Raw genomic sequence first — 72,089 nt, 5'->3', positions numbered from 1 at the left:
GAGAGGTAAGGGAGCACGGCGGTGGAAGAAGGTGAGTAACTGAAGGGGCACTATAGTGTCAGGAAAACCGATTTGTTTTCCTGACACTATAGTGATCCTTTAAATTAGGCATACATAATTCATGAGTGACCACGAACACACCACTGTGCTTTTACACTTGTCTTTTCCTCCAATGGGTGCTCACAACTCAATAAGTTTTTAAACCACAAATTATGGGAAAAAAAATTGTTTTCAAACCCTAAACTTAACGCTTATGTCTATATTACTTCCTTTTTCAGGATGTATGTATATGCTGAAAATGCCTAAATAAAAAAAAAAAAAGAGAGAGATTTCATGAAGAGTTTTATATGCTTGCAGAACAATCATGCATGAAGGCTGTCACCCTCTCTACTACACCATCAAAAACAGAGGTGAGCATGTTTTATTAGCGGGATAGTGATTTATAATAAATCTCGTTTATTAAAAATACAAGGAATCTTCTTGTGAGGTATCTCAAAAAAAGATCATTTTTAGTATTATAGCTCGCTATGTTATTCAGCTAAGTGATTGCTTTTTGCTGTCTTTTTCTTCGTACAATTCTTCAATTTAATTGGACTTTTTTTTAGTACTTACTACATGTAAGGAGTAAAGTGATTTTCAATGAATCTGAGCATCTCTGCATCTATTACTAATGTGTGTTTGCACACAGTAGGGTATGTAGGACTGGATTAGCAACCGACTTTTAATAGTTGACCTGCTGCCTCACTGCATCACTAACTTGGAAAATGTTTCCATTTCAGCAATTTTTGACCTTATATTCCTGACAATTCTCAATTTAGTGCATAACCTTGTAGAACTTTCCAGGCAGTAGAGTTTCATAGTTGTATTTCAAGAAATAAGTTTGCTATTATAAGCAATGGTACAAAACCCTGAGCATTATATGTAATGTGTGTGTCACAAGCATTTCACAAATTTTTAGGACATGCTTGAACACTAAAAATCATTTAAAAACAGATGAGATTTAGCGCTTGAATAATACTGATATAGTTATGTTCAGCAGTATAACAACAAAATCCGGTGTCCCTGTTATCCGGTGAATTGAAAGTCAAGTGAAACAAAAGGTTGGTATAGGGCCTGGATTGCCCTTCAGACAAGAAAAGAGGAATACAGAAACGGATAGTGTAGTACGTTTTTTGTGGTAATAAGGAATAAAAATAGTAAGATGTACACTTTTTGGGATCAGTAATCCAGGTCCAACTTGAGAGACTGAGGGGTATTTTCCCCACCTAAGGATGTAGTGTAGCTCTTGTTCTGTAGGTCATAATTGCTTATGGCATATCGTTCAGAGTCTTGTAGGTATAAAAGACAAACAGAACAAAATAATATAGTGAAGTATTTTAAGTGTAAGATTCTAAAAGTGTTGTCCTGGAACGCGCTGTCGTATACGCCAATCCAGAGCATCCCAAACACGCTCAGTGGGTGACATGTCTGGTAAATATGCTGGTCATGCAAGAACTGGGGTGTTTTCAGCTTCCAGGAATTGTGTACAGATCCTTGCAACATGGGGCTGTGCATTATCATGCTGCAACATGAGGTGATGGTCATGGATGAATGGCACAACAAGGGGCCTCAGGATCTCGTCACGGCATCTCTGTGCATACAAAATGCTATCAATAAAATGCACCTGTGTTCGTTGTCCATAACATATGCCTACCCATCGTGGGATTGCTGGTCCTTCTCCAGTGCACCTGGTGGTTGCTGGGATTGAGTGTGGCTTCTCTATTGATCTATTTGTATCTTAGTCACAGTTTATATTTTCACATTTGGCCATTATTATGTGCACCACTAGTAACAAACATCGTGTTAGCCAGCACCGAGATTTTAACACTATCATTATTTTTATTATTATTATTATTATTATTTTGTTGGACATAAAATATCTTTGGATGTATTTATTTTTTCTTTTCATTCAGTCAAAATGTTTATTAATTTTATTATTACAGTATTTTAAAAGCGGAGGAGGTACTGTAAAATTTACTATTTAAATCAATTATGATTATCACAGCATCATTGAGGCAACAAAATACATTTTCTACTATAAAAGAATAACAAATTAAGAGTTATCTTTTATTATTTTTTTAAGGCAAGAAACATGCTTTTTTGTGAACTATTGATTTATTTTTAAAATGTGCACTTTATGTACAGCAATTGTATTCCATTATAAAATGTCAGACAGAGCAGGAGATTTTTCTTTTCTGAATTACTGTTTAGAAAGGTCTTCTTGAGTTGAGGCAATTTTCATCTCTTTTGAAATTCATACGAACAGGGCAAACAGTTCACCTGTATTGAATATAATTATCTATTAATGCATGATTTTTCTGCCCCAATGGTCACTCAGTAATAGATTGGTTATAAAAATAAATAAATCAGATGATACCAGAAGTGAGGATCACACTAAATTAAAAACAATCTTAAAAATATTAGACTTTGGTTCGTCCAACTTGATGTGTACAAAAAATGTTTTTGTTTAGATGGACCAAATTTTGTCCATATGGCCTTTTAGTTTGACAAATTTCAACCACGTGATTGATTTAGGAAATAAATATATATATATAATTATTTATATATAATATATATATAATTATTTATATATAATATATAATATATATATATATATATATATATATATATATATATAGAATCCACATGAATTAGGCTGCTCTCCGGACTTAAAAGATTCAAATTTTATTTAAAGTTGATTAAAAATTGCGACCAACGTTTCGGTCCCCGCTCGGGACCTTCTTCAGGGTCAATTTTCAATTTTGTCCTGTTGAAAATTGACCCTGAAGAAGGTCCCGAGCGGGGACCGAAACGTTGGTCGCAATTTTTAATCAACTTTAAATAAAATTTGAATCTTTTAAGTCCGGAGAGCAGCCTAATTCATGTGGATTCTATCTGATTTGGAGCTTTGGTCTGGCGCCCGGCATTGGCTTCAGATAAACGTGAGTGCTGGGGATTTCAAGTATATTTTATATATATATATATATATATATATATTTATTTGTAGTCAGGGACAATAAGCCGAGTTATAATAGTGGTGGTTTAAGCCAGTTGTGGTGTGCCGAAACCAATGTTCAGGGAGGCCTGTAAAAAGAGGGCCCATCAAAATTGAATGGCTTGATAAAGGGAGTGGTTGGTGGGGTGAACCAGGAAGTATTGGCCCAGAGGAAGGGGAGGCCTGTGTATTTATAGGCCGGGTAACCCTTCCCACAATCTCAGGCTCCACCTACGGCTCTGCATTCCCATTTGTAGTCAGAGACTATACGCCGAGTTATAGTAGTGGTGGTGTAAATCGGTTTTGGTGTGCCGAAACCGATGTTCAGGTAGGCCTGTAAAACAAGGGAAAAAAGTTTAACAGTTTAATACTTTAACATCCCTGGCGGTATGATTATGTCAGGAATTTTGTACCAAAAGCGGTACAATTTTTTTGCATTTGAATTACCCGCCCAGTTCCGCCCCCATGTCAGGCATGTCAATCAAATTTTAATTAATCAAATCACATAATTACGTTAAAAGATTATTTAAATATACGCCCCATAATATCGGGTATAAATTCCATCTTATCACCTTTGTCCCAGTACATAGACTTCCATCTTCAGCCTTTGGTGAAAAAATGCCCATCCTATCTTCAGGATTCAATGAGCTTGCTCAATACCCTCAACAATTTTAAATGGGAAGACGATTATCTCCTCATCACATGTGACGTAACAAGTCTCTACACCATTATTGAACATGAGAAGGGGTGTGAGGCCACTGATTTCTACCTACAGGAGTGCAACAAATACAATATCACCCAACGTAATTTGATTTTAGATGGCATACGGATGATTTTAAACAACAATTTTTTTTGGTTTAAAGATGGTTTCTTTTTACAAATCAGAGGCACAGCCATGGGGACCAGGTTCGCACCGAGCTATGCCAACCTTTTTATGGCTTTTTGGGAACATACTTTTATTTACCAAGAGCATGGCTTTGGTGCGAACCTGGTCCTATATAAAAGATATATTGATGATATTTTTATTATTTGGAAGGGGTCGGGTGACCTTTTTAGCACTTTTTTTAATTCTCTCAATCAAAATGATTGGGGGATTCGTTTAACGAAAAGTGTGAGTGACACAAGCATTGACTTTTTAGATCTCAATATTTATGTTTGTGACGGTGTTTTAGCCACTCGCACTTTTTTTAAACAAGTCGATATTAACAGTTATATTGAGGTTGACAGCTGCCACCACAAGCCCTGGCTGTCAAATATCCCTAGGGGACAATTCCTCAGGCTACGCAGAAATTGCACAAAGCAACAGGATTTTGAAAACCAGGCCTGCCTGTTAAAGAAACAGTTTATACAAAAGGGATATGACAAGACTGCCCTTGATACTCAGATCCAGGAAATATCCGCACTAAATAGGTCCCCCCTTCTGAAGTATAAGAGAAAAAGTGATGTGCCAACTGATAGGAGAGAACAGATCCCTTTTATTTTTGACTACTCCAGCAATGTTGGGATGATCAAAAAGATTATTAACAAAAATTGGAATATCCTATGCCAGGATGAGGAGATACATGAGTTTGTAGGTCCAAAACCAAGATTTATTTTTAGAGGAGCGAGGAATTTTAAGCAAATTTTAACCAGAAGCTTTTTAGAACCTACACCTCAAAATGATAATTTTTTAAATAATTGGTCAAAAGCACAACAAGGTTTTTATCACTGTGGGATGTGCAATGCGTGTAAGAGCACAGACAAAAAAGAAAATCACGTAACAGCTTTTAAATCCTTTAACACTAAAAAAGAATTTAAAATTAAACCTATGATCACATGTCACTCAAAAAATGTGATATACCTACTAAACTGCACATGTGGCCTTCAATATGTGGGCAAAACGTCGAGGCCACTAAAAGTACGGATAAGTGAACATGTTAGGAATATCAAAAAAGGTTTTATAAACCACAGTGTATCCAAGCACTTTTTAGAAAAACACAGCTCAGACCCTAGTTTTTTAACCTTTTTTGCTATAGACAAAATTAATTCCCACTGGAGAGGAGGGGATCTCCCTAAAAAACTAAGTACCCAGGAAGTAAAGTGGATCTTTGAAATACGCACCTTATCTCCCTTAGGTCTCAACATCGACTTTGAGATTAATAGTATTTTATAATAGGGTATGTTTGCACACATATATTTGATACACATTCCCTATATATCTTTTGTTTTTAAAATTGCACTTTTGGATGGAGGGGGCAGTGTCCATGTAATGGTGGCATTTCCTAACATTAAGAATCATTCTGGGATATGTTTTCTTATCCTACTGTGTATTATTTATATATTTTTAAAATGCTCCACTAATGTCCAGACAAGAATACCTTTTCTCTTTTCCAACATTAATATGTCGTTTTCCCTTCCTTTTAAACGTTTTCCTACCTATGTGCAATATGAACTATTGGCATTTTTGCCCTTCTTAATGATGGACAATTGTGTGCTGAAACCGTCTGGAAGATCATGAGAGACCGGAAAAACTACAACCGGAAGTGACGTATCGGACTGCATCACGACGTCATCAACGGAAGTGACGCGGCGAAATGGAGACCGAAAGAATAAACAGCAAACTGAAGGAACACGGACTGACAAAGATAAATGAAATATCGGACATGTTGGGGGGGGCTGGGGAAAGGAGTGCACAGACGGAAATGTAGCCATATTGAGTGTGGCATAACACTTCCGGCTGTGACCATGTTTGGACATGGGTGGGAACTAACTCACAGATGTGAATATTATTAAGGCAATTAACTGATTGTTTGGCATATATTAGGGCTTTAGAGCCCATTGGAAAATCAGATGCACTCACTTGAGAAAGACCTATTGAAAGGTTGAAACGCGTTGTGCTGCTAAAATATATATATCTTACTGTGTATATATTTATTTTGTATTTTAAAAATAACCTTTGGAATAAAACACTTTTAACCACACACCTGCCTTGGACTTTTTGGAGCATCACTGCAAGCTACCAGTTCCAAGTTCCTGTGGATATACACATCTTTCCAATACTGGATATCTCAAGAGTGAGATGAAAAGCGCTATAAGTCTAGAGCCAACTTTAAATGGGCTCTGAAAAGTGTGAGTTTGATGATATACATCATTTTTAAAACATTATTTGTTTTTTACAGTTTACACTATGTGTATTTTATTTACCTGTATATAGGTGATACATACTGTATGTAGTGTGAACACACAAGAATACCCTGTGCAAGAGGTAAAACTCACACCTGTCTTTTCTGTGTGCGCAAATCACTTTATTTCTTAGAAGTTCACCTGTATTGGATATAATTATCTATTAATGCATGATTTTTCTGCCCCAATGGTCACTCAGTAATAGATTGGTTATAAAAATAAATAAATCAGATGATACCAGAAGTGAGGATCACACTAAATTAAAAACAATCTTAAAAATATTAGACTTTGGTTCGTCCAACTTGATGTGTACAAAAAATGTTTTTGTTTAGATGGACCAAATTTTGTCCATATGGCCTTTTAGTTTGACAAATTTCAAACACGTGATTGATTTAGGAAATAAATATATATATATATATATATATAATTATTTATATATAATATATAATATATATATATATATATATATATATATATATATATATATATATATATTTATTTGTAGTCAGGGACAATAAGCCGAGTTATAATAGTGGTGGTTTAAGCCAGTTGTGGTGTGCCGAAACCAATGTTCAGGGAGGCCTGTAAAAAGAGGGCCCATCAAAATTGAATGGCTTGATAAAGGGAGTGGTTGGTGGGGTGAACCAGGAAGTATTGGCCCAGAGGAAGGGGAGGCCTGTGTATTTATAGGCCGGGTAACCCTTCCCACAATCTCAGGCTCCACCTACGGCTCTGCATTCCCATTTGTAGTCAGAGACTATACGCCGAGTTATAGTAGTGGTGGTGTAAATCGGTTTTGGTGTGCCGAAACCGATGTTCAGGTAGGCCTGTAAAACAAGGGAAAAAAGTTTAACAGTTTAATACTTTAACCTCCCTGGCGGTATGATTATGTCAGGAATTTTGTACCAAAAGCGGTACAATTTTTTTGCATTTGAATTACCCGCCCAGTTCCGCCCCCATGTCAGGCATGTCAATCAAATTTTAATTAATCAAATCACATAATTACGTTAAAAGATTATTTAAATATACATGTAGAATTTTAATATATATGCATTTATAGGTATTTAAATTCTACGTGTATACTAATGTAATCTTTTATGTAATTATATGTATTTATCTATATATATATATTTGCGGTTATTTGTATTTTATATATATATAGATATATATAGAATGTCATTCTAAGTGTATTTTGTTACCGATATATATATATTAATAACAAAATACAGTTAGAATGAAATTACATATGCATATATAATTTATTTTAAATTTTGTTTCAATATTTTATTTATTTATTTTATTATTTTATTTATTTATTATTTTAATTATACGTATTTATATATAATATATATATATATATGTACATCTATTATATATATAATATATATACATATTATATATATGTAACGTCATTCTAAGTGTATTTTAATATTAACATATATACTTATATTAATATTAAAATACACTTTGTATGACGTTACATATATATATAATATGTATATATATTATTATATAATATATATATACATATTATATATATATAAAAATATATTTAATTTATTTTTACACTTGTCTTTTATTTATTTTTTTATACTTCCCACCAGCAGGGGGACTGTTTGATATTTCAAACAGTCCCCCTGCTGGCAGATCCACAGCCAGCTATAGAGGGCCATGTGATCGCTCTTTGAGAGCGATCACATGGCCCCCAGGGGCCTGATTTGCCGTGGGAGGGCTGCCTGGGCTGTGAGGCAGTGCTCCCGAAGCGGATCGCGGCGGAGGTAAGTACATCTTATCTACCCCGAGCGTGACTCGGGGTTACCGCTTCTGGCAGCGAAAATTAACCCCGAGTCACGCTCGGGAATACCGCCAGGGAGGTTAATACATGTTGACATTATATAACAAATTGTCAAATCCTGCTCCTGGCTGCAGATCATTTCTGGCAGTGGCTTCTGGTATCCAGTACTCTTTTTACAATTCTTGTTTAGTTTTTTTTTTTTTTCCTGGTTCTCTATTCCATGTCTGTTTTTCTTTATGCTGGGTTTTCTGGGTTCATTCCTGTATTCCGTTCCTGGAATTCCCAGTCTCTTGGATTCCTTTAACCCCTTAAGGACACATGACATGTCTGACATGTCATGATTCAATTTTATTCCAGAAGTTTGGTCCTTAAGGGGTTAAATGTTCCTTTTCTATTAATCCTTTTGTTTCAGTTTGTTCCTGCAGGTAGTTGCTCCAAGTCCTCTGCCCCTTTCGTGCAGGTAAGTGCTGTGTGTGTTTTATTATTGTTTATTTTGTAATGCATATCTAGGCAGTCTAGGACCGACCGTAATTGGAGTACTTTGGCGCAGTGGTGGGCTCCATACATCTTGGCCATTTATGTATGTCTAAATCTCCAAAGTTTATTGCACATATTAGTACTTAATTATGCCTCCTTTTGTTTTGCCTTGTATCCCTTGTCTTGTTTTATTTTGTCTTGTATTCCCAGGTCATGTACAGTCCTGTCATGTCCTGCCCGGTCCATGTCCTGTTCATGTTTTCCTTATGTATTGTGTACATGTTCTGGGTTCTTCTAGTCTTGTCTTGCTGTCTTCTTTGGTGCCTGTTCTAGTCTTAACTTGTTTCTGTACTGGATACATGTCTGCTGCAGAGCCTCCCTATCCAATTCCTGGGAGGTCTGCTTTTTGGCATCTGGCACCTAGGATCCGCAGAAGCTGCATCAGGGCCCTGATATGTGGCTGCACAAGCGCTGGTGCTCAACACCAGGGGGCATGTGGTTACCCTGCACCAGGCCCTGATAATCCATTTTCACAAAGTGACTCCTACTATCAACATCAGGCATACTGTGTCTCGGTCACCGGACCGCCACCCCTGACACCAATATTTTAAATGCCTGCCTCAATTCCCTCTCCGGTTGATGGATGCATATGGAGTATGCAGATGATTACCCTCGTCCCAGTCGTTGATGACGTGTACTGGGATATTCCACTAGAGACTGCAGAAGCAGCGCCAATACTAAAATAATGATCTTAAAATGTTGAAGATTGTATCCAAGTAGTTTAATGGTGTTGTGAGCTAATTTAAGGTTGAGGTGGCAAGAGTATGTGAACGCCATTGTTAGGTCTATTGAGTACAAATTAACGGTTTGATATGCTGAAGGGAATGTACAATAGCTGACCAGAACTCCAGTATATAATGGAAGGCATTGGAAGTGAGTGCTGCATAAACCAGCAATTTACCAGGTGTCATAGAGGAGCCAATTCAAAGTGAGGCCCCTGAATGCTGGGGTTTAGAGAGGATGTTTGGCAGCTATGGGGTGTGCATGGTAGAATATGCAAAATTGAACTACAGAAGGCATTGACGGTTATGTTGTAACAGCTTGGTGTGTGTATATACACGGTATGTGTATAGTGTATAGCCTAGTCAATACCTGAATAACTATGTGATTGGGGAGGTTTGAGCTAATACACATTCAGTGTGGCTTGAGTTTGCTTGATAGCCCCCTCTATGGAGACTATAGTGTGTGTATAGATCACACGTGTGGGGTAGACTGCCAAGGGGGCTGAAGTTATGACAACGAGGATAGGTTCTGATTTACTGCTGGCCACTAGGTGCATATGTTATTGAATTTGTAATCCTTGAAAAGGGCTGCAAATGCAGTGTGGGCAACAGTGTTTGACCAGAGAACAAGGAAATACTAAGATTGTGGGGGAATGAATCATGACTTACTCGTTCCAGTGGCAGTTCAGCCATATGAACAACTTTGTTTGAGCAACGTGCATCAAGGGTCACAGATCAATTGTCATTAAAAAAGCCTGTGAGATGTTGATTAGTAGGAGATGAAGTAGCAACCCTGTGGTAAATGCACACAGCAAGTTCAGAGAACCAAGGAGAGATCGAAGATCCCAATGGGAGTAGGCATAATTTCCATGCAAGGGCACCACATCTCTCCGATATGCTGGACCCCATGCACTAGGGAGGGGGGAGGGAGTTTAACTCATTTTTGATCGAGTCCAGTATACCAGTAAGAGACTGTGTTGACGGAATTCCTAGGAATGGAAATCCAAAAGATGGTAAGATGGAACAGTGCTGGTACCAAGTCACGCTTTTCACAGTTACCAATTATTAGCCTATACAGGTGAGCTTCCAAGCTGTAGCTGCTGCTCGTTCTCAGTATTCTCTTGCGACCCATTTTTTTTTTGCTCTCCAGAAGTTTATAGGGTAATCCAGATGTGGACCCCTTGCTCACGGTGCCTAGGGAGATATAAGCTATGCCTCACTGATGATGCCTAACAAGGCTGAAACGACCATCTGGGGTTGCTGTGTCTCTCGTGCAGAGGGAACTTGCCATTTTTTTTGCTCTCCAGAAGTTTAGAGGGTAATCCAGACGTGGACCCCTTGCTCACGGTGCCTAGGGAGATATCAGCTATGCCTCACTGATGATGCCTAACAAGGCTGAAATGATCGTCTGGGGTTGCTGTGTCTCTCGTGCAGAGGGAACTTGCTGACATTTCCGATCTGGACTGCCCGTATGGGTGGGACCAGTCTGATATGTTTCAGAGATGTTCTCTCTGTAATGGGACAAGATGAGCAAAAACCAGCTTGAGAACTGAGTGGGGACCCACCGAAGGGAAGGCTATTTCAGCTGCTGCTCGTTCTCAGTATTCTCTTGCGACCCATTGTTTTTTTGCTCTCCAGAAGTTTAGAGGGTAATCCAGACATGGACCCCTTGCTCACGGTGCCTAGGGAGATATCAGCTATGCCTCACTGATGATGCCTTACAAGGCTGAAACGATCGTCTGGGGTTGCTGTGTCTCTCGTGCAGAGGGAACTTTCTGACATTTCGGATCTGGACTGCCCGTATGGGTGGGACCAGTCTGATATGTTTCAGAGATGTTCTCTCTGTAATGGCACAAGATGAGCAAAAACCAGCTTGAGAACTGAGTGGGGACCCACCGAAGGGCAGGCTATTTCAGCTGCTGCTCGTTCTCAGTATTCTCTTGCGACCCATTTTTTTTTGCTCTTGAGACCCTATCTAATAACCTGGAGAGGTTGGAGGGAGGCTCTAGCTATGAGTTGGGTCGATGGGCGAATACCTCTGGTTGAGGATGGGAGTTGGCCTTGTGGGACTGAATTACAATTATACTAAAATACAGTCCACACCTATACCCTTTACACCAGTTGATCTATCCCTAAGGAATGTAGGGGAATAGAAATGGATTAGGATTAGGTAAAACCGTGACAGACAGGGTACTACATGTAAAAAAAAGAAAGAGTAAGCGCTTAATAACAAGATGAGGCAGCAACCTTCAAAGGGAATCCCTCAAGACCCTTTAAATACAACAAGGACAAAGCAAAAATAAAAGCTGTGCCAAATTAGACTAATAAATAATTAATGAATAAAATATAAAGTAGTCCAAATACAATAGGACAGCGAGGACATTTTTCCTGATCAAGCATTTTACAGACCTTTTGTATTTGGACTACTTTATATTTTATTCATTAATTATTTATTGGTCTAATTTGGTGCAGCTTTTATTTTTGTTTTTTATTTTTCCTTAGGGTACTACATATGTAATAGGGGTTCTAGGATCTCAGGAGTGCAGAGAAAGGGTAATTGTTATGGACAAAATATTAGAATTAGTAAAATGTCTATTTACTCTGTACATCTGTGCTCATTATTTACTGTGTTAACCTAGCTGCTAGAGCAACCCCTCCCCTCCTGTGTTAATTAACTGCTCAAAGGCTGCTAGAAACTCCCCCTCCCATCTAGAAACTCTCCCTCCCATCGACTACACCTCGTGTAAAAAGATGGCGCTGAAATCTGGAGGAAACTTTCATGATGACAGCAACATCACACCCTGTAGGATGTACATTAGATGAACCACTTAACACCTAACCAATTATTGATGTATTTTCTCTGTTATCTATAATTATGCATGTGATGTATTTTTGTCTTCCTAAGGGGCTCTCTGCCCCCTGATTAAACATTCCTGAGTGTAATAAACGTTTAACTCGCAAGTTGGAATAAACTTGGAATTAATAATAACATTAATAACTAAAAATAATAACTTAAAATAATAACTTAAAAACTGAGTGTAAAGTCAGAGTCCACACTTCTTGCTTTTGGCAATTCAATAATATTTATTAAGAGAGGCTAATTAAACAAATAAACAATACATATACATTTGAAATAGGCTAGTATATGTTACTACTAAAACTAGTCATTGACTGAATGGAAAGTAGGCTAAATAAACATAGCAAAACAGGCATAGACACATGATACAGTTACCACTCCATCGATCAGCAGCTGAAAGTAAGAGAGAGAGATGGTGTGTATAGTGGGGAGAGGGGAGAGAGAGAGAAGGTGAGGAGGGTGAATTCAAAGAGAGGTAATTCAAAAGAGAGAGAAAATGTGCTATTCACAGGGCTTTAACCCCTTAAGGACACATGACATGTGTGACATTTATTGTGTTACAGGGTATCCTACAAGAATTAATACACGCTATTTTAACCTGACAGTACCTCTATTACTAACAATATCTATTGTTAGTAATAGAGGTACTGTCAGGTTAAAATAGCGTGTATTACTTCTTGTAGGATACCCTGTAACACAATAAATTCCCTGTGTAATTAGTTCCTTTACAGAGCAGTGTTTATACCAGACTTGTACCTCATCGTTTGGCTCTAATGAGACAAAGCACGCCTTTCCCTGCCCCAACGGGAATACCATGTCAGCAGGATTTACTTGCTCCACAATCCCTTTGCAGTATGAATGGTTATGCCAACATGAATCCACTATGGTTCTGGCTTGGTTAGGCAAGCATAAAATCTTGTTCGGAAATCTTAAGCAACCTAGGAAATCAACTTGCTGTAATTCTTGACCATTCATAACTACATTAGGATATTGCAACTCATGATGTAACACGTGTGATTCTGTGACAGGTATTCCTATTGATAACAGTTGATATCTATTCTGATATACACCACTAGATGGCATCAGTGAAGTTGCCCTACAGATATTACCCTGACATCCCAACCAACTACTAACCTACAGATCTCTATGTTCATAGGCAAACCTACTTATTTCTGGTAGTTCTCCATTCCCCACTGTTGTATGGTTATTATCTAAGGCTTGAGCCATGATCTTAAAATCTGTAGATAGTTCAGTTTGCATATACAAACACACAACACTCCATGAATCCTGTCTTAATTTCTTAATTACACTGATCAATATTTCTTCTGTGTGTAGGATTGCTGAACTATGTGTCCTTACTACTTTCTGTGTCAAACCTTCCACTAATGTATTGATCGTTCTCTGTGTTTGTATCCCTTTGTAGTTTAACATACCCTCTGACTGGAGTGTTGTAGTCATACTAGAGATGTCAATTAAATTTACAAATCCTAACCCTGTACCCACACCTCCCAGAACCGTACCCAGGATATCCCTCCTATTCCTAGTCCTGTTTCTTGTCGCCCATCTGACTAACGCCTTTTCAATAGTAGATGTGACCCTAGAACAGTTCTGAAAATGTGATGAAACTAACCAATCTGTTAATTTTATTTGCCAAGTGATCAATTGGAAAGTAGCATTCCTGACTATAGGGGTAGGTCTTAGTGAGCTGATTTGGAAAGGACCACTAGAGACTACTGTATTCTCCTGACACTCAGGTCTACTCCCATTATCCATTAGTGAAGGAGTTGTATGAATATAGGTCAAAGGAGGAGCCAGGGTTGTAGGCTCTATCCCTTCCTCTATATTCAACAAGACCTTCACTTCCCCACCCTTATTGTGTCCTACTGTTCCCCAATTTATCCCCTTTACAATAAATGTGTCCACTATTATTTGTGTTATGTGATACTCTCTAAGATTGCTGCTAACATTATAAATAGTGTTAGTAACGTTCGATTCCAGATTAATATTTTCACCCTCCAAATATACCACCCATTTTCCCCAACCAGTCAATTTACATTCCCAATGTTCCTCATTTCCCTTATTGTCTTTCCAGAATCCCATGATGGAATCATGTTGTTTTATCCCAACTATCTCAACCACCCACCCAAAATCAAATATCACATCCACGCATGGAACTTGTAGATTGTCACTGCTCCAAATTCTAGTCCATCCAGATATATCATGTGCATAATTCCCTCTCCGGTGCCTGCTTAAAGGAGTAGTATTTAATTGGGAACCATTTTTTGTTAAGCCATCTGTAAAGTCTTTGGTGGATGGATCTGTAGTTGTATATATGGAACTGGTGTTGGTTTGGCCTGTGACAAGCTGTTCCATCTAGACCCAGGTGAGTATCATAATGAGTAGTGACATATTTTCTCAGTAGTTTTGGAAAAATCTGTAAGAGATCAAGAAGAAGCATCAGTTCTTAGCAGACAACTCTGCATCTGGGGAACAAGCCCCTTTATATATTTTACATTGGTCTGCATGTACCCACTTATATCCCGGCTGCCTTCTGGCCTTTTTGGGGTTAGACCTTTGCACTTTTAAAACAGTTGTGCCCAATTTGTCAAGGATTACATAGGGCCCTTCCCAATTTGCATCCCATGGAGAATTTTTGCGAAATTTTTAATCATTACTAATCCCCCCTTCTCAAACAGAGTTTGAGGTGTAGATAAAATTTTACCTTTGGTTGGGGCCATATTTGAGGCAGCAAAAAGTAGTAAGGAGTTTAATTGCTCCTGAATTTGGGAGAGGTATAGGTCTCTAGACACAGATTCTCTCAGTGGAGTTGACAGTTGTGGTTCACCTGGGTGGCCTAATGCCATCTGTCTCCCTGTCATAAGCTCATATGGAGAACATCTAGTAGTGCTAGAGGTTGTAGCTCTGATAGCCATGAGTACTGCAGGAAGATGATTAACCCACGATTTACCAAATTGTACTAGCATTTTAGATAACCTGGTCTTTAGAGTGCAATTCATCCTTTCCACTATACCTGATGACTGGGGATGGTATGGTATATGAAATCTCTGTTGAATTCCCAGTAGGGCACAGAGGTTTTGCATGACCTGTCCTGTAAAATGGGTGCCCCTGTCTGATTCAATTATTTCAGGGAAGCCCCAGCATGGAAAGACATGTTCCCATAATGCTTTGGCCGTGGCTAGTGCAGAGTCTCTCCTTAGGGGAATTACCTCTATCCACTTTATAAATGTGTCAACAATTACCAAACCATATCTGAGACCCCCCTTAGACAATGGAAGTGGGCCTATGAAATCAATCTGTATTGATTTCCAGGGACCGTCTGCAAATGGCACTCTCTGAAGTATAGGTCTTTGTCCCTTAGGTCGTGGATTTACTTGGGCACAAATAAGACATTCTTGAACACAATGTAGAGCTGAGGTTTTTATTTCAGGCCAATACAATTTCTGTCTGAGATGATATTCTAATGCGCTCTGTCCAATGTGGCCCATAAAAGTATGTGTTTGCTGTGTAATGGGCTTCTGTAAATGGTGTGGGACAACAAAAAAATGTCTTGCTTGTTGATCATTAGGATCACTGTAACATAACAACCCTTCTTTAACAGAATAGCCACTTGGCAGGGTTTTCTGGTTTTGTAACAAAAGAGAAAGATTAGGATCTCTATTCTGTTCTGCTTTTAAATCTGGCACTTCTGATTCTTGAACTTTTGCTATTTGAGTAATTGAGTCTTTGCATGTGAAGTGCTCCTCCCATGCGTGTTGTATCTCAGGGTCTTTTACATGTAAGTGCCAAGGATCCCCATCTAAGGCAGCTTCCTTTGCTAACAAATCAACTTGTTTGTTGCCCTGTGAATGTTGATCTTTAGAATTTGAATGGGCTTTTACTTTTACAGCTGCTGCCTGGAGGGGGTGCTTTGATCCCCATCCAACTAGTTTTTCAAGAGCTTGACTGTGGGCCAGAGATTTCCCTGCTGAGTCTACCATTCCCCTTAGATTCCATATGGGCAGATACTCTGTTAGGGATCTGGTTACATATGCACTGTCACTATGAATACAGATAAGGTGTGTGTCAAATTTGTGACATGCCATAGAAATGGCTTCTAATTCGGCTCTCTGGGCTGAAAAAGAACACGGCAGCATGAATTTGAGGGATAATTGTTCTGATGGCACCCAAATTGCAAATCTCGTATGGAATTTTCCCTCATGCCAAAAACGTGAACCGTCTACATAGATTTGTATATCTTGGGGGGAGCGTTTATCCCTGAACAATTTAGAGAGTGTGTCTTTCTGTACGTGTATATCTGTGCAATCATGGGGCTCTCCTTGGATGTGCATGAGTTGTGGCAAAATGTATTTTGCATTATGATGTACAGTAATGTCACGATGCTGCAAGTCTGTCAGCCACCTTGTAAGCCGCTGTGTGGATACCCCACTGAGAGATTTCTCAAACAGCAACTTCAAAGGTGTGTGAGGGGTTTGCAGAATCAGCTTCCTGAACCCAACTATGTGTTCAGTAGCTTCCACTGACAAATGTACACCCAACAGAGCCTTTAAATGTACACCCATCATACCCTTTTTCTACTGGAGATAGAAGTCTGGAAAAATAGCCTCCATTTTCCAGCATTATCCTGCAGCAATACAGATGAGATAGAAGTATCAGATGTACACGTCTGGAGGGCAAATGGAGTCTCCCCATTCACAGTAGCTAGGGCGGGGGCTGATGCCAAATCTTGCTTCAGAACTCTGAATGCATGTTCCTGTTCTGTGCCCCAGGGGATTTGTACTGTGTCTTCCCCTTTCAAGAGATCATAGATAGGCTTTGCTTTTTCAGCAAACCCTTCAATGAATTCCCTTGAAAAATTTACAAGTCCTAAGAATTTTCTGAGGGAGTGCTTGTTAAAAGGCCTGGGGACTTGCAACATTGCTTTTACTCTTTCAATAGTTGGGCACCTTGTGCCAACTGTGATAGTCACTCCCAGGAATGTTACCTGCTGTTTCAGTAATTGTACCTTTGAAGTATTTAGCTTGAATCCAGCCTCTGCAATTAAGCTAAACAGTTCCCTTAACAAATGTAAATGTTCATCTATTGTCTCTGTTTGCAATAAGATATCATCTACATATTGTATGATACTGGATGGAGACGAGAATGCTTCTAATACCTTTACTAAAGCCTGGTGGAAATAAGTTGGAGAGCTATGAAAGCCTTGTCGTAGTGTTGTAAATGTATATTGAGTATTTTTAAAGGTGAAGGCAAATTTGTACTGGCATTCTGGGGCTAGCTTAATACTCCAGAAACCATTGCTAATATCTAATACTGAATACCATTCACAGGCGGCATTTAGTTTAGATGTCACCTCAGGTATGGCAGCAACCAAATTTGTTACTGGAGCAATAAATTTGTTTACCATACGAAAATCTACCGTCAATCTCCAAGTGCCATTTTTCTTACGTACTGGCCACAAGGGTGAGTTATTGGAGGAAGAACATTTCCTAATGCTACCCTGTTTCTCCAATTGATCAATTATTTGTGCCACGGGTTCAATGGCTTCTGTTGGAAACCTGTATTGCCTCTGTGAAGGAGCATTAGGTCCCACAATGTTAATTTTACTAGCTTTTAGAATGCCAGAATCATTTTTATGCCGAGCCCAAATTTCAGGGAAATCAAAAATCAATTTACATAGATCAGAGTTATCACTAACATCTGGCCACACTCTGTGTGAAGGAACATAGGCGATGGATGCCACAGGGCTTAAATAAGCATCATCTAAGATAACAGGCTTTCTCCCACTTGTATCTCTCCACAAAACCTTATTACAAAGGTCTACCTGCATTCCTCCTGTTCTCATTACGTCTGCACCCTGAATAGTACCTTCAGTGTTTTTACTTTGCCATATTGGTATTTTCCTATTCCACTGAGCACTTAAAGTCATACTCACTTTTGGTATGTCAGGGTACCTGTGGTCTCTACCTCCGAAAGAGGTAGAGACTTAGCTGTTCCTCCATCCAGACGGCCTGATGGCTCCCTTCCCCAAGGTCTATCCGGTCATGCAAGGCCGGCCGCCAGGGAGTGACTGCCTTTTACAGCATCTAGGCAGGAAGTTGTCATCAGGACACTCCTCCGGAACGACCTGTCACTCAATTGCTGCAGGACCAATCAGGACGCCTCGGAGGCGTGGTTACTGCTCTGAACAGGGTATTTAACAGAGCTTCTTTCATTAGCTCATTGCCCTGTCGTGTTTCTAGCTTGTTCTAGTCACTCAGTGCTTGTGTATTCTATTATCCCTTTTGGTTTTGACCCGGCTTGTTTACCTTACTCTGCTTATCTCTGTTACCCTTGATTCGGCTTGTCTCTCGCTTACCTGTCTTCTGTTACCCTCGACCTCGGCTTGTCTTTGACCATTCTATACTGTACTACTTACGTTAGTCCGGCCATTCTAAGGTCCGGTATACGTATCTGGCTACTGTTTGTACTCTGCGTGTTGGATCCCTGTCCCGATCCTGACATTGTATAAGAAAAGCCTGAGACTGGGATCCCCCAAGTCCTACAAGAAAGGTCTGTTTTGCCCCAGAAGGGGTACTTAGTGGTAGGTCAGTAAGTGTCACTGAAGCTCCTGTATCGATGAGAATCTTTGTATGATGTTCTGCAAAAATTCCGTTCACATAGGGGCGTCCTGCATGGTCCCTAAATGTGTTACAAATAGGAACCATGTCGTCCAGTGATAGTCATTCTGAAAATGAAATCAGAGAAACTTCATTCTCTGGATTCATTTTGGAATTGGCAGTCATTGTTCCCTGTACAGTCATCATTCTCAGGGCCTCCTGTGCAGGACCGTATAGATTTGTCCTAGGCAGGGGGTGAGAATGGTGTCCCTGATCTGTCTTATCTGGGGGGTTATTTCGGTCAGTCTTTTCATAAGTTTTTGGATCAATTCTATGTTTAAAAGGCCTTGAGGGAACGGGATTATCCTGCCATCCTCCGGCCACAGACAGCCCCCAGCACCATTCCAGCTCCTCTCTCCTGCATTCCCTCAGGCTGTCACAGACTGTTACAGCCCGAGGGAATATAAATGAAACACATGGCCAGCAGGTTGCTGGCATTTGGGGGGGGGCAAGGGGGGGCACAGCATGATGTAGGGGGGGCCATGGCCCCCTCTGCCCCCCCCCCTAGCAACGCCACTGGAGACGCCCACAGGCAATTAGGCATTAACCAATAAGATAACGGTTACATCCCACAGATTCCCTCCCCTCTGCTTGGGAGATAATTGAGTTTCTTACTGTATCTCCTCAATTATCTCCAAGATAAAACTTGTACATTTTTATACAATTTTATAACTTTCTCATTTTACATGAATAAAACTTACATTTTTATGAACAACACAACTTGTGGAATAACATATTCAAAATTCGTGAAAATCCATTCAGTGGTTCCAGAAATATTAAAAAGTCTCTTTGGACCGACCGCAAGCACATTTTCATGCCCAAAACAGTTCCATGGATTTAGGCTGTGTGGTCGGTCTATTTTGCACCGAGAAAATGACTAAGTCCCATTTGAACGAGCGTTCGAATCTTCGAACGGGACTTAGTCTTCAGCCGCGGTGTCAAAGAAGGTACGGGTCAGCGGTGTTCGTGCAATTGGGTAGCCGCAAACAGTTCCATAGATTTGGCTGCACACACCGCTGACCGCGTTCGAATAAGTTAAAATGGGCGCCGCCACGTGTTCGTTTGTCAAATGGCGGCCACTTCGATGACTTCGGCACTTCGACAACTTCGGCACTTCGACTGCATCCGAAGTGCCAGTTTAAAAGTACAAACCCTTTCTTTGTACAACACAGTTAAAGGGCCAGAAACAGTATACAAAAATACATTATGCCCAAATGCAGTTCTTAAAGGGCAATACATTCCAGGGCCATAGTCGCAGGGCAGGAGGCTAGCGATCAGTCCTCTCCAATGCCCAGTGGCAAAGGCAGTTTGTCACAAGGGCCTTTGAAACAGATGTAGGTACTGAACCAGGAAGTATCGTCCCAGAGGAAGGGGAGGCCTGTGTATTTATAGGCCGGGTAACCATTCCCACAATTTTAGGCTCCACCCATGGCTCAGCCTTCCCATATATATATATATATATATATATATATATATATATGGGAAGGCTGAGCCATGGGTGGAGCCTAAAATTTTGCCACTACCTATTAGTGGAAGGCCTAAAATTTTGCCTTCCACTAATAGGTACAGTTTTGCACCATTTGGTTCACAGATCAAATGAGAAGAAGTAACTTATGGAAGGAAAAAGGAAAAGCTGTAAAAATCCATAAGTATTAAAAATATTATTGGAAGGGTTAAAATCCTTCTTTTTTGCAATGCCCCATCGAGGACACTCCTTGAGTTAGCAAATATATCATGCCACACTGTTCTCAAAAGATCATCTTGTTCCCAACTAAAGCAGTTCTGACCAGTGTGGCATTACGTAAGCTTCTTGATTTTTAGATGTTTTGATATGCACTTTTATCAATATCAAATTATTAAATACCTGAAATCTCACACCTGATCTAGAAGTTAGAACACTATGTTGCATTTAATGTTCATGCATCATTTCACCCATTTTTGTTTTGTTATCACATATTGTATATCACTGTATTGACATTTCATATTTGGATTCTTAATATTTCTTAGATCTGTAAAGGGACATTCTAAGCACCAAAACAGCTTTAGTTTAATGAAGCAGTTTTGGTGTATTGATCCGTCCCTTGCAGTCTCACTGCTGCAATTTAGGAGGAAGCTTTTGTTTCTGTTTATGCAGTCCCAGCTACACCTTTCCAGGTGAAGACTCACCCAGCCAACATATACAAAATGGTTTACAGCACAGTGTGTTTACTTTAGACATTATTTCCTGCTTTGATAATTGAACTTTAATAATCACAAACAGGAATATTAATCACAAAGCTATTTAAGCCTTAAATGGCAAAGAATTGCAGTGACCCAGCAGCAATGTCTATACTTCATTAAGCAACACATTTTTGATGATTAAAGGATCCTTTATTCTGCCTTCATGTTTTTGGTTTTCTAAAACTCTACATAGTAGCTATGCACTTTGTGTGATTTTCATAAAAAAAAAAAAGAATCCAAAGGATATAGACTAGACTAGACAGACAGACATTATAGTACTTCTAGACAGTTCATTAAATTCATTTTGATAATTTAACCAATGCATGGATAAATATTTTTTTTGGTTATGTTACAGATTATGCAATTCAATATTGAGAATTCTTTTTTGAGCTGACTTCACATTAGATGTTAAACATTACTGAAAAAGTCAGAAGAAAGATTTTAAAACAGCATGAAATTCATTATGATAAAGGGACACTCTAAGTAGCATAACAAGAGTCTTTTTATGCACCATCCGCGCATTTGAACTTTAGATAGCAATAATAGCTATGTATTGCACTTAATACTGAACAAATAATGCAGACAGTTTATCCTCCTGAAACACTTTGACACAAATCTGGGGGATGGCCTCAAACGTGTCATTGCACCTAAACCACTACAATAAGCTGTAGCAGTTATGGTGCATGCAATGCCCCTTAAACTTACAAAACATCAGTTTGAAATTAGAGTTATCAATATTACTGATCTTTATGGTCTTCGTATAGATCAGTAGGTGACACTTCAAGAAAAATCTGTAAAAAGCATGTGATCCTATCAAAATATGGAATACGCAATTTGAAATATACAAATGGAAAATACACAATGAGGCTGCTCAACATAAACAGCAAAGCATAGAAATATTCAATTTTGGGATTTTGTACGATTGGAGCGATAACTAAAAATAAAGCCACTGCCACAACTACATAGGCAATTGGAAGGAAGACCTGAAATAAAAAAAGAAAATAAACATTAGTTTGTCATAATAGCAGTAGAACTACATGTTATTTTTATCTGTTGAATTTTTTTTATAGATTTTGATAGATGGTCTTGGGTGCATATAGGTTAAATTAAGGTCAATTGTGAATTACACCCAATACTTCATTAGTTCTCAGACTTTCTCTTCACCATTTACAGTATTAAATGATATTGCAAGAAAACATAGTAATTCAAGTTAATTATAGTTTACAGAAGGGATATGATATTTAAACATCTTACCTTGTACGGCCTGTGAAGATTTGGCTCGCGGTAACGGAGAGCAATCAGACTAACAGTAGTCAGGCCAACTAAAAGCCAGGTACAAAATGTAAAGTAGTTTGTTAGAGAGAGGAGTTCAGAAGGGATGACGAAAATAGATGCTAGAATTGTTGAGATGATCATGGCTGGTGCTGGGGTTAAATATTGCACATGAAGCATGGATATGATGGATGGCAAGTGGCCCTCCTTGCTTCCAGCATAGTTTAGTCTTCCTAACATAAACATGCCACCATTGAGGGAACCAAATATTGAGACAGCAACTGACACAGGGATAATCCAGGCCACTGTTGGAATTGTTCTATCAGCCCATGTTACCGAGACTGCAGCTGCAAAGACATAACACCCCAATGTGAGCAATTACCATGAAATGTATCATTTTTATTACAAGTACATGACTATTACAATTAGAAACCATGTTTTGCTTCTTTTAGTTAATGTTATGACTGTTATAAGATATGCAAATCTGAGCTTACTAATAGATTTTCTTTGTGCTCTGAATGTCATGCCCAGCAAGCATAATTCATTGTTGCACTATAGAAATATTGTTAATAAATATGATGTGCATAGTGTATACATAAAGAGGCTTTACAGCACTAAACGGGTTAATTTGACTGTGTTATCTGAAGGAATCGGACATCTATTGGCACAGCAGAAAAAAGGCTACAGATAAGGTCTCTTTATGCTAAGCCAACATCGCTTTGTGGTTAGGTGTGAAAGTTTGCACAAACAAGGCATTTAAGTTTACTCTTACCTAGAGTTTCTCACTACACACCTTTTGTTTTTTTTTACTCTCAGCATTACCACTCAGGTAACGCGGAGATCTTGGACGATAATCCGTCATTTGGACTTTAAAGGAGATTAAAGGACCACTCTAGTGCCAGGAAAACATACTCGTTTTCCTGGCACTAGAGTGCCCTGAGGGTGCCCCCACCCTCAGGGTCCCCCTCCAGCCCGGCTCTGGAAAGCGGAAAAGGGTTAAAACTTACCTTTTTCAAGCGCTGGGCGGGGAGCTCTCCTCCTCCTCTCCGCCCCGTCGGCTGAATGTGCACGCGCGGCAAGAGCTGCGCGCGGATTCAGCCGGTCGCATAGGAAAGAATTTACAATGCTTTCCTATGGACGCTTGCGTGCTCTCACTGTGATTTTCACAGTGAGAATCACGCAAGCGCCTCTAGCGGCTGTCAATGAGACAGCCACTAGAGGATTAGGGGGAAGGCTTAACCAATTTATAAACATAGCAGTTTCTCTGAAACTGCTATGTTTATAAAAAATTGGGTTAACCCTAGCTGGACCTGGCACCCAGACCACTTCATTAAGCTGAAGTGGTCTGGGTGCCTAGAGTGGTCCTTTAATGTTGTTGGAAGAGCAGTGTCTCTTGATGGGCAAGTGCAGCTTTTAAATCTTGTAAGTATTTTTAATAGTGTTAAATAAAGCGTGTCTTTACGGAGTACATCATGGAGGTCTGATTTCTTTTTCACATCAAGTGGAACATCAAAGTTGTTCATACCCAACATTTCACTCTATATTGGGACTATTACAAATACCTTGTTGTGCCTAGAGATTAGAGATTAATTGCAAATTTTGTTGCACAGAGTACTGATCATTGTTTGGAGGTAACTGTCCTATTTTAAGTCTTTAAAACCACCACTCTATACGGTCTGTGCGTATTCCTCATGTTTTGATTGTAGAGTAAGGTGTAATACAAGATATATATATATATAGATGTCACTTCCGGTGGGCAGGACTCACCATTGATGATGGGATTACACTGCGATGGGTGAGTGCCATCACTTAATTATTCACCTTATATATACACACATTTATTATTATTGCATTGTTATAGTGTCGGAACTTTAATTTTGTTGGACATGTATTAGTAAAGACTTTTTTTTGGAAGTCCTCTGTGTGCTGCCAATTATTATGCTTATTCATATTTGTGTCGGTTAGCACCTAGGCATATTGCAGATTATTGATATTATTTGTTGAGTACTAGAATTTTGTGTGTCATAAAAGTTTACTTTACAGAAGGGATAAGATATTTAAACATTTTACCTTGTACGGCCTGTGAAGATTTGGCTCACGATAACGTAGAGCAATCAGACTAACAGTAGTCAGGCCAACTAAAAGCCAGGTACAAAATGTAAAGTCGTTTGAAACAGAGGGCTGCTTCTATATAATCACAGTAGAAGAAGCCCTCTGTTCATTAACCAGATTTTACAATTGAAAATAGGCCTGTCATTGAGACTTGAAGAAAGGAGATTTTATAGGAAATGGTTCTTTACAGGTATATCGAGATTTTCCTTTTTGTCGCAAACTGGATATCACAACAGAAACAGAGAAATGTGAAATGCTAAGTATGATGGAATAAAAAGTATTTAGCTATCTGCCTTGTAAACACTGACACTTGCCTTGTAAATACTCAGAATCCTATACTTTGCATAGGATTCGGATGCAAAATCGATAATTTTAATCCAGATACCAAATGCATCTGGGGCAATTGCTGCAAATTCGCATGGCCAAACCAAATTTTGACCATAGAAAAACAAGTTACCTGTGCTCTCTCCTTAATCCCTATGTATATTTAAACAAATGGAGGTAATTTAGTTACTCCAATGGCCATTGGAGGGAATGCCCGCCTGCCAACGTCAAGGCAGACCCCCCTAAGCGGGTCCTAACACTGACCCTTCAGCTTGCTTCCTTGAGCTTCTGGCAAAAATGTCTCTAATGAGACGGAGAGGGGTATTTTTTATATACACCCCTATACTTATTAACCCTTAATAGGGAACACATGGGATGGCCATTGGAGTAACTAAATTACCTCCATTTGTTTAAATATACATAGGGATTAAGGAGAGAGCGCAGGTAACTTGCTTTTCTTTGTTTTTTACTATATATTGGGGTGATGTATATTGTAGTCATTGCTGCCGCCCAGGAATGGTGGGAGTGAGCGCAGGACTTATCTTTCTGTATTTGTATTCACTTTTTGTATCACACAGCTTTGTTACAATGCTGCTGCCCATCCCATGTGTTCCCTATTAAGGGTTAATAAATATATAGGGGTGTATATAAAAATACCCCTCTGTCTCATTTGAGACATTTTTGCCAGAAGCTCAAGGAAGCAAACTAAAGGGTCAGTGTTAGGACCCGCTTAGGGGGGGTCTGCCTTGACGTTGGTAGGCGGGCTTTCCCTCCAATGGCCATTGGAGTAACTAAATTACCTCCATTTGTTTAAATATACATAGGGATTAAGGAGAGAGCACAGGTAACTTGTTTTTCTTTGGTTTTTACTATATATTGGGGTGATGTATATTGTAGTCATTGCTGCTGCCCAGGAATGGTGGGAGTGAGCGCAGGACTTATCTTTCCAAATTTTGACCATATTGGCTTTAGTAAATATGAGAATTGCCAATGTTGTAATTCTTACTGTAATGTTGCCCATCCAATAAATGTTTAGTGTTTTATTGTTCTTGTTACCCAGGGTTAGATTTGTGTGTAAATCAAGGCTTTATTAGACTTGTGTACAGTGGAATTGTTTGCTTCAGCTAAATAACCTTTTCTGAAATTGAAATTTTGTTTCGGACATCCAACACTTGTTTATGAAACGCTTCAGCAGAATGTAATTCATGACAAACTATTCCGGGAAACATTCCCAAGCATTCAGAAAATGCAAAAAGGGTTGTGAAATGGACCAAACATAGTACTCCAAAATATACACATAATTTACTTAGTTAATATGAATGGCAACTTAACAGGTACAAGATTGAGAATTATGGTTGAATACAATAAAACCAATAAAGAAACAGAAAAACAAACTATACATTTTACGGAAAAAGTGGGACTCTAAGAGTACCATCGAAATGAACAACATTAACATATGCATGTTCCATTTACATGCGGCATTTTGAAAACTGGGATTGCAGCAAAGCATGAAGTTCTTACTATAATATATTATTTTCACTGGCACATTGGAGAACTAATCTTCCGTGTGGCACTGAAAGTGAAAGTACAACTAATAAATTAATGCACTGTGGGATCCCAGCATGTGATTAGAAATAACTAATCAGTTCTCTCAAACTCATAAAACCATTGGGCTCTCTATATGAAAAATACATTAAATATAATGTTTGTATTATTAATTAAAATAATGTGGGGTCCATGGATACCCCCCCTAAAAGGAAGGAGTCAGCAAGTGGTGCAATTAACAATAGAAAACACAAATTATCACTGTTTGAAGGTGTAATTATGGACATGTGCCAGTAATTTTGCCAGCATCATGTAAAGTATGCACTTGCGCTGGAAAATAGATCTACTGGCTGACCAGCAGTACACAGAGGCCAGGCTGCAAAACAGTAGTAATTATCACAAATGTTTAAAGGGACACTGTAGGCACCGGGACCACTTGACCTCATTGAAGTGGTTTAGGTGCAGAGTCCCTTTTGCACCTAGTGTTGCAATGTAAAACATTGCAGTTCCAGAGCAGTACCAGAGTTCCAGCATTAGCTCCCACTCGTCGTGGAAGTCGTAGGGGTGGAGCGTGTTCCCAGCACAGAGGTACATTGGCACTGGGAAAAGGCTAGTAAATAAAGGGTTTCAATCTTTTATTTAATGCGGAGGGGGGTTTGAGGGAGAAGGGAGCAAGGGGAGTGATAGTGCCAGCTTTGTATTCCTGGCATTATAGTATCCCTTTAAACTAACTTCTAAGTTTATTACCATGGCGATTCTTCACATTAACTAGTGAATTGAGTTGAAAGAAAGTTAATGAAGTTAAATTAGTTCAATTAAATTAATATAAAGCACAACAAGAAGTGAAAGTAGCATATTGTTAGCAGCAGTACCTGAAGATACAATCTCCCTGGGTGAGAGCACTGTTAGATACGAGATGTTCACCAGCAGATAAAACACAATCACTGCAGTTATGGACGTGAATACTGTGCGGGGAATGTTCTTGCTTGGGTGTTTTATCTCCTCTGGAAAAACAAATAGAAATAGTCATTGCAATTCTAATACTAGTTTAGTCTAATAGAAAATTATTTTTGTACATCAGTGATTGTTAAATGGAAGCCATGTTAATCAATGATGCTGTCCAGGCAGAAATGCTTTTACATTAAAATTCTACAAGAATTTTGCACTGTGAAATGTGATGGACTTTCACTGTAAACTTTTCAAAAAGTGACATACATAATTTACATACAATTACATAATTTACATACAATTTCATACATGTAAAAAGGTTAGTCTAGCCACTAAAAGCACTCCGTCTTTATGAAGTTTGTATGCATAGATCATTTCCTCGCAGTCTTATTGCTCAATTGTCCTATACACTTCTATTGGCTGTCAATCAAACAGGGCATCACCCATGGCATGAAGAAGGTATATAAGAACAGACAGAGGTCACTCATTGACACCGGAAGAAATACATTTTCTATTACAGCAGAGGAAAGGGATCTTTACAGTAAGTGAAATAAAGATGTGTAATTTTCTACCGGAAGAGGTTGTTATATTAGATTCTAAATATACTTTCTAAAAGGTCTGAATTCTGTTTTGCTGAAACACGATAAAAAGGGTGTACAGTCATGAGAAAAATAAAGTGCACCCTCTATGAATTGTACTGTTTTACACATCAGAACATAATAGCAATTATCTTTTCTTTAGCAAGTTTTAAAATTAGCTAAGTAACAAACTCAGATGAACAACAACATATGCCAAAATGGGGAGCGATGTGTGAAAAAGTATACCCTTACTGCTTATAAAATTCCCTTGATTAACACACACAGACATACTGACACACACACACAGACAAACTGGCACACACACAGACATGCTGACACACACACACAGACATACTGACACACACAGACATACTGACACACACAGACATACATAGACATACTGACACACACAGACATACACACACACACAGACATACACACAAACACACACACACACACACAGACATACTGACACACACAGACATACTGACACACACACACACACACAGACATACTGACACACACACACACACACAGACATACTGACATACATTTAACCACCCTCCAGGTTCTTACCTTTTCCTGGAGGGTGGTTTCCCTGGGGTCCAGTGGCAGGCTGAGGCAGATGGGAGTTCTCCTCTGGAACTCCCCTCCCTGCCTTTCTCCTCCCGCGCGGCTATTATCTCCGGTGGGAGGAAGTGACGTCACTTCCTCCCAGCCGGCTGAAGAACAGGAAGGGGCCCGGTTGAGCTGTTTAAGCGCCACAGCGCCCGACCGGGCCCCTGCTGATACATACTCGCCAGGTGGCCCTTAGTGCATGGGCCACCCGGGGAGCCTAGAACTTTCTGAGCTACTAATGAAGCTGCTGGAGGTGTGGTTACACCTCTTGCAGTTAAGTACTTTTCACTGTAGTAGATTCATAGTGAGATACAATCCCTAAGCGCCATCAGCACTTCAAATCACCGAAGTAATGACAGTGCCTTTAATATAGTGGTGGGAAAACTGTTGATCATCACATGCTGTAGAACTTTATCTTCCATGATACATTGTAATTTTCTCAAGGCTGGGAAAAAATCATGACAGTTATGGTTCTACAATATCTAGGTGTCAAATTTCACACTTAAGAATGATAAGCTACCATAAAAATCAAAAAAGTGTGCCATCATCAATGGTTCTTATTGAAGTCTGCCCATTCCCCAAGGGATCAGACTGGAAATATACAAATTATCGAGTCCTGCTTTAACACAAGAAGAGAATGGAGAGTGATAGATGCCCTCCTTTTTTCCCTTTGGGTGCGCAATCACTAGATTAGAGTATACACATATTATAAAGATCCAAAACTTGATAATCTTCACACAATTTGATGAGAAGCTACACTAATATTTCAAGAAGCCATTATTTAAGCCAGGAAATATATAAACATATAGGGAAATATATCAGTAAGACATACAGCATGTTTAACATGAGTAAACAATATTTAACTTTATGCTCTTCTGAACTAATTTCTAAATGCGCAGTTAATAAAACATAAAGAGTAACTTTGTTAAAGGGCATTAATATTTAACTTATTTATTTGTTATGCTTTGGACTCGTGGAAAAAATAGTATCTAATTATGAGCCTCACTGACACCATCTGCAATTGCTTCTTTTTAATAAATTAAACTACATTACACTGAGCTATAGTTTACCATTAAATTAGCATGGGTCTATACCAGTGATTTATCATTTTAATTGAGTTGTCTGCTTTCAGAATTCTTTGAGTGTGATAGCCTCTTTGTAATCATACTGTTTCTATGTGATTAAGTAATAGTGTTGATTTAGATCTTTGTGGCCCTCTGTGGTCGTTAATTAGTTATTGGGCTAAATTGTAGTCCAATTCTCACATAAGACTATCATCCAATAGGTTTCTCAAGTAACAGTGTAACCAACAAAGTTCATTGATTGGTTTGTCTTTAAAAGTGTATCCACAGGTCATAACAGAACATTTCTCAAGAAACAAATGTAAACACTTACATGGTTTAATTCTTGTGAATTAAATTTGAATGGAAAATCTGAGGCAAAAATAACTAATATGGAAAAATTCTTTAACTCAGCTATTGTCACAGCTTGGCTATGTTGGACTCCGGTTTTGCCAGTTGGATTTAATTTGTAAAAATGCAGAGCTTAGTTAGTAAGTCTAAAATAATACTAGTTTTCAATGTGCAGGAAATAGAGCCAAGTAGCACATCTCTCATTCCCTCCACGTATAAAGAAAACACAATTACCATGTAGCAAAATTTAAAAAAATAAATAAAATATATCTAAAAAGTAAAATTGTATTTTACACAGTTGTAACAAAGTAGATATCAGTACTAGACAGATTATCTGAATTCCATAAGAGAGAGAAGGCTACAGCGTGCAGATGAGATATGAGTGAATAGAACAGATGGAACAGGTGGTGGAGCGGGAGTAAGGCAGAAACCTCTTCTGTTGTAGCGAGTGCAAATAAGCATAGAACAGCAGAGGAGATGCGTTCGGGGAAAGTATTGGTAGTGGAAGGAGAAAAATGAGTAGAAATCTTCTTAGTGAAGTGAGTTGAAAAGGTCAAGCCAGTCAAGCTAGTAGGAGGAAGAGAAAAAACAGGGCAAAGAAGAGAGTTAAAAGTGGGAAATAAACATTAGGGTTCAGTCAACAGATAAGCTGTGTCAAACCAAATAATATCCACAGAAAACTACAGGTATCTGTAAGTTCATTACTCTGTTTTCCTCTCTCATATTATTGGCTTGATTTAATATTGTTGGATAAGCTTTCCACATGACCTAATATTTTCGGATAAACTTTTAAATGATTTAATATTATGAAAAATATTTTTTAATATTGCAATACTTTGATATGTTTTGATATATTGATATATTTCTATGTATGCTTTTTTGTTGAATCTATTTTAATATGTTGAAAAAATATTTTAAACGTTATCTGAAAACAAATTCAATAATTTGGAAAGTTTATACAACAATTTTAGTTTGAGGGCCACTTATCTATAAACTAGCAATTCTCTGTATTTTGTGCTACATGTGTCAGGCCAATTAAGTTTTATTGCACTGCATAACTGTCATATCTATCAGACATTGTTCTAGTTTATAGCTGGGAAACCAATTATCCATTTCTCAGTTTGTATGTATCCTGTATCCAAAAACATTTCCTCTTTAGCATATCATTAAAGAGTCATTGTAAAAGAACTTTGCACCATCATATAGTACTTTGATCATACATTGTGTTGATCATTTTGAAAACTGTTCACTGTGCATTTAAAGGACCACTAAAGGGACCCAGATCACTTCATTTAAATGAAGTGGTTTGGATACAGTGGTCCTTTAATTTTATCCCTGTATTGTAAGCATTGCCATATCTACTAAAAGGGGTAAATATGCCTCTGGTGGCTGTCTTCCAGATAGCCCCTAGAAGCGCTTCTTCTGTGAGAATCTAGTCAAACTCGGTTTTCTCAGCGAATCTCTATTTCTTCGAGTGATTAGATACCGAGTGTTGGGTATGCATGGGCTTTTTGTCCTCAATGCTCTTCCCTGAGTAGGTGGTGTGATCTTGGCGCTGGAAAAAAAGGTGAGTACCACATATTGATTTCACAGATGGTACTTTGAATCACGAAACAAGTATACATGCTTGTTTATTGTTCTGTTTGTTTGTGATACCTCCATATGACACTTTGGAGTGACAGAATTAGAATACAAGTAGGAGGGATAGGGAGTTCACAAGTCAAATTGGCCATTAATAAATTGCACATGGAATACACAATCCATCTGGTATTTATAATATTCTCATCACTTCCCCTAAATAATACTATGGTATGCACAGTCCCATGGTTTTAAAGCATGGATGTCTATCCTTTTGGCTTCCCTTGGCTGCATTGAGCTCAGAGGAATGGTCTTGGGCCAAACATTAAATATATAATATAGATAACCTATATAGGTAATATAACTTTAAAATCCATTTTCTTAATTTTTGTATTTCAATAGTTTATTAGATAACACCCTTATTTGTTATCATTATGTGGGATTGGCATATTCAAGTATACTGAATTAGGGAGCTATCTACTTAACACATACACATGTATATACATATGCACACATAACCACAGATACACACACACACACTTACAGACCTATACACAAAATCACAAATCTATACACATAATCACAGACACACACATACAGTCATACGTACACACAACCACAGACCCACACACATACAATCACATACATACACAAACAATGAATCCCAGGCACAAACAACATGAACAATGACCCCCACATACATTTACAGATCTATACACTCAAAGACAGATATAGCCACACAATCACAGACCTATACACACACACAATCAAATACATACACACACAATCAGATCCACACAAACACACACACATACAATCAATCAATCAATCAATCACATACACACACATAATCACAGATATGCATAGACACAATAAAAAAAAAACATGCAGAGCATGGAGACACTGAACATCAGTGCTGCATATTGTGCAGCACTGACCCAGGTAGCACCTGTAGTAAGCGTCTGAGTGACTGCCACTATAGGTGTTCTTAGGCAGGGAAATGTCTGCAGGGACAGGCTATAGACACCAGAACAACTATAAGGAATATAGTGTCCCTTTAAATATGATATATTTATGCAGTATATAACTACACAGATATAGATGTATTGAATTTTTTACTTCTCCTCCTTTTTCCCTCTATTGCTCTCTTCTTACTTGATCTGAGAATCAACATTTAGTGACTTTCCCCTAGCCATCAATCTACTGTAACAGGGTTTTGGGGTCCCTTTTGGGGCCCTAGTGTCTTTGGGGTCCTTAAACCTAGTTAATTCACTATGCCTGCAGGCGGATCCTGAGCCTCCGCTATCTGGGAGCTGGGGTACATGTCTGTGGCAGCGCCTCCACCCAGTGGAACATCCGGGGTAGGGATGTGGGGTCCCACTGGGAACATACTTGGTGCAATAAGACTGACACAGCCTAACTGGAACTAACTTTATATGGTAAATAGCAATTTAACCGACACACATAGGAAAATACAATGGCGTAACAGATAACAATGCAAATGTGGATTTTCCCCACTCACCCACCAGCACACCTGTGTCCCACCCCCTGATCTTCGCCCTAGCAGCCGTTGGTGCACATAGGAGAGTTGGGGCCCTAATAAGTCCTGCTCCACAGAGTCACTGACACAGCCTTAGATGTGTAATGTCTGTACGGGACCTCAGAGTCTTTACTGTGAGTGAGAAGACATGTGCCCTGTGGTGATACAGGGAGAGGTTTGGCTTACCCTCACAACACAATTAACCAGGTAGTCAGTAGCAGTCTCCTCTCACTGGATTCACCAAACGTCTGGGCTCAATACTTGTCTTTGCCAGCAGGTCCCTCTCTCATCTGGTGTGATCTTGGGTGAAACAAGTTCTCTCTGCCAGGTTGCATCTCTTTTTACAGTCTCTCACATGTCCTCCATTTCAGCTCAGCATGTCATCCTTCTAGAATCCTTTTAGGCCCTCCTTCCCCAGAGCTGTGCAGGAAAACCTCCCAGGAACTGATGATGCCACACTCCTCCCACTGATTTCAGCAAGTCATGTGATCAATGCTCAATGTTTTAACAACAACATACTGGGGCCATGTGCCATCTACTGGGCATTTCAGATAATGCAGTCTGTGTAACTTCACAGGGTTACATGCTCCCCCTTGAAAATACTTGCCTTCCACTGGCAAGTCCTAGCCAGGGAGCTTAACAAAAATTCAACAGAGAAAGGTTTAGCATACCTACAGTACAGTTAGCACAGTAACATCCTAGCTAGCTAGTTATTTAGGGTAAAGAGTCACTAACATTTACCACTTCAGCTAGTGCATGTAGGAAAATGGCCATTTTAGATGTGGCTTGTGTCAGCGGGGCATAACTGGGCTCTCCTATATTGTCATAAACTAGGGTCCTAGGGGGTTGCCGCACTCTGGTGCTGTGTCTCAGTTCTCGCTGGGGGAGAGGATCTTGGGACATCAACTGCGGAACTTCGACTCCTGCCCTCGAAGTAGAGTCTCTAAGGGAAGTTCCAGGCACAAAACATGGACTTTCTGGATTCAACCTTGGAGAACTTAGTGACCCAGGAGAGGTTCCGGGACTTTGTGACACCACAGGAGTTAAAGGAGGCAATTGCTGTGTTTCTTCAGCGGGTGATGACCACCACTGATCCTCTGCACTGGGAGTCCCCGGGGTCTCCACTGCCCCATTTCTAGGACTCTCTGTTGGGTTTTCCTCCAGTTTTCACTACTCTCTTCCTCTTCATCAGCATACACAACTGGAAGCAGATGGTTTCTATGCCAAGCCTTTATTCGGCCCTCCGGGCCCCTAATGTTGTACACTGGTAGTCCTTCCAGTTTGGACACAACCTCAAACAGGGTATCCTTCCATCTGTCAGCCAGTTTGTGTTTTCCAGGCACACCTAGATTCCGGAGAAGAACTTTATCCCCTGCTTGAATCTCCCGATATCTCACCTTAGCATCATATCTTCTTTTGTTCCGTTCTTCTATTTTTGCTGCTGCTTGGGTGGCCAACTCATAGGCCCGATTAAGGTTTTGTTTGAGGTTCCTCACATATTGAAAGTGTGAACTTGAATCTGTTCCATCAGGAGACACTCCCAAACGGACATCTATCGGCAATCGAGCTTCTCTTCCGAACATTAGGAAATAGGGTGAGAACCCTGTAGATTCATGCCTTGTACAGTTGTATGCGTGGACCATGGCTTCCACATGTTTACACCAAGACCGCTTATCGACTTGCTTGAGAGTCCCTAGCATATCTAGGAGGGTCCTATTGAACCGTTCTGGCTGTGCATCACCCTCCAGATGATAAGGTGTGGTTCTGGACTTCTGCACCTGCAACATGCCCAACAGCTCCTTGATCAACTTACTCTCAAAGTCTCTACCTTGATCAGAGTGTATCCGATTGGGTAATCCATAGTGAATAAAATACTTCTGCCAAAGGACTTTGGCTACAGTCACAGCCTTTTGATCTTTAGTGGGGAAGGCTTGAGCATATCTGGTGAAATGGTCCGTTACCACCAGCACATTTCCAATTCCCGCTGTATCGTTCTCAATGCAGAGATAGTCCATGCACACAAGATCCATGGGTCCCGCACTTTTCAGATGACCCATAGGGGCAGCTCTCACAGGCAGGGTCTTCCTCTGGATACACCTCCTGCATGTCTTTACATGTTGCTCGACATGTTCCCTCATGCGAGGCCAATAGAACCGATCTTGTACTAGGCCATAGGTCTTGTCCACCCCGAGATGCCCATGTTGATCATGGAGAGCTCTCAGGACCATGCCACGGTATCTGTGCGGTAGTACCAATTGTTTTCTATCGGGGTGATCATGATACTTCACGACCCTATAGAGTACTCCATCTTCGAGATGTAGTCGGCTCCATTCTCTTCGGTATAATTCTCTTTGACTCACAGGTAGAGAAGTCAGCAATTTAGGATTCTCAGTCTTTATTGCTCTGATAACTATCCCAATATACCAGTCCTGCGCTTGAGCCTTCCTCTTGTCTTCTGTGGTTATACTGGGCCACTGTTGAAGCATGACTGGAGCATGGAACACCTCAGGCACAGCTTCTGGAGAGTGGCTAATGGAGTCTATCCCCCTTAGCTCGGCAAATTCTTCTTGACTCTCGGCCACCACATACATCTGACAAAAGGCTCCTACCCCCGGCCCAGGGATCTCTTCCCACTCCTCTTCTTCTTGGTGAGGAGGGAGTCTAGGTCTGCGGGACAGGGCATCTGCGCTGATATTCTTGGGCCCAGGCTTGTACTTCAGGCGGAAACTGTAGCTTGACAAGGCAGCCAACCACCTATGTCCTGTGGCATCCAGCTTAGCTGTAGTCTGGATGTAGGTAAGTGGATTGTTGTCAGTCCTTACTTCGAATGTTGCTCCATACAAATAGTCATGCAGCTTATCCACGATGGCCCACTTGAGTGCCAGAAATTCCAATTTATGGACTGGATAGTTTTTCTCAGCACCTGTAAGACTTCTACTTATGTAAGCCACCGGCCTCAATCCTTCTGGATAACTTTGGTGCAGTACACCCCCTAGGCCTTCCATGCTGGCATCCACATGGAGGATATATGGTTTCTCAGGGTCTGCATAGGCTAAGACAGGAGCTTCTGTAAGTCTCTTCTTCAGTGTCAGAAAGGCATCTTCACATCCTGAAGTCCATTTCTCTCCAAAGGGGTCTTTAGGATATGGTGCCTTAACACCCTTTACGTCAGAGGTAATCTTCAGCAGGTCATGTAACTCTCGAGCAATCTTTGAGTAGTCTTTCACGAACCTTCGGTAGTAACCACAGAATCCGAGAAAGGACCGCAACTCACTGATGTTATTTGGTCTTGGCCAATTCAACACTGCTTCAATTTTAGCAGGATCTGTGGCTACTCCTTCAGCGGAGACTATGTGCCCCACATAAGTGACAGAGTTCTGGGCAAATCGGCATTTGTCCACTGATAGCTTCAGGCCTTCAGCTTTCAGTCGATCCAACACCTTTAGCAATCTTTGTTCATGCTCCTCTGGTGTCTTCCCGAAAACAATTAGGTCATCTAGATACACTAAACACTCTTTGGGATTCATATCCCCCACAGTTTTCTCCATCAGCCTCTGAAAAGTAGCAGGAGCTCCTGTGATTCCCTGTGGCATTCTGGTAAACTGGAAGAACCCCAAGGAGCAGATGAAAGCTGTCTTTTCCTGATCCTCCTTCTTCATAGGTACCTGATAATATCCAGACCTCAAGTCAAGCACACTGAACCACTGGCTGCCAGATAGGGCGTTCAGAATATCCTCTATCCGGGGCAAAGTGTACTGATCTGGCACAGTTCTCTTGTTCAGAGTACGGTAGTCCACACATAGCCGAACTGAACCATTCTTTTTCCTCACTACCACAATAGGTGAGGCATAGGGGCTCCGGGACTCTGTGATGATGCCTGCTCCTTCCATCTGTTGGAGTATGTCCCGGACATCTTCCACGTCTCGAGGGGGTATTCTTCTTGACCTTTCTCTGAAGGGAGTAGGATCAGCAAGTCTTATAGCATGGGTGGCACTTTTAGAACACCCCACGTCCATCTCTGCTCTGGAGAACACTCCCTCTCGGGTGGCTAGTTTTGAACGAAGGCTGTCTTTCCACTGCTGTGGTAGGGGAGAATCTTCTAGATCAAAATCTAAAGGTGCTTTCACATAATCCTTCTGTTCTGCACTCACAGACATGATGGACGAAACTTGATCTAAAAGGTGTATTACACCAATCGTTTGATGACGATCAATCCGGATTTCCGTGGGGGTTAAATTCTGTACCATCACAGGAAAGCTCCGACACCACCTTTTTCGCCAATCTTTTATCTCAGGTATGAGAGTCCACCCCTTCTTCTGATCCTCTTCAGGCAGAGACTCAATAAGGTATTGTCCAGTTCCCCCCAACATTTCATGGTGCATTGAGGCTATGGCTCGTAAGGTTTTAGTCTCACCAGGCTTCACAAATGCAGGTTCTGTTCCTGAATAGTGGCACAACCCTGGTTTTGTTTCAAGGGCTAGTCGTCGACACTCTTTTCCTAGGACAGGGCTGACCTCCATCAGTCGGTCTAGGGAGACATCTCCCACTTCTGTCAGATAGGCCCTGAATACATCCTGTACCATCTTTGCATTAGTACCCAATATTATTGGGGCACACACTTTCTTGGCTGCAGGGCATATCAAAGCTTCCAGCTCCATAGGACATATCATCCCGGTATTTAACTGGGGAATAGTTATGGTCACTTTTATGCATCCCTCCACAGGTTGAGCTTGCGACCCAACGCCCCATAGCTGAAACTCTCCTGCAGGTTCCATAGGAATGTGTTTCAAATGACGTTCATAGAAGTCTCTGTAGATAATGGTGACTTGAGAACCTGTATCTAACAATGCTGAAGCATGAATTCCTTCCACTTGTACGTGTATCAAAGATTTAGGCCCAATCTTGGCCCCTACAGATAGACTATGTGTAGGCCGGGTCTTCCTTCGCTTGTAAGACCTGGTCATTTGAGTCTCCTCGAGCTCGGTTGCCAGCACCTCCACATCCACCTCCATGGAATTCGCAGGGCACTCCCGCTGAAAATGCCCTGACTTTCCACATTTAAAGCAGTCCCCTCGGCGGGGTGAATCCTCAGGAAACAGCTTTTTCTGAGTCTTCCTGTGTTGCCCCCCACTTCCAGGGGGAAAAACTGCTCTCTCTGGTGGTGATTTGCATAAGAGCTCCAATTCAGCCACCTTCTTCCTAAGAGCTGACAGTTCTGTATCCTCTTTCTCCTTCTGTAGGGGTGGACACGTCTGGTCTTCCATTCTCCTAGCTGTATTTATTAATGTGGAATAAGGCAGAACTTTATCATCCAATTTGGCTCTCAGCAGAATCATAACTGGATTATTGGTCAAACCACCTCTCTGAATTTGCTTAGATAGCCGAGCATCCAACTCAGGGGCAGTGACTGCTCCTTTATGGAATAACTTTCCAAGCGATAGTTGTAACCGGTTGATATAGTCAGTGGCTTTTTCATGCTCCTTCTGCTTAGTGGCTAGGAACTTAACCAACAGATCATCCAAATCTTCTGATTTCCCATAAGCATCCTGTAAAACTTGTAGATAGTCGTGCACAGTAGCTTGCCCATTTACTCCCTTGTACAGTCTTATCATGTCTGTAGCGGGAAAACGAAGACTCTCCACCAACCGCTGTTTCTTTATGGTATCCGTACAAGACCATTCCTCCAACAACTGCATAGCATTATCCTTCCAGACCTCAAAAGGTTCTTCTCCTGCAGGAACAGGCTGATTCCCAGAAAACACCTTTAGTTTGCGGTAACTATGGGTGTGGTTTGCCGTCACTATGGCTTCTGAGAGTTTCTGTAGTATGTCCGATACATCACTACCTCCTGTAGGCAGGGTGTGTACTTCAGGGTTGTCTGGTTTCAGTAATGCTGTAGGTGGATGAGATTCTACTTTAGGAGTAATCATCCCCTGCCCTCTAGGAGGATGGGCAGCTTGTTTAGAAATGGCTCCGGCCTTTCCGGAGATGGGGGTCAGGAGCTTAGAATAATTTTCTGTGACATAATCTTTCCGTTCTAATTTAAAGGGTTGTTGCAGTGAGGCCCTTTCTTTCTTATCAAGGAGAGCGTACACTAAGGAGCATCCTTCATCCGGGGCTCCATATAAATGAATGTTGGTAGGCATCTCGTGGTCTCCCAAGTCCGTATGACAATATATTAACATGTAAGTTTGGCCTTCAGAATCCTGCAGGATATCCCTGACGGTTGCCATTTCTATTCCCAGTCGAATTTCTATACACAAGATGACGTGATTCATCTCACAGCAGGATGGGACTTTGCATAACATCACAGCTTGCTGTAATGGTACATTTCTTTTCTGGGCCCACTCTTTTGCAAAGGAGGGAGTGGCCTGAGGACTTAGCCTATTCTCACTGGTTGTACCCCAATTCATCTCAGCAGCGCCTCCATATGTAACGGGGTTTTGGGGATGCCCCCTAGTGTCTTTGGGGTCCTTAAACCTAGTTAATTCACTATGCCTGACAGGCGGATCCTAAGCCTCCGCTATCTGGGAGCTGGGGTACATGTCTGCGGCAGCGCCTCGACCCAGTGGAACATCTGGGGTAGGGATGTGGGGTCCCACTGGGAACATACTTGGTGCAATAAGACTGACACAGCCTAACTGGAACTAACTTTATATGGTAAATAGCAATTGAACCGACACACATAGGAAAATACAATGGCGTAACAGATAACAATGCAAATGTGGATTTTCCCCACTCACCCACCAGCACACCTGTGTCCCACCCCCTGATCTTCGCCCTAGCGGCCGTTGATGCACATAGGAGAGTTGGGGCCCTAATAAGTCCTGCTCCACAGAGTCACTGACACAGCCTTAGATGTGTAATGTCTGTACGGGACCTCAGAGTCTTTACTGTGAGTGAGAAGACAGGTGCCCTGTGGTGATACAGGGAGAGGTTTGGCTTACCCTCACAACACAATTAACCAGGTAGTCAGTAGCAGTCTCCTCTCACTGGATTCACCAAACGTCTGGGCTCAATACTTGTCTTTGCCAGCAGGTCCCTCTCTCATCTGGTGTGATCTTGGGTGAAACAAGTTCTCTCTGCCAGGTTGCATCTCTTTTTACAGTCTCTCACATGTCCTCCATTTCAGCTCAGCATGTCATCCTTCTAGAATCCTTTTAGGCCCTCCTTCCCCAGAGCTGTGCAGGAAAACCTCCCAGGAACTGATGATGCCACACTCCTCCCACTGATTTCAGCAAGTCATGTGATCAATGCTCAATGTTTTAACAACAACATACTGGGGCCATGTGCCATCTACTGGGCATTTCAGATAATGCAGTCTGTGTAACTTCACAGGGTTACATACTTTTTTTTTTCCTGTCAGTTATCTCTTTTATTGGTGGCATGGTTAGAATCCAGAATTGCAAACTGAATTGAACATGCTCTGCCATTGCATGTTTTGTTTAGTTTGTGATCCAGGTACATTTTAGCTCGGAGCTCTAAAACTCGACTGATCACCTGATCGTTGAAAATTCAGATTAATTGCAGTTAGGACCGAAACAAATCTCCAATTCTACCTGCCACTCTTTCACACATAGTGAGATAACACTGTGTATTTGATTCATATTGCTAATGAGATGCTCTGTGATTATTGCTCCAGCTGCAATACATTTTGTTCATACGGCAGGTGTCATATCTGGCAATGTCTACCCCGTCTTTCATCTTTTAGAAGCAATAATTGTAATATTTATCGTTCAGTTCGGTAATAAGAACACCTAGCTCTTGCAGTTTAAATATCTTGAAACCATTATACTGCATTTGCAGGATTTGAAACTGTCCAGATTTTGGCAGGACAGTCCTTATTTTGGGAGATCAGGGAACTGTAACCAAACAGCACATTGTGAGTGTATCATTAGATGTGCTCACACTGTGCAGAGGACACATTAACTATGAAGAGAGTCTTTCAGCAGTACTCTCTGCATGGTCCTGTATGTTGGAGGGTGGCTGGGAGACTCTCTGTTAGCCTGACGTGCATGACGCCTGTCTGACATGCCTCCAGTGTTGGGAGGTAATAAATCATGTTCATCTATCATAAAAACAAAATCAGTAAAATAGTAAAAATTAAAATATTAGAGACATGGCAAAATATATGCAATCAAAGCAGACTTTAAAGACGTAATAATCATGCCCATACTCCAGAACATTCCCAAAACCTAGCAAAAATACCCTTTCTGCATTAATCAATGAAAAAAAAAAAATACGGCAAAAATGCATGTTTTTCAGAAATATATATATAGAGAGAGAAAGTCAAAATAATAACAGCTTTCAAGTTACGGTTTAATACAAACATTGGTTAAAATGTGCTTCTACATATTTGCTTAGTTGTGTCTCTGCCTACATATCTATATTACTTATCATGCACAATGAGAATAAAATATACATTTTAGAAAATTTGTAAAAAGAAAGGTTGACTGCTTTCCATGCTTTATTAAACATATGGACAGTGAAAAGCATATTGCGACATTCAAATATCCACTTATTGGTTGTTTGTTTCTCTCCCAGGTAATTCATGTCTATTACCTCTTCTACTTCCTGTTGGGACATGTCTTTCCACTGACCTTTCTCCCAGTAACCTGATTATTTTAACATGTTGCCAGTATCTCATGGATACCAAAAGTAGAAAATATGTTCCTGTTCTCCCTTCTCTAATATCTCATATGATTAATTTCTCAATGAATCGATGCTTCAAAAATAATCTTCCCATAATAATGCTATAATTATCTATCTATCTATATATTCACTCATATATATATCTGCACACGCACACACACGTATACATACCAGCAAGATAATTCAAGAAGTTCCAACCTCCAAATGCATAGAGACCTTGGAAGAATGATTCTGCAATTTGCGCTGCATTAGGAACTGGGCCATCAAAGGCATTTTTGAAATTCTGAGTAGAGTTCTTGTCAGTCCCAAGTAGTATAATCCCATAAATCACAATCAGACATAAGGCTAACATTTTCAGCACAGTAAATATATTCTGGACCCAGGTTGCCATCTTTACACTCATAGTATTTATGATCCCTAGAACCCAAAGGATGCCAATAGCTATAATTTTCTTCAGAAGATCTGGTACTGGACATCCAGAATAAAATGGCTTGGTGACATATTCTGCAAAAGTCAGGGAACGGGCGGCGTTGGATGCAGGCCGTATAAACAATGTTAGAGTCCAGATAAAGATGAAAGCTGGCAGAGAACCAAGTCCTCGATTTACATGAAAGAATTCCCCACCAGCATATGGCAATGCAGACCCCAATTCTGCATAACAGAGGGAACACATCATAGTTAAGACTCCAGAAGCAGCCCATATACATAGAGCCACGCCAACATTTAGCTGCGAATATTCCAGAACTCCTGCAGGAGATACAAAGATTCCAGCTCCCACAATGCTCCCAACTAGGAAACACACACTATCAAAGTACCCTAAAGATCTTTTCAAACGAACCTTTCCAGTTAAATCACTTCCACTTTCTGAGTGTTGTGAGACAGTTTCTTCTTCCGGCATATTCGATTTTAGTGACATTTGTAGGCTGTCAGATAGGAAATTAGTTCTTGATTTTTGAGTGCCTGCACGCTTTGGAATATCCCAACTGCAGTGATGCTGCTTGCTACCTAGACTAAGTTTGTAAAGAGATGATTCCTTTTCATTCTACCCAAACTGAAGCAATTGTAGGTGAATGATTAAAAGCATCTCTTGTTCATTTATTTATGCGTTTATGATCATAATAACCATAAGTCAAATTACAGCTGTAAAGTTAGAAAATAACAACTGAATGGCATTCTAAAAAAAATAATTCTTGATAATTACCAATGACTTAATTAGAAGTCAACGGGTTCAAATTGAAATGAGAATACCTCTCTCTTACACATCAGTAATGTGGCAGCAATTATAGTTTACAAATTTACTATCTGTTAAATGCTGGAATTTAGTCATGGCTCACGTTTCACGCTCATAAACAGAATGTCTTCTCAGATAAGCATGCTGAATAAAAACTTTGGGGGGAGGGGGGTAAAACAAAAAACACACCAACCAGAAACTGTCAGGGTTTAAGGGACATTTAGTCCCAAGGTGATGATTTAGAGGCCAGCAGAATGCCCTTTTTGTTTTATTTTAAAATACATATGTTTTTTTATTTCTTATATTTTAGTGGTATATGTTTCTTTTTTTTCCCAGTACCTTAAATCTTTGGACTCATTTGTGCAGTTTTAAGTGATTCAATTTAATTCATCACTAGGATTTCAGATGCCTACTATTTATGCCATGCTAACCAATTTTACGAATACTTCAAAATATTTATAACTATTACTTGTATTAAGTATTGCAGATGATAAAGTGTTCTTTTAGTAAAGTGTATTAAATCACCAGAATGTATTTCCACCGATATAACAAAGTGGAAAATGAAATTCTAGGCAAATGGTGTTAGGTTCCATATTTTGAAATTATTGTAGGAAACACATCTTTTTCTTACTGGAATGAACATGAATTTCTTCTGCACAGGGACTTGGCCCTGTAAGTGACTGATTGTTCAATTGAGTTTTAAGTTCCAAAACAGTTTTCTTCAGACTCCCAATCAAATGTCAGAAAACAAAATTTTTAGTTGAACAAAGTTCCATGTTAAATGAATTAACTCTTTAGTCTAACCTATAGGCCTGTTAGGTCGGGAATGTTTGTCAATATATTTAGCAATTATTAATTCCTAGTCTACATCTACTAAGAGCAGGATTAAAAAATGGGGCGAACATTAAAAATTATCTAGGTAAAAACACAGTGTGTAAGGCGCTTCACAATCAGATGAAAGAACTAAAACACGTGACCAATAATCAATAGGTAGTGTGACTGATATAATAGTGCTTCCCCAACACTCTAGACATAAAATACCAAGAACAAGAATATATATTATTGTATACACAAATCCCAGTGAGAAAAAGTATAAAATTAATGATACAACCATATACAAATGTAGTAATGGAAGATACCTAAAAGAGAAAAATAGAAAACAACGTACTGTTTGCTTTTACTGCAATAAAATACACATATTTGTATTTAGCGATGTCTTACGTGTAAAACAGTACCCCCTATGTACAGATTTTATTGTGTTTTGGGAAGTTACAGGGCCAAATATAGCATGTTAAATTTTTCATTTTTTTCACATTGAAATTCACCAGATTGGTTACGTTGCCTTTGAGACTGTATAGTAGCCCAGGAATGATAATTGCTCCCATAATGGCATACCATTTGCAACAGTAGACAACCCAAGGTATTGCAGATGGGGTATGTTCAGTCTTTTTTTAGAAGTCGCAAACACTGTCCAAAGTTAGTGTTAATATTTTGTTTGTGAAAAAAGCAAAAACTAATTTGAACACCAATTTTGGCCAGATGATATCATTGTTGTAATACATTTTACTGTTTTTAAAGTAAATATTTGGCCAGTGTTTGTGACTAAGTGGCTACTAAGACTGGACTTTCCCCACTTGCAATACCTTGGGTTCCCTACTTTTGCAAATGGTATGCCATCATGGGGATAATTCTCATTCCTGGGCTACCATACAGTCTCAAAGGCAACATTACCAAACCGGCAAATTTCAACATGAAAAAAAATGACATGCAAGCTTTATATTTGACTCTCTAAATTTTCGAAATACCATAAAACCTATACATGGGGGGCACTATTATATTTGGGAGACTTCACTGAACACAAACATTGAAAACATTGAAAGTGCCGTTCATGTGTGAAAAATGCAAAAAAAGTAACTTTTACAAAAAATATCATCATTGTAATACAATTTACCATTTTGAAACACTAATATTTGTGTTCAACAAAGTCTCCCGAGTGAAACAGTACTCCTCATGAACAGGTTTTATGGTGTCTTGGAAAGTTACAGGGTTAAATATAGTGCTTGCGAATTACATTCTCTGCACTTTCTGCCTGGGTTGTAAGGCATGCCAATCAAATTTGAATTAATAAAATCACATAATTATGCTAAAAGATTACTTAAATATACATGTAGAATTTTAATATATATACATATATGTATTTAAATTCTACATGTATACTTATGTAATCATTAATGTTATTATATTTATTTATCTATATATTTGCGGTTATTTGTATTTTATATATAGATATAGAATGTCATGCTAAGTGTATTTTGTTACCAATATATTTTAATAACAAAATACGGTTAGAATGAAATTACATATGTAAGTGTGAGTGTTTAACCCCCTTCCTCCCCCTTCAGCCTGGGAGTGGGACCCTGAGGGTGAGGGCACCCTTAGGGCCGGGAGTGGGACCCTGAGGGTGGGGGCACCCTTAGGGCACTATAGTGCCAGGAAAATGGGTTTGTTTTCCTGGCACTATAGTGTCCTTTAATTTGGTCATATTACGATTTGGAGCTACAGAATTTGTATGACCCTCTGATCATCCAAAATTCAGATGAATTGCAATTCTTTTTAAACAGAATGCACAAGTCTAAGAAAAACTATTGTCAGAAAAAAAAGTTAAATGTGTTAATATTGTCAGTGAAATTTGCAGTGCCACTATACAAAAGTATAAAAGGTTCATTTATACCATTTGCAATTTAACACTCTTTAATAAATTATACACCGGCAATAGAACATTTTCAGAATGATTAACCAAGATTCAAAGGTCATTGACCTTGGAGATGTTACCCTTTGTATCTTTGCTGACTATGGCCATATAAGATAACCAGCCTGGTTAATTAGATATTCAATTCAACACCTTTAAAGTGAACCTGTTATGAATAATTTATTTGTAACAATAACAAAAAAAAACATAATTTTAAGAAAATTTAAAAAAGAAATAAAGTAATAAAAAATCAAAAAATACAAATTAAATATAAACAAATTAAAAAATATAATATAAGTAGTCATGGCTAACTGCTACTTGCAAGGTAGACTAGAGGTAAACACATAGATAGCAGCTCAGGACTATATTAATGTCTGTTTAAATAAAGTTATTGGAGGTCTCCCAGTTTGCACTTTGCAGACGTCACTTGGCCAACCAGTGTTTATATGCAATACAAAAAGGTTATCTGATTTATGGAATTCATTATGGTGTCAACTGGTATAAATTGCCATAAGCAAGATAATATGAATCTGCTTCCACTTCTAATTTATGTTGGAGCGGCTGTGGACAGACAGGTACTTTATACCACAATTTTCTGGTCATGCCCAAAACTATCCAACTATTGGCAAAAATATTGAAAATGATCATATCTACCACTGAGTTCCCTGTAGATTTAACTCCTGGATTAGGTTTACTTAAACGTTTCCCTAAAGAATTTATCAATTCACAAAAAAATTGTTAGGCCACCCCCTTATCTTGACTACAACAATCCTTCCTAGATATTGGAAATATGTTACAATTCCCTCTGTTAAAGACATTTTACTGTTTTTATTTGAAAATAAAAGATGTGAAAAGTCAAATAAATAGAAGCGTTTTAAAAAGTCCATTTTTTTTGGTGCTCAATAGTACATTTGGGGTGTGCACTTCATATCTGAGAGTCAATTAGAAGCATCAAATACTGCTGTCACATTGCAGTTTTAAAACCTTAAACTTTTTGGGTCCTACAAAGTACATTAGTGGGGTGCACTTCATATCTGAGAGTCAAATAGAAGCGTCAAATACTGTGGTTACAGCGCAATTGTAAACATTCTAATTGTTTTGGTGCTAAACTGCTAAATAGTAAATTTGGGGCCTGCTCTTCATATCTGAGAGTCAAATAGAAGCGTCAAATACTAGTTTGAAGCATTCTCTTTTTCTGGGTGCTAGTCTGCTAAATAGTAAATTTGTCACATTGCAGTTTTAAAACTTAAAACTTTTTGGGTCCTACAAAGTACATTAGTGGGGTGCACTTCATATCTGAGAGTCAAATAGAAACGTCAAATACTGTGGTTACAGCGCAATTGTAAACATTCTAATTGTTTTGGTGCTAAACTGCTAAATAGTAAATTTGGGGCGTGCTCTTTATATCTGAGAGTCAAATGGAAGCGTCAAATATTGCGGTTACAGCGCAATTTTAAACATTCTTAATTTCTGGGTGCAAATCTGCTAAATAGTAAATTTGGGGCGTGCTCTTCATATCTGAGAGTCAAATGGAAGCGTCAAATACTGCAGGTACAGTGCAATTGTAAACATTCTTAATTTCTGGGTGCAAATCTGCTAAATAGTACATTTGGGGCGTGCTCTTCATATCTCAGAGTCAAATAGAAGCGTCAAATAGTGCACTTGCGGCGCAGTTTGAAACATTCTTCTTTTCTGGGTGCTAATCTGCTAAATAGTACATTTGGGGCGTGCTCTTCATATCTGAGAGTCAAATGGAAGCGTCAAATACTGCAGTCACAGTGTAATTGTACACATTCTTATTTTCTGGGTGCAAATCTGCTAAAGAGTAAATTTGGGGCGTGCTCTTCATATCTCAGAGTCAAATAGAAGCGTCAAATAGTGCACTTACGGCGCAGTTTGAAACATTCTTATTTTCTGGGTGCTAATCTGCTAAATAGTACATTTTGGGGCCTGCTCTTCATATCTCAGAGTCAAATAGAAGTGTCAAATATTGCACTTACGGCGCAGTTTGAAACATTCTTCTTTTCTGGGTGCTAATCTGCTAAATAGTACATTTGGGGCGTGCTCTTCATATCTCAGAGTCAAATAGAAGTGTCAAATATTGCACTTATGGCGCAGTTTGAAACATTCTTATTTTCTGGGTGCTAATCTGCTAAATAGTACATTTGGGGCGTGCTCTTCATATCTAAGAGTCAAATAGAAGCATCAAATAGTGCGGTTACAGCGCAATTGTAAACATTCTTCTTTTCTGGGTGCCAAACTGCTAAATAGTAAATTTGGGGCGTGCTCTTCATATTTGAGAGTCAAATAGAAGCGTCAAATACTGTGTTTACAGCGCACTTTGACAAATTCCCATTTTATTTTGCTACTAAGAAGTACATTTGGGACGTACTCTTCATATCTGAGAGTCAAATAGAGGCGTCAAATACAGCGATTTTCTGGGTGCTAATCTGCTAAACAGTAAATTTGGGGCCTGCATTTCATATCTGAGAGTCAAATAGAACCGTCAAATATTGTGCTTACATTGCAGTTTTAAAAATTCAAATGCTTTAGGTGCTAAATAGTACATTTGATGTGTGCACTTCATTTCTGAGAGTAAAATAGAACCGTCAAATACTGCTGTGACATAGCAGTTTTAAAAATTCAAATTCTTTAGGTGCTAAAAAGTCAATTGGTGCCTGCACTTCATATCTGAGAATCAAATAAAACCGTCAAATACTGTGGTTACATCGCACTTTTAAAAATTCTAAATGTTTGGGTGCTAAATAGTACATTTGCGGCCTGCGGTGCATTTTTTGCAGTCCAATAAACTAAAAAAAAAAAATAGTTGACTATTATCGCCTGACATAAAACATCTCTTAGTTTGGTGGGTGAACGCAAAGAATGAGGAGAGCGTCAAATAAGGGACGTGGCCCTGGTCATGGTGCTGTTGGTGTTGGTGGAGCTCCTGATGCAAGGAGAGGACGTGGTCGATCTGTGCCAGCTACATGCACAAGTGAAACACCTTCCTCATGTGCGAGTACGTGACAGAACCTTCAGCGTTATTTGGTAGGCCCAAATGCCGCTCTACGAATGGTGAGGCCAGAACAAGTACAGGCGATAGTAGATTGGATGGCTGACAGTGCCTCCAGTTCCTGCACATTGTCTCCGACCCGTTACCCTGCTGAAAGCTCAGAGTTGGCACCTGCAGCCCTTGGCTACCTGTCTTTAACCTCACCCCCCTTGCAAATCAGCCAAGCAGTCTGAGCCACAAGTCATGCAGCAGTCTCTTATGCTTTGTGATGACTCTGCTGGTGGGTTTCCATGGGCCATCCACCTAGCCCTGCCCCAGAAGTGGAAGAGATTGAGTGCACTGATGCACAACCCCTTATGTGTCAGGATGTGGACATGCAAGGACCACCGCAGCACGTCTCTGATGATGATGAAACACAGGTGTCAACTACTGTGGCTTTCTGCACAGCTCTGCTTCCTCCTCCTCTACCACCACCTCATCCAGGCAGTGTAACACCTTCACCACCAACTTCAGCACAGCCAGGGGGAAATGACAGCAGGCTGTTTTAGAACTGATATGTTTGGGGGAAAAACCCCACACCGCGCAGGAGCTGTGGACGGGCATGGAACAACAGACCGATGAGCAGTTGTTGCCACTGAGCCTCAAGCCCGGCCTGGTGGTGTGCGATATTTGGCGAAATCTCATAGCAGCTCTGGGCCTAGCCGGTTTGCCGTACATCCCTTGCGTGGCGCATGTGCTGAATTTGGTGGTGCAGAAATTCCTGAAAAACTACCTAGATATATCAGAGCTGCTGCAGAATGTGCGGGCCGTCTGTGCGTGCTTTTGGAATTCTCACCCTTCCGCTGCTCGCCTGTCTGCGCTGCAGTGTAACTTCGGCCTTCCCACTCACCGCCTCATGAGACTGTGCGAGCAGCAGCAGGCGATAGTGGAGTTTCAGCTGCAGCACGCACGGGTCCGTCGCTCAGCGGAACACAGTTTTCTTTTTTTATATGTCCCAATATTTTGGGGGCTACCCCAATTTAAAAAATAGATATATATAAAACAGTGTTGGCTACCTCCTCCTCCTCCACCGCCGCTTCCACCTACACCGCCACGGTCACCGCCTCCTCAACCTATGGGTCACTTAGTATAAACTATGTACACAATAGCAGAGGCTTGTGAAGGCCTTTTCTCCATGCATCAGGAGTTAAGCATTTATCTATGCATCAGGACTGCATGAAATGCACCGCAGGCCGCAAATGTTCCTTTTTTTATATGTCCCAATATTTTGGGAGCTAGACCGATTACAAAAATATATATATATATAAAAAACAGTGTTGGCTACCTCCTCCTCCACCGCCGCTTCCACCTACACCGCCACGGTCACCGCCTCTTCAACCTATGGGTTACTTAGTATAAACTATGAACACAATAGTAGATGCTTGTGAAGGCCTTTTCTCCATGCATCAGGAGTTGAGCATTTCTCCATGCATCAGGACGGCAAGAAATGCACCGCAGGGCGCAAATGTTTCTTTTTTTATTTGTCCCAATATTTTGGGGGCTAGACCAATTAAAAAAAAAATATATATATATATATATAAAAAACAGTGTTGACTACCTCCTCCTCCTCCACCGCCGCTTCCACCTACACCGCCACGGTCACCGCCTCCTCAACCTATGGGTCACTTAGTATAAACTATGTACACAATAGCAGAGGCTTGTGAAGGCCTTTTCTCCATACATCAGGAGTTGAGCTCAGTTTGAACAATGAAAGAGAATACCCTGCACTCCAACCCTCTCTCAAATGGATAATTCTGGTGCTCCTCCTGACAGCCATGCTTTAGATTTTGATTTATGTTCTTCCAAAGCTAAAATCAAAGATTCCATCTAGTGCTAGTTTATGGCTTAGCTGTATTTTTTATTTTTATGTTATTTTAAGTGATTTCCCTATCCACATTTGTTTGCAGGGCACTTGCCCTACTCTTACCCCCATTTTACTTCCTTTTGCAGCCCTCTAGCCCTTTCCGGGACTTTTTTAGAGGCATTTTTGTGCCCAAAAGTTTGGTTCCCCATTGACTTCAATGGGGTCGGGGTCAAACTTGGGGTCAAGTTCGATCCCAAACCCGGACTTTTTTTCAAAGTTCGGCTCAACACACTGGACCCCAACAGGTGTCCGTTCAACTCTATTAATAATGTAACCATAACAAATATCCTTCTTGACCATATACCATACTATTTCAATAATATTGATTGTTAGAAACGTTGACAAAAATTTACAATTGGCATTTTTATTATTATTTAAAACAATAAAAACATTTGAAAAGATATGAAGTTGTAACTATTTAGTTGCTTACATAATGGACATGTATGAAAATCATATCTAAGTTATATGTTTGTTTGAACATTTAAGGTGTCAAAATGTTTAAAACAATGTCAATATAATTTGGCACTGGAAATTGACTTTTGCAAACCCAGATAACTCGGAAAATATAAGTTATGAAGATCTGAAGCATAAAATGTTAACAGCATTTTAATGACAAGTCATTTGCTTCAGAAAAAGGTATTATTTGTGTGGAAAAAAAAATTATCTAATAAAACATAGACTCCTGTGCCATCTGGCATTACAGTCTTTGAAATAGTTGAAATCACATTTAATTTTGCAAAATTAAATTTATTTTCGGAGCACTAAATCGCTGAATAATTTAGTTTGTGTTAATTGAGTTGTCTTGCTTAATTTTTTCCAGCTATCATTTTCAAAATTTGATATTATTGTGTTTAATTTCCCCAGATAATGCAAGTATAGATGCAACCTATTTGAGATTCAACTTGTGACATCTCTATGGAAATGAGAAAAGATGTGATTCACCTAATAACATAGCTTACAGAATTAAATAACTTGTCTGAGCTGCAAAGTCCATATATCACTTTTATTTTCTACATATTTTGTATCTTTGACACTGATCACCCCGGATAAACACTTATCATTAAAGGCACACTTTAAGCAACATAATCACTACTATGCATTGCAGCAGTTTTAATGTTTACAATACTCCTTTAAAGGGACACTCCAGGCACGCAGACCACTTCTGCCCATTGGAGTGGTCTGGGTGCCAACTCCCACTACTTTTAACCCTGCAAGTGTAATTATTGCAGTTTTTTATAAACTGCAATAATTACCTTGCGGGGTTAACTCCACCTCTAGTGGCTGTCTACTAGACAGCCACTAGATGGCACTTCCTGACTCAAAGCAAAGATTTTCTTTCCTAGAGCGTCGCTGGACGTCCTCACGCTGTGTGAGGAATTCCAGCCTCGCTCAATTCCCCATAGGAAAGCATTGAAAATCTTATTCAATGCTTTCCTATGGGGAGCGCTAATGCGCATGCGTGGCATTGCCGCGCATGCGCATTAGGTCTCCTCGGCCGGTGGGCAGGATCAGTCTCGCCCACTGGTCGACGCAGTCAAAAGGAGGAGCAGCGTGGAGGAGGAAGCAGCGACGAGGGACATCGTCGCTGCCTCAGGTAAGTAACTGAAGGGGTTTTCACCCCTTCAGCAACTGGGGATTGGGGGGTGGGAGGGAGAGGGATCCTGCAGTGCCAGGAAAACGGATTGTTTTCCTGGCACTGGAGTTTTCCTTTAATGGACTTTCCCAGGAATTCAAACGCGTGTTCATTAGTATGTAATTTGAGACATGTAGTTCTGAAGAATAGACTTTCACCGATTAGAATTTGATCATATGGGTAAAGTAAATCCCATTCTGGAGACCTGAAAAAGAATGCCTAAGCAATTCTAAATACGAATTTATGTTTCCACAACTTCGATCATAAAATCCCTAATCTATATGTAAAAAAAGCATTCTTAGTGCATATAAAAGAGCAATATAATGAAATATATTCAAGGATTTTGCAAAGCCATGATAACAAGTCATAAGTTTTATATATACAAGCATTATGCTTAAATGAACAAAATAGCAACAGGAATACAAACATGTATTCCTGTCACTATAGTGTTAGAAATGCAGTTTAGGCCTCGGCCCCCTTTGGCATGATTTAAAAAGGTAGCAAACTTACCTTTATTCCAGCGCCGTATGGGTCCGAACCTGCTCTACCTCCTTGGATGAGACCATCAAAACTGACAATCTCAGACAATCCAATGCTTTCCCATAGGGAGGCTATTGCTCATGCACAGCAAAATGCAGTGCTGCGACATTCAGCATCTCCGCATAGAGATGCATTGAATCAATGCATCATGATGATTAACGTTCAGCACCTCCATGTAAAGTGTAGATATGTTGAACATCAGTGCTGCACATTGTGCAGGACCAACCCAGGAAGCACCTCTGGTGACCATCCAGAACAACATTACGTTTTTCTTTAATAGTCCATAGTAGCAAAGAGACAAGGAAACAAATGAATGTTGGACAGAAAAAAAACAAAAAAAAACACAGAAGTGACATCACATGACATTATCACATTGCATGCAACATTAAATAAGGTCCTGAAGAATTCTCAAAGTTCAGGGGTTACTTTTACGTTGATCTTTTTGTCTTGAAATGAACCACGCAGCTTCTGTGCTTGTTTAGCAACAATTGCCAGCCTTGTCACCACTGCTACCCCATAAAGTGTAGGAAGGAAGTTGTCACAATGCATGTAGTAAGTATAATTGAAGGCAAGTCCTGAGAGCAGGCAGTCTCTACTTTGCAGTACAGAAGTCGGCCGTGTGTTGGATCCATATGATCGATGTGAGTGTGCACTGACCGAGTAAGTCCAGCATATTAGAACAAAGTGTTAGAGAGAGGAAATGTTACCATTTATACATACTACACTTCTTACAACACATGCAGTATCACACCTTTATACTCACCCCTACTTCCAATATATAGCTTCACACATACAGTCTGGCAACTGATTTGAGCTACAAGTAAGTTAGTGTTAATATGTGTGTGTGAAAAATGCAAAAAACTAATTTGAATGCCAATTTTGGCCAGTGTTTGTGACTAAGTGGCTACTAAAAAAGACTGGACATACTCCATTTGCAATACCTTGGGTTGTCTACTATTGCAAATGGTATGCCATCATCGGGGTAATTTTCATTCCTGGGCTACCATACGGTCTCAAAGGCCACATAACCAACCTAGTGAATTTCAATACGAAAAAACTGAACCGCAAGCCTTATATTTGACTCTGTAACTTTTGAAAACTATTAGTATTTCTAAACAGTAAAACATAGCACAACAATTATATCGTCCGTGTAAGTGCCATTTGTGTGTGAAAAATGCAAAAAATTTAACTTTCACTGACGATATCATCATTGTAATACATTTAACTGTTTTGAAACACTAATATTTGTGTTCAGCAAAGTCTTCCAAATAAAACAGTACCCCCATGTACAGGTTTTATGGTGTCTTGGAAAGTTTTTATTTACACTTTTTTTTATTTTTTTTCCCCTTCTCATACAAAGGCAAATACACCACAATTACAGGCAGCATTAGAATATGCACCGCACAGTGAGACAAATATCCATGAGAGATGTTATATACAATTAGAGAACCTAAAAAAACACTTCATGCACTAAAAGATTTTTCAAATTAAATTAGAAAAGGAGTAGGGAAAAAGGAGTACTATATAAATATAATGAGATATTATTCTACTTATGAAAAATGTTCTGTTTTGTAAATCCTAATTAGTTTGATATGAGATATATTCAAATTAAGTTGTATAGGAATACATGAATGTAAGTAAATGAGACACACACACACTTTTTTCTTCCTTCCTCCCCCTTCCCTCTCTTATATCTGGTCTAAAATAGAATAGACATATATTAATACACATTCCCCGCTCGTTCTCTAAACTGATCCACCCATCATTTTGTATCTCATGAGATGCTTGTTCCGTAAAAAAAAAATCAAATTACGGAACTTAAATTTAGGGCCTCCTGCCCTAAAATCTTTTAAGGTGGGACGTGGCCGACCGCCGAGCAAGATGGACGTCTGAAACTTTGCTCCGGCACGAGGGCTCCGCTATATTTATTATCTATTGAGCTGAAACACGAATATAGCCACCAAAACGAAATGGCAGCAACAAAAAGCAAGAAATCCACCTCTAAAGCCGACAAAATGAACTTTTTCGGGCACAAGCCTTCTCTCACGGCGGATCCGGTGCAAGCAGCCGCACATGAGGGCTCAGACCACGCTACTCCCAATCTCCCCCCTGTGGTGCCGGAAGACTCTCACCCCACAGAATGCCTGACCAGGAGCCATTTTGAACGGGCCATGGACAATATGGCAGAAAAACTAATACTCACCTGGCAAAAAAACAGCCAACCAAATCCAAAGGGAGGTGAGAGACCTCTCGGTCAGGACCTCCGCTGTGGAACAAAGCCACCGAGAATTGGAAGCTACCCAAATAACTAACTCGGAACAAATCCAAGTGCTTCAGCGGAAAATGGAGGCGATGGAAGAGCGCATGGCGGACCACGAGGACAGGGCACGGAGGAACAATTTGCGGCTCCGTGGTGTCCCTGAAACAGTGCTACCCGAAGATCTACAGGCCTGTGCGAGAGGCCTAATGAGGGCATACGCCCCTGACATTCCGGCGGGCATGCTTTTGGTGGATAGAATCCACAGAGTAGCGAAACCCAAGAACCTGCCGGACTCGGTACCACGGGATGTATTGCTCAGGGCCCACATTAAATAACTGGTCCTCCGAGCGCACAGAAGCAAGACGGACCCACATGACGACTTTCCCGCTGTACGTATCATGCCGGACATTTCTTCGGCCACTCTCCGTCGTAGAAGAGACTTTAACCGAACCACCACGGTGCTACGTTCACATGGCATATGCTACCGGTGGGGGTTCCCCACAAAATTGATTATCACCAAGAATGGGAAGACGACCTTTATTTTATCCCCAGAAGAAGGGTTGCAATTTATTGAGCAATGGAACCTACTGGAGGACTCATCTGAAAACCCACGGCCCAACAAACGCCGCCCGGGCCGCACAACACACGTGGACTAATATGTTCATTGGAAGTGGCGAGCATGTTTGCGCAAGTATCACGAACTGACTACTTAACCTTCTATTTTTAACTTTACCGCCTCAGGCGCTATATAATCGTATATATTAGTTACCTCTTAACCACCTCTGTGTATTGTTACCCTGTACAGATGCATGTATACTACAGCCTTGTATAATACCTTAGAAATGGCAGGCATGCTTAAAGCTAGCTCCATGCACTGTTCACCCATGTGTGTCTAAAGTTAACGCTCGAGAAGCTACTGGTTAATAATCCCCGAGGGCCTCCCCACCATACCGGGAAGGTTCCCCGGTACGCAGACAAACACGCTATAGCCCGCTGCTTACACTTGACCATTAACAAGGGGCTGTGTCCTCTTGAGTAGTCTCAGTTATAAACACGGAGGTATGCCACTCAGAGCACTAGAACGATCGCAGCACCCATCACTAACACTACACCCACCCTTTATGTAGGACATTGTCACCCAACGGGTGCCACAGCATGCAGGGAAGCTGGAACGAGCACTACAGACAGTGTACGACCTGTGGAGCACACAATACATATACGCCCACACGGGGGTCAACCAACTGCCCACGATCCGCCTCTGGTCTGGGCAAATGGCGCACATTATGGGGCATGAGCCATCACACTCACATGTGCTGTACTGGCCCATGATGTATAGAACACCCCCATACACCATACACCAGTGACCCGAAAGTTGCCAGACGGGATGCCCGGGAGGCATATCTGGTCCCCACCAGCGATGCCATAGGCTAATACATTTATACACCACCACCTTAGGCAGCACCCTACCACCTACTTCCAATGGGGGGGAAATATGCGAAACCCGAGAGATCCCGAACCTATACTTAATAGCCATTCTCAATGGGAATCGCCCACATCTATTACCACTCTTGTCTAATTACAAGGGTTACACTACCTGGGTAAAAAATGGAGGAAAGAAGGTGTTGTACTCCTGCACCGATGATGCCTGTATGGAGGGATCAAACCAACCTGGGTAAACTACATTAGCCTTACATGTGGTGACAAAAAGGGGAAAATTCAAACCTGCGGCGCCAGGTAAAGGCATGATACTTGCTTGCCCTTCTGTACTCAATATTCAATGTTACTTGTTATATGCTGCTGTTGCTATGTTTTTGCTAAGTTTTTGCTAGGTATTCTATTTAACAACCTCACTTCTAAGATTTCAGCTCTACCCTATCACTTAAAACGGAGCCCACTCAGCCACGTATTTGGAAGCTCCTGCTCCTCAACCCCACGGTACGACTAGCGTACCAGACCGCTGGGTCTTTGTAAAGCTCACCCTCTCTACTACGAGATCCCTCCCACCTCCCCAAACCACTCTGTTCCCCACCTGTCGACACCGCACCTACACACGTATACCAACACCCACAACACGCATGATCAACCATGATCATATATTCACACAATACCAGAGGTCTCAACACACCACATAAACGGCGCATGCTCCTAGATGATATCTGAATGTTTGGTGTTAATCTAGACAAGAACCATTACAGTTTTGCTCTAATAGATCTCTTTCACCATTCACTGGGATTTATATTATACTCTGTGTTCTTACCTTCTCACTTTCATTGTCCAATGCAGAAGTGGCTTCATCTAGAAGTAGAACTTTGGGTGAACGAATAAGTGCTCTGGCTATTGCTATCACACACACACACACAGAGAGACACACAGACAGTCTCACACACACACACACACACACACACACACACACACACACAGTCACACACAGGCAGACAGTCAAACACACAGACACACAAGCAGACAATCACATAGTTACCTCTGTTCCTTCTGGAGGCAGACAGGCAGTGCAGCTCCTGGATTCTGGTTGTGGGGGGGAAGCAGGGACTCCTTCCTGCTTCCCCTGCAGCAATAAGACGGCATTTTAGCTCCGCCCCCGCCGCACGCTAAGCCCCGCCCCCGCCGCACGCTAAGCTCCGCCCCCGCCGCACGCTAAGCTCCGCCCCCTCCGCAAATTTTTTTTTTTTTTTTTTTTTTTTGTTCTGCCATGTGTGAGCTGTGCGGCCACAGGGCGCCCCTTGCTCCATGGCGCCCTGTGCGGCCGCACAGCTCGCACACCCCTAAGGCCGGCCCAGCCTCCAAATCTAGGGGAGTCTCGATCCTGCTCCAAAATTCTTTGACGGTGGAAACACTTCGGGTCAAAAAAGACAGTCAAGGACGTTATATAATTCTACAATGCAGAATCAATGACCACCCTTACATCATAGTATGCCTCTACAGCCCGAATGACCAACAACGAAATTTCCTACATAAAGTCCTCAACAAACTACTTGACGATGCAACTGACCCCAAGATCATCTGCGGTGATTTTAACCATACTATGGACCCCCGCCTGGACTCGACCACCCCCAGTACATCACACAGACACATCACACTCAAGTCGAACGTGAAGGCATTTACTAAACTTATTCATGAAAACAGCCTATATGATGTCTGGAGAACAAGAAATCCCTCGGAAAAGGAATATACGTTTTATTCCCAAGTACATAAGACCTATTCGAGAATAGACCATATCCTTGCCTCCGGCATCCTGCTCCCTCACATAGAAGACTGCTCTATAGGCAATATAGTATGGTCAGACCATGCCCCTTTAACACTGTCGCTACACTCCTCCTACCAGCACCGAGATAAACCACCGTGGCGCCTCAATGACTCACTACTTTATGATCACACTTTCACAATGACATTACAGTCCAACCTGCAGAACTACTTTGAAACAAATGATAACTTGGAAGTCTCCATCTACTCTATATGGCAAGCCCATAAAACGGTTGTGAGAGGCCTGCTAATCAGCCGTGCGTCCTTCTTGAAACGCATGAAAGACAAGAAACACATAGATCTTCTACGAAGACTGAGGGATGCCATGACAGCCCATCTCCTTCATCCCTCACAAGCACAGGCAGAAGAAATACAAGCCATCACCAGTCAAATCAACTCACTATCTTTGGAAAAAACGTCCCACATCCTCTCTAAACTGAAGCTAAGGACCTACACTCAAGGCAACAGAGCAGGGAAATACCTGGCCACCCTGCTTAAAAAGCAACAAGCCCACTCTAAAATCCCACACTTAGTCACTGCCTCAGGTGATAAAATACATAACCCACAAGACATTAATGACAGCATGGCCGACTATTATTACTCCCTTTACAATCTCAAATCAGACCCGACGCTGCACCAACCGACACCGACAGAGATAGATGACTTTCTTGCGCACACTACGCTCCCCACTCTTTCCAACACGCAGAAAAACGCTATACAGTCTCAGGTCACCACTCAAGAAATCTTGTATACTATCGCCTCATTGCCCCATGGGAAGTCACCCGGGCCCAGATGGCATGACCAATGCTTACTATAAACAATTTGTGCCATTACTAGCTCCCTATTTGCAGAAAGTATATAACCACGCCATACAGACAGGTCAATTACTGAGCGAGATGCTGATGGCCCATGTTGCCACTCTTCCCAAACCAGGGAAACCCCCGAATAGATGCCAGAACCTCCGCCCCATTTCCCTACTCAATACGGATGTCAAAATCGTAGCAAAGATCTTCTCTAATAGGTTAACAAATATAATACCCTCATTGATACAAGCAGACCAGGTGGGTTTTGTGGGGGGTAGACAGGGAGCAGACGGTACGAGGAAAACCCTAGACCTACTATACGAGATTCAACGGAACAGGGCCCCTAGCGTCCTGCTATCTCTGGACGCTGAATTTCCTCCGCAATTCCTGTCCCGCGTAACAGCACTTTACTCCTCCCCGACGGCCAGAGTTGTCAATGGAGGCTTAATCTCCAAACCGTTCCTCATATCTAATGGCTCCAGACAGGGATGCCCCCTATTCCCTCTACTTTATATTTTATCATTGGAACCTCTTACCCAAATGATCCGAGATAACCCAGATATATATGGCGTTAAAGCCATGGGCCGGGAATACAAACTGTCCTTGTTCGCGGACGACATCTTACTCACCTTGGAACAACCGCACATATCCCTACCTAATTTCCACAACATCCTATCCCGATTTAGTGCTTGTTCCTACTATAAATTGAACGTCTCTAAAACCCTTGCCCTAGGCATAAATGTCCCGACCCAGGAGATGACCACCCTCAAAGCTAATTTCCGCTATGACTGGAGACATGATCACATTCAATTCTTGGGTATCCTCTTTACTCCCTCCACGGCCACACTACATAAAGCAAACTACACCAAACTCTTCACAGACACTAAAACCCTGCTGCATAGCTGGAGGGGTAAATATGTATCCTTGACTGGCCGAATAGCTTCAATCAAGATGGTAATCTTGCCTAAAATCCAATATTTGTTCCGCACGCTCCCTCTCAAACTCTCCAATAAATACCTAGAGGACCTACAACGCATCATAAACGAATATGTATGGGATAATAAAAAACCAAGAGTGGCTCTAAGCACGATGACTAAACCTTATGCCCAAGGCGGGATGGGCCTACCAGACGTAAAGAAATACTACAGAGCAGCGCAGGTTGCCCCACTTCTTGCAGCTTCCCAGTACAGAACTCCCTTAACGTGGGTAGAAATTGAGAAAGCCCATGCAGGAGGCCTCTTGCTCCCTACTCTAGCCTGGTTACCAATGAACCAACGACCCAAAATGTCGGAATTGCTACCAACAACTGCATTGACGCTCTCCATATGGGACAGCTACCGCAAGAAGAGAGGGGCAACTTCGCTCCTCTCGCCAGCAATTCCTATTGAATCGATCAGACAATTTATTCCAGACTTCAACTACAACCTCTGGCTCAGACATGGCATCTTCACACTATCACAAGTGCTACGAGGCGATGGCCTAAAACCCTTCCCCGATCTCTGCAATGAATTCCAACTGCCCACGACAGCGACCTTCTCATACATCCAACTGCAATCCTGGGTAAACCTTCATAAACCGCGGCAATCCGCAAGCCCATCTGACTCACACTGGCTTAGAATAACGGAAATTTGTACGAAGTCGAAACCGGCAACGAGACTCATCTCATTAATCTATACCTCAGAAAACACTGATACTCCTGCTAAACCACCATCCTTCAAAATGGCATGGGAACGTGATCTAGGACATGAACTCACAAACGAACAATGGATAGACATATTCCGAGACAACAAAAAATTGACCCTCTGTGCATCCCATACAGAACTTTCACGCAAAATTATGTACCGGTGGTACTTGGTCCCCTCGAGACTCAAACATAGCTACCCTAACCTTCCTGACACATGCTGGCGCTGCCGGGGGGACCATGGTACCTTCATACACATATGGTGGCAATGCCCACTTCTAAAACAATACTGGGCACAAGTCCGGGACCTAGTAATACGATGCACACGCATACACACCACCCTGCAACCGGAATTATTCCTGCTACTTCTGCTCCCTCAAATGCCTCGCAATCACACCAAATATCTGCTATATCACATCTGCATGGCGGCTCTTACCGTCATAAGTAGACAATGGAAACAAACAACCGCCCCAACGATCCACCAATGCATAGCAGCTGTGGAAACAACTAAGGCGTATGAACTTGCAGCACGGAAAACAAGACAGAATAACTCCTATTGGGCCACAGCGTGGACAATATGGGATGCCAATAAAGCAAGCTGAACTGACAACAACACGCTACGTGACCTGGATGACAACCTCCCTGATTGGAGGTGATGTGAAGGACACCACACTCACAGTGAATGGCCTATACTCACACACTCACGTATTTACCCACCCACCCATCTGCCTGAGCAATGCCAGCATACATACACCAAGCACACACCTTGCTATACACACACCTCACACCTACTTATCCTACATACACATATACTATCCTTCCCCAACCCATACCCTGTCCAACCTCACCCTACTGTTAAACCACGCATCCTGCACAAGCGGTATTACCCGCACGTCCAAACTACATATGACCCGAAGGGGTAGCAACTTGCCTAAATGCGCATACATAAGCGATGTTGTTAGGAGGCCTTGTGAACTCTGGGCATGCTGGACCTTCGGGCCTCTGCACTACTATCCTGTATTATTATGCATTGCACTATGTTACCTTGGATTACCTTGTATTATACCCATGTTACTCCACGATTATTATGTCATTTTGTGCAACACATTTAGATCTCTTTGACATACCAACTCCCTTTTGCTTTCTGTACCCCTTCCCCCCTGCCTTATATTGCAAAATAAAAATTGTCAAATTCAAAAAAAAAATCTTTTAAGGTGTTGTATGAAAGGTGGATCTGTTGTGGATCCTTTTTTTTTAAGGTTAGTATTTTTTTTTAATGTTTTTATTTGCAGCAGAGTTCACATGTTTATAATAGATTATTATGCTTAAAATAATCTCAGTCAATGCACAAGGACTAAATTCCAAATGTAAAAGAGCTATAGTTTTAACTCACCTGATAAAGGAAAGGATAAACATGTGTTTTCTACAGGAAACTCACTGGAGTGATTGTGATGGGATGCTGTTGAAATCCCCAAAGTTTCCAACGGTGATAATGGCTTCTAAACAAAGTAAAAAGACCTGTAGAGTTGCTATGCTTTTCTCAGATTACAAGTATACATATTATATCAATTCTCAGACGATGAGGGTCGAGATTTGATGTTTGCCTAATCAACGACATTAAGTATACCTTGGTAGATATATATCTCCCAAATAACACCCCGACTTGATTCTCGACAAAATGGAGCAAATCAAAGAGGGTATATGTATAATTGCTGGTGATTTTAATTCTATTCTAGAACCAAATATGGATTTAAAAAAATTCCTGCACGGATTAAACCAAACAAATTAGTTATCAAACAAGCTAAAATTTTTAATAATATACTTTTTCCTCATAATTTGTTCGATGTATGGAGACTAAATCACCTATTGGACAGGGATTATACCCATTTATCCAAAGTCCACATCTCTTATTCAAAAATGTATATGATTTGAGGAAACTCTCTACTTATCGATAAGGTTAAAAGATCAGATATTACAGACAATGTGTGGTCTGACCATAGTATTTTAAATATGGAAATTCAGAACATGTTTCTACAAATAAACAGAACTACCTGGAAGCTTAATGACTTTCTTTTGAAACCTGAGAAAAAAAACTTCAAATACTTGGAACAGAAAATAGAACATTTCTTTCTTGATAATAATATCCAGGACACATCCCCAATTAGTACTTGGTGTGCCTTTAAGGCTGTCATACATGGGCACCTCATTAAGTTACAGAGTAGACTCAATAAAATACAAGGTTTAAAAATATCATCCTTACACCATAAGTTATACAATCTGTCTGAGAGAAGTAAAATAATCACAACGAAAGAAATTATAGCTGAAAAAATTCAAAACCAAATCAAACAATGTTTGTTGAATCAAACGGCAAAAAACTTAGACAAATTACAATTTAATTATTATTATAAGAGCAATAAAGCAGATAAATTACTGACAAAAAAATTAAGAAAGGAGCATACAAAAATAATTTGCATTTAAATGAATAGAGGAATGTAATAGTCACACAAACCCTGTGGATATCGATAAATGCTTTCATGCTTACTATACTAAATTATATAATTTGACCTCTCATGTAAACAGAGAACAAATTGATAAGTATTTGAAAAGGATTTCTCTTCCTACTCTGTCAAAGAACCAGAAAGACGCTTAAACCAACCCATTAGTATAGAAGAAATACAATCGGTAATAGCCCAACTAGGAAAATATAAGACCACTGGTCCTGATGAATTTACCAATCAATTCTACAAACTATACAGTCACAAATTCATCAAAGCTCTGGTTGATATATTTAATAATACTTTCGAAATGGAACAATTCCCAGCCGAAATGACCAGAGCTAATATACCAATTTTGAAACTGGAAATCCCCACCGAGGTCTGAAATTACCGTCCTATTTCATTAATAAATATAGATGTTAACATTTTCGCTTCAGTTCTATCTAACAGACTAAAAGATATAATAGAGGAATGAATCCATCAGGACCAGGTTGGTTTTGTCCCAGGTAGAAACTCCACCTTTATTGTTAGAAGAATAGTGGATTTTTTTGATTTCGCTAAAAAGATACGCCTCCCCCTCCTGACTCTGTCACTGGACACTGAGAAAGCCTTTGACAGAGTCAGGTGGGATTTCATGGAGGCTACATTGAGGAAGTAGGTGTCAGGATTACTAGTTGGTCCAGCACGCAGAAATAGTAGCACACCTAGGACTAAGGATAACGTCTCACCGGACCTTAGAATGACTGGACTTAATGTACCCAAGAATAGTCAAAATACTTGCTAAGGTCAGGGATACAGAATGAGGCACAACAAGAAGGGAAAGCCAAAAGTCAAGGATACCAGAAATCAGGGAAGTCAAAATGAAGCCAAAGTAAAACAAACTGAAATAATATGATCAGGAACACACTCTCGGATAAACAGCAAAGGGAAACCATGACAGGGCAATGACAAAAAGGTAATATGGGTTTGAATAACCCTTCTATAATTGGCTCTGACAAAAAAAAAGTGCGTGTGCATCTAGGACATGACACCGCACGCACGTCGGCATCATCTTTGATGTGGACGAAGGTAAGTTCTTTATAAAAGTCCAGTCTGCAGCGGCTGGCATTCCTAAGCACGTCGCATCCGCTGGGGACCGAAACGGAGGGGGAACGGGTAGCTGCCTGCCAAGCCCCAGGTAAGTTAAAAACATCTCCGACGGTGTGGCTGCTATGTTTTCCTGGCACTTTAGGTTTAATAGGTAACTTTCCACAGGGCTGACGGGGTTAAAGCCCATTCAGCGACTTACCTGAATCCAGCGCTGAATCTGCCCATGCTCCTCCCCCGCTGACATCAGCTGGCGGGGGAGACCTAATGCAAATGTGCGGTAACAGCCGCGCGCGCATTAGACCTCCCCATAGGAAAGCATTATTCAATGCTTTCCCTTGGGGAAAATCTGATACTGGAGGTCCTTATGCAGAGCATAGGTATTAGCTAATTTCAAGCAGATGTATTTATTAAACAACATAAACTATCCAGTCACGCTTACTGGCAAAATGAAAACTACTTAACATGCCCAAATACAAAAAATAATCTTATTTTTTTCAAGAAATCTTTTGACATAATGTATCTGTAAAAAAATTTAAAATAAAAAAAGTTGGGCAGTGCAATCTCGTTTTAAAAATTAATCATATAAACACCATAAAAAACTTCATTTTGTGCAGAAAACATTAAAATCCTGGTAAAAGATCTACTAAAATAATACATACAAATGGTGCAGATCCAACATTTTACAATGTGCCAAAGTGATATATCCCATATCAAGTGCTACTAAAAATGCTGTATGTGATGACAGCAATACTCAAAACATACATCAATACTTATATGAATTGCTATCAATCCATTAAAAACTGTATTAAGCAGAGCCCTCCTGCTTCACACTGCTGTCAATTACAATCCGTGTCAATGCACTCACTTCTGGGTCTTGCATGGTAATGCTACGCGTTTCGCCCCGCCTCTTGGGGCTTCCCCAGACATCTCATGCAAGTACTGAGTTGAGTTTGTTGCTATCACACAATATACTTGAGTAGCACTTTTCATGCACTATACTACTTTATGATTATGATATGTTATGGTGAAATTATTTATATATTAATTTAGTGAATTAAAATTGATTGATATATTATAAGGGTAAATATTAGATGCACGACATTTTTATGTATTATATAATGTATCTGTAGATTTTGAGCAGATCCTTTTTAAAAATAATGAGCACTTCAAAAAATTCACTGTCTCTTCTAGCCACGATATTTCTACAATGTTACCATCTTCTTACGTTGTACCTTGTTATGTCAATACCTTATTAATTATTTTTATTGAAAGAGAAAAATAATGAGTATTCAAGGAAAGTACATAACATTTGATAATAGCCCTAAAATATTCATTCATTACATAGCAACAAATGGCAGATAATTTACCACACCTAAGCCTAAGCATGACTTTTACAGAAATATCTGGAATTTGCTTAAAATGACACTGAAGGCACCAAAACAACTTTAGCTTAATGGAGTGGTTTTAAATCATGCCGCTGCAGTCTCCCCTGCTCAATCCTCTGCCATTTATTAGTTAAATCACTTTGTTTATACACACCTAGTCACACCCCTGCATGTCACTTACACAACTTTCCTAAACTCTCTATAAAGTGAGATCTAATGTTCAAACTTCCATTATTGCACATTTTGTTGGATTTAGAATATCTTATCTCCTGCTCTGTAACTAGGCTGCTAGACCATGCAGGAGCCTCCTGTGTGAGATTAAAGTTTAATTTACAGAGCAGTATATAAAACATCTAAAGGAAGTTAACAGCTGAGTAAAAAGGAAATCAAAGCATCAGCAGAGATGTAGTCCACAACATCTAGTACAGGCATAGGCAACTTTCAGGCAAATGTTTTGGACTAAACCTCCTATGATGCTCTGCCAGCATTATGGGTGTGAGAGCATTATGGGGGATGTAGTCTACAACATCTGGAGTGCCGAAGGTTGCCTATCCCTGACCTAGAATATTGAAGGTTATATTTATGACTTCTTAAAACAGGTTAACAACATGTATTACATGATTTAATTGTATATGCTGGCAGAAAAAAAAATAAAGTGGGTTTAAAAACACACTCCAAAAACACAAAGCACTTCAGCTTACAGCTTGCTGAAGTTCTTTAAGGATTATCAGAGTGTACCCTCTTCTAAACTTTATAGAAATGCCAGTTTCAAGAGAAATTCTATGTTGTACCTCCCCATCTGTCAATGACATAACCAGGAGAGTGCTCTTCTTGATTGGCTTGACCCAAAAGTGGAAGGCATCGTACAGCACTGTGCAATGGTGAGATATGTGCAGCATTAGATTAAAGTTAAATAGAGCTTTGTTATTTTTCACATACATGGGGGCCTATATATCTAAATAACTAGGAAGAAACTCTATCATTATAAATGTATGTTTACATTTCTAACGCTAAATTCTGTTAACTAAGTATTAGAGTTTCCTGTTAGCTAACTAGAGATGTTCTAAACTTCTTAATAAGAGGAAACAATCATTTAAAAGCCAACTAAATGCTTACTATGTATTATTTACTAGCTAATACAAACTTCACATTTAGTGCTGCAGTACAGAAGGGAAAAATTGCAATTCTCAATCACAGCACTGAAGAGAAACATGACCACACAACACATACATTAAACACATTATTGATGATCTGTTCTCTATGTATTAGTTTACAATTTGTTATTGTACAGATATTTAAAAAAAAAAAAAATAAATAAACTTGATTGATTTTTCCAAACTGGAAATACAATTTTAGATATTTGAAGATAGCTTTTAGGTCATATATAACTCGCCAAAAACTAAATTCTGTAACTCACCAATGGTAAAATTAAGAACATTCCATCCACCGTATGCAAACATTCCTTGATAGAAGGCTTCTCCAAACTGTGATACATTTGGAATATCTCCATCAAATGCTCTCTGAACATTTTGTGTTTTTCCCATTGCCAAATGAACCAGTCCGCATATAGCTATTGCTGTGAGGACAATCATCTTCAGAACTGATAATATGTTTTGGATGACCACAATCCACTTGGTGTTTAGACAATTAATAATTCCTACTATCAAAATAATAACAATGGCTGCTGCCTTTTTGATTAGTTCTGGTGTATGGCATCCTGGGAAAAAAGGCTGAACAGCATATTCAGAGAACATTAAAGCATTAAGAGTGGTTACAGCAGGTCCCGTAAATAGAACTCCTGTCCATAAGAAAATAAATGCAGGCAATGAACCAAGACCCCTTTTAATATAAAAATACTCCCCTCCGCATGATGGAAAAGTGGTCCCTAGTTCTGCATAGCACAGAGCACCCAGCATTGAAATAACTCCGCATGCAGCCCATATTACCAATGAGATTCCGACATTTAGCTGTGAATATAGTAGCACTCCTCCCGGTGATATAAAAATTCCAGATCCTATTATGACTCCAATTATAAAATTAACTCCACTAAAAAAGCCAATGGTCTTTCTCAGGGTAACCTTACTCTCCATAGCGTTATTTGCCATTTTCTGCTACTCTTCTCTTCAACAGTCATTGCTTTAACTAATGTAAAATTTTAGTTTGATAAACTACAGTCAGAGATTTCAATCGTGTTTATTTTGGCATGAAATATACATTTTTTATCTCTTTTTTTTTTAGTTGGGTGAATTCCAAATCTCTAACATGAATTTGTGCACTTTGCCCTGTTCTTTATAGATATAGTTAGCTAACAAACAAGATTTTTAATGAAACACGTTTGAAAATCAGAGGATTGAAAATAATTCCATAACTGTGATGATGTGATTGTAGTGAAACAGATCTAAATAAACTAAAAAGGCAAATCTAAAACATATTACTACACTGAAGTAAGGCATATATGCTGACACACTGTCATACAAAATGTATAAAGTCTTGAAAATCTAGTCACTGGAGTCACCCAAGTGACCAATCCAATACAGCAATCAGTGGAAGGGATAACCCAATTATCATCCTCTGTTCTAATATGGGTCTTCACAAGTTTTCTAAGGGGTCTCCATACTGTGTAGATCATCACATTTTTTTTCAGAGAAAACACACATTGTTGGGCCCTGCTAGGTTGCTAGAGAGATCTATGGACCATCAATCAGTTGTTGTATTATTATTATTACCATTTATATTGTGCTAACATATTTCACAGTGCTTTACAATAATAAAATGTGGATACAAAGCATTGACATATAAAGTAGTGTTTACAGAGACAAAAGGTAAAGAAGACCCTGCTCAAACAAGCTCATCATCTAAGAGGAAGGGAAAGAAGAACCCGCTAGGATGACTATTTTGTCAAAGAGGAGGAGAGTATGATGGATGTGATGTGTGTGCTTAGTAATTAATATGAGAGTAGTAAATGGAGGCAATGTAGAGTAAAAAGAGAGAAATTGTTTAGTGGACTGCTGTGAAAATATAGGTTTTGTGTGGCGGATGGGAGCGATATTCTGATATGAGAAGTTAACTAGGAAGATGGTAAACTTTCATAAAGAGGCACATTTTTTTGTGATTTCTTAAAGGACTGGAGGCTAGAATGGAATCTTATAGAATGGGGTAGAGCAGGGCTGCCCAAAAGATAGATCCCCAGATGTTGTAGAACTACAGCTCCCATGGAAGCAGTAGTTTAAAAGTATCAGGGAATCTACATTTTGGGCACTCCTGGGGTAGAGCATTCCATTGAAAAGGGCGAACTGTTGCAAAGTCGTGTAATTGAGAATTAGCAGAGGTGGATCAAACAGAGGGCAAGAGAAGATCATTGGCAGAATAAGGGGAATGAGATAAGGATACTTGTGGATTAGGGAAGAAATGTAATGGGGGTAGCATTGTTAAAGACTTTGTATGTTGATGTCAGTAATTTGAATTGGATCCTTAAGGATACGGGAAGCTAATGTAAAGAGGGCCATGGGGATCTAACTGCAGCCCCCAGTAATAAGAGAGGTATTGGAACCATAAACACTTTTTATATCATATAATTTGTGTTAGTTTCATGTTTGCCTCTAATTTTTGCTGATCTCACATGTCTCTTTCAGAGTGTTTTTATGTGTGAAACATGATCAGAGTCTTGTTTTAAATTACTTCTTAGTGGGTACCACTTAAAATAAAATAAATGACAAAGGAGGTCTGATGTTAACAGCACCGATACCCCATGATGATGAATAAAACAAATATAAACCTAGCAAGCCCACTAGACCACTAAACCAACACAACACTACTATATATTCAAAAGCACAAAATCAATTGTCTTCAGAAAGATATGCTTTAAATGAATGAGTATAGATTAACTTTTAATTACAATTTCTTATGGACTTACTTATATTTAAATTGTGTATTAAGTCCAGTCTTTCCTGTCTCTCCCTCTTTTTGATAGTGATTTTTCAGTAAGCTGACTATTCTTTTCCAACTCAGTGTGTATGGATCAATGCAACTCCAAAGCATCAATCATTAATCTAACTGAACAGCAGACCGAACCACTCAATTCAGTGTAATAATATACAAATAATTCTGTGACTTAAATGACTTTACCCTGCAGTTCCGTATATAGATGAAGCAATTTGGTGCATCAAAGGCACCGAGGCTTCTTATGTTAGATGTAAATGCAAAACACTCTGCTGGGTCTCAGTTTTAAATAAACAATTGTATTCCACTGACAATGGAATCAAGACACATTTTTTTCCATATAAATCAGCATGCTATCCAGCAGTCAGGCGCCAATTTGAAAAGATTGGCTCTTATGCATTCAAACTATTTATAATAATTGAAATGGATTGAAATTGTATCAAAAAAAGATTTTGCTGTTAAAGAAACACAAGCTGAATCATAAAATATGCCCCCAAAGTATATACATGTACTGTAATAATAATGCTAACCTATAGTAACCTCTTTGCATTCCAATAAATATTATAATAGCCTCTTCAAAAAACACCTACCACTTTCCTCCATTAAATAATAATAATTATAATAGCTTTTAATAGCCACCAACTCATATTCTTCTGAATGTAATATTAATAATACCCTTTTATAACTACTTCCTAATGCTCTCTTGAATCTAATAATGCTTGTGCCTAGAAGGGTTTGAGGTACACCTCACTGATAAGCCCAAAACAAGGCTAAAATAAAGGTCTGGAGTTGCTGTATCTCTTATGTAGAGAGGAGGTGCTGGAATTCTGCAATGGGATGCCCCTCATGGTGGTATTAGTCTTGTACGCATGGGGTGTAGTGTTATGGGCATATGCAAAGTTTTAGAATGAAAAGTTGTATTTCCTAAACTGTGTACTTTCTCTTTAAGAGATTTTGCAAACTGACATGTTGTTAGAAATGGAACATATTGTTTTTTATACAATGGTGTTCAGATTTTAGGATGCCATCTTGTCCTAGGTTAGTGTAATTTTCCAAGTCAGGGAATTTCCCATGTCATGTGTACCCTTACGTTTTATACTAAACATAGATAAGATGTTCCCATGTAAAATGACCAAGTTATAGCCAAGGTCCTAGAATCTTTGCCTAGTTAAGGTAGGTCCTAGAATTACCAAATTGAAAATATAAGGTAGATATATGTGTACTTATTAATATTAGGACACAGAGGAGAGATTTAGGAGACAGAGACGCTGCTCCATTTTATCATGACTGAGAGGTTGACATGTTCAGGAGGGTATGTTATTCTATTTTACTGGTATTGCAGGCATATATTTGAATCTTATGAACTCTGCTATAAATTACTCTGCTGTAATTGATTTTATATGTCGATATTTATAGTTTTATTTAGTAAAATATTTCAAAACACAAAGTTTATTGCTTCCATGACAATCCCTATTTTATATTATATTCTCAATTATTTATATATTTTAAATAGAGGAACTCTTACTAACTATAAAATATTATAGCTAAGATATCTGTATGGTTAACCCTGCTAAATTCTATGCTTTAAGACGTTATAGTGGTAATAGGAGAACCTGCTGTTGTTACAATTGGCGCCCAATGTGGGGCTTGTATTTTGGAAGCCTTAACTATAAAATAATATATATATACTTAGGTAATCTCTTTTCCATAAGATAAGACGCAATACTTTGTCGTGGCACAAATCTTAAAATATTAAGAATCTAATGAGCTATTTGTAGCCCAGACACAGAGAGATATCTTCATCATGGAGAGATGATTTTATGTGAACTTGTACAAGGCACTTGGCATTCAGGTAATAGGTACATTGTAATTAGCATACAATGCTGAAATCTTGTGGATCTTAATTGAAATTATAAGAGAGACATATACATATTTGATAAACTCCCTAATATGCCTAATACACCAGCACAGCATGGTCCATTAGTTCCAGGACAGTGGGTTGTAGGCAGGGGGTCATGTTCTCTCAGTAGCTGCATAGTTTGCATGCACAGAAAGAGAGATTAATGCAAGATATTGTTGTCATGAGAAAAGTGATAAGACAAGCGATGAAAGCAACATCTTGCTAGTAACATTTGCTAGTATATTACTAGTAGATTTCGAAGTCTAATTCCAAGAATGCAAAGAAATTGCATTATGGCTTAATGAGAACACTCATGCCACAGAAGGGTTTATCACCCCCAATGCAACAGACAGACAAGATTTTAATTATTGCATTACTGCCTTCTGGATTGTAATATCCACTATATATGAAAAGTTTTATAAAACAGAGATAATTTCCATATTGCCAGTTACACTGGCTGTTAATTAAAAAATCAGGAATTATAACAGCATACTATTTGGAGTCTGGGATTTCAGTCAAGGTCGCAGAGCCGCGGTTACAATTGGCGCCGAGCGAGTTACAGAGACAGATAAACAATGCTTACATTCCAAGGAATTGAGAAGTTTTTTTTATATATTTTGAATTATAAAC

At 39.9% G+C, this 72,089-nt stretch overlaps 1 protein-coding gene across 2 annotated transcripts; it reads right to left on the bottom strand.

Annotated features, from left to right (window-relative positions):
* Window positions 1-21,558: 21,558 nt before the first annotated feature.
* Window positions 21,559-67,735, bottom strand: LOC134608465 (solute carrier family 7 member 13-like). Of its 2 annotated transcripts, none has more exons than XM_063451285.1 (4): window positions 67,038-67,735; window positions 27,127-27,258; window positions 22,256-22,620; window positions 21,559-21,984 (listed from the first exon to the last, which is right to left on the bottom strand). In XM_063451285.1, exons 1-4 carry the CDS (start codon window positions 67,723-67,725, stop codon window positions 21,739-21,741), a joined length of 1,431 nt encoding a protein of 476 aa, XP_063307355.1. In that variant the 5' UTR covers window positions 67,726-67,735; the 3' UTR covers window positions 21,559-21,738. The 2 variants fall into 2 exon arrangements, with proteins under 2 accessions (XP_063307355.1, XP_063307356.1); XM_063451286.1 differs by lacking the exon at window positions 67,038-67,735 and adding an exon at window positions 41,752-42,431.
* Window positions 67,736-72,089: the final 4,354 nt, after the last annotated feature.

Source organism: Pelobates fuscus, chromosome 4, assembly GCF_036172605.1.
Source record: "Pelobates fuscus isolate aPelFus1 chromosome 4, aPelFus1.pri, whole genome shotgun sequence".
Taxonomy (NCBI): domain Eukaryota; kingdom Metazoa; phylum Chordata; class Amphibia; order Anura; family Pelobatidae; genus Pelobates; species Pelobates fuscus.
This window is presented reverse-complemented; position numbering and strand designations above follow the sequence as displayed.

Coding starts and splice junctions, on each gene's coding strand:
- LOC134608465 (XM_063451285.1), bottom strand. CDS start 67,725: ATGGCAAATAACGCTATGGAGAGTAAGGTTACCCTGAGAAAGACCATT. Junction 22,621..27,126: donor CAGGGAGATTGTATCTTCAG/GTACTGCTGCTA, acceptor ATGTCTTTGCAG/CTGCAGTCTCGGTAACATGG. Junction 21,985..22,255: donor ATCTTCACAGGCCGTACAAG/GTAAGATGTTTA, acceptor TTTTTATTTCAG/GTCTTCCTTCCAATTGCCTA.